The sequence below is a fragment of the Ruditapes philippinarum genome, unplaced genomic scaffold (genome assembly GCF_026571515.1).
Source record: "Ruditapes philippinarum isolate M1 unplaced genomic scaffold, ASM2657151v2 ctg3702_1_1_1_1, whole genome shotgun sequence".
NCBI classification, from domain to species: domain Eukaryota; kingdom Metazoa; phylum Mollusca; class Bivalvia; order Venerida; family Veneridae; genus Ruditapes; species Ruditapes philippinarum.
The window spans coordinates 96,382-168,470 of NW_026866835.1; the positions used below are offsets into that span (position 1 = coordinate 96,382).

At 32.7% G+C, this 72,089-nt stretch overlaps 4 protein-coding genes across 8 annotated transcripts; 3 read left to right on the forward strand and 1 right to left on the reverse strand.

Moving 5' to 3' along the window:
• Nucleotides 1-22,274: 22,274 nt before the first annotated feature.
• Nucleotides 22,275-37,196, forward strand: LOC132733840 (branched-chain-amino-acid aminotransferase-like). 2 transcript variants are annotated; one of them, XM_060720560.1, is made up of 11 exons: nt 22,275-22,409; nt 26,955-27,038; nt 28,333-28,533; nt 28,854-28,964; nt 29,700-29,828; nt 32,233-32,393; nt 32,600-32,742; nt 33,196-33,281; nt 34,783-34,851; nt 36,010-36,153; nt 36,831-37,196. In XM_060720560.1, exons 1-11 carry the CDS (start codon nt 22,389-22,391, stop codon nt 36,870-36,872), a joined length of 1,191 nt encoding a protein of 396 aa, XP_060576543.1. In that variant the 5' UTR covers nt 22,275-22,388; the 3' UTR covers nt 36,873-37,196. The 2 variants fall into 2 exon arrangements, with proteins under 2 accessions (XP_060576543.1, XP_060576542.1); XM_060720559.1 differs by lacking the exon at nt 22,275-22,409 and adding an exon at nt 26,417-26,470.
• Nucleotides 37,197-44,722: 7,526 nt separating this feature from the next.
• On the reverse strand, nt 44,723-47,424 carry LOC132733837 (protein toll-like). Its single transcript, XM_060720551.1, has one exon. The coding sequence runs from the start codon at nt 47,307-47,309 to the stop codon at nt 45,051-45,053; it is 2,259 nt and encodes a 752-aa protein (XP_060576534.1). The 5' UTR covers nt 47,310-47,424; the 3' UTR covers nt 44,723-45,050.
• A 5,907-nt stretch (nt 47,425-53,331) lies between these two features.
• On the forward strand, nt 53,332-63,691 carry LOC132733838 (uncharacterized). 4 transcript variants are annotated; one of them, XM_060720555.1, is made up of 3 exons: nt 53,332-53,487; nt 58,128-58,256; nt 62,660-63,691. In XM_060720555.1, exon 3 carries the CDS (start codon nt 62,692-62,694, stop codon nt 63,253-63,255), a length of 564 nt encoding a protein of 187 aa, XP_060576538.1. In that variant the 5' UTR covers nt 53,332-53,487; nt 58,128-58,256; nt 62,660-62,691; the 3' UTR covers nt 63,256-63,691. The 4 variants fall into 3 exon arrangements, with proteins under 4 accessions (XP_060576538.1, XP_060576535.1, XP_060576539.1 ...); XM_060720552.1 differs by lacking the exons at nt 58,128-58,256; nt 62,660-63,691 and adding an exon at nt 54,892-57,138; XM_060720553.1 differs by lacking the exons at nt 53,332-53,487; nt 58,128-58,256; nt 62,660-63,691 and adding exons at nt 54,333-54,607; nt 54,892-57,138.
• On the forward strand, nt 59,676-60,347 carry LOC132733841 (uncharacterized). The gene is made up of 2 exons (XM_060720561.1): nt 59,676-59,979; nt 60,223-60,347. Exons 1-2 carry the CDS (start codon nt 59,676-59,678, stop codon nt 60,345-60,347), a joined length of 429 nt encoding a protein of 142 aa, XP_060576544.1.
• Nucleotides 63,692-72,089: the final 8,398 nt, after the last annotated feature.

Genomic DNA, 72,089 nt, shown 5'->3' on the forward strand with positions numbered 1-72,089 from the left:
TTCAATGCGTCAAAAACATACTTAGCAGTACTTACAGAAGTTATGTTAACGAATGCGTTCCAGAAACTTTTAAGTTATTATAAAAAAGATTTTGTTAAAATAAAAAAGGTAATATAGAAAATTAAAGTAAATTGAAGAAAGTGACTTTTCACTGTTTCTATCCTTCCATCTTTACACACTACATACATAACATCTAAAAACATGCAAAAGCCCATTTAATTAAACTGAATGATCTGTAGAAACAAAATAAAATCCAAAAAGAAAAATTGTATGTTCAAAGAGTAAATTATTGAGTATTAACCTTAAATTTACTCTGGTATTTCGCTCTTTTACTTTACTAGTTACAAACATCATTTATACTAAAACCAGTCTTAAACAAAACGTCAATCATAAAATCAGTCTAAGTGCAGGTACCTGGTTGGAGGATAGAGAGATTTCACTACTGTCTTGTCAAGTTTGGCCTCCATTGCCAGGGTGAAGCATTTGAACGGTGGTGGTGGGTGGTCTTTAGTCCTGACTTCACATTTTCTTGTTTGGTAAAACATCGTTGCCGTTACCTCCTTCAGCTCACTGGTATCATTATCTCTCCCGCGCAAAATCCATATAGATTTCCCATCCCTTGCACTGAAATTCAAACTCTGACATCGAGGGTATTTTTCAAGTGCTTCAAGGAACTCGCTTTTTTTCTCCGGCTCCCCGTATCCTATCTCCATCATTCGGTTCCATACTCCTGGCTGTCCTATATTCAACATTAGTGCTACATTAAGATCGTCGTTTAAATAAACCACCAGATCGTCTCCAAACAGCGGCATCATTGTCCTTACAAAATATGTTCTGTCCGGCGAGCTTAGAAGATGCGAGCTCTTCTGTAAGTCAAGATACATCATATCGACGTGGCTTATGATATAGCCGACAAGATTATCATCTTTGTAATACCGTTTTCTTACTGCGCAGCAAACAATCAATTTTTCTTCGTCTTCAGCGTACAATACAGTTTTTAAACAATCAGGTTGCCTTAAATATGGACCTAATTCGTAATACTCCATATGATGGTGCCTTTCATCATCTGGATCAACTCGCTTTTCTTTATCTAATGGAATGTACTCATGATGACCTCCATTGTCCATAATTTGCTCCCATTTCGCATTTCCTAATTCTCCTGTCATCTTAAACACAGCATGCTTCACAATCACTTCCTGGCGCTTGCTCTCTTCTTCTTTTTCCTCTTTACTCTTCCAGTGGTAGCCGCTACGACGGTGACTGAACACAGCTATGCGCATAACAGCATAAAGTATCTGCCCCATTACAATCAATTCTATGCCATCTTTTTATGTTCTGTTTTTACGCGAGTTAAAATATCCCCCCCTTTTTTTTTCGGGTGTGTAGGGGAAAAAACAGATTTTACCATTTTGATAATATATCGTCGAACACCGAAACTGTTGTCTTTGTGGTAAAAAAAACAGACGTTTTAAGGTAAAAAGGCATTTTTATTTTGGATCAGTAAGGAGGTTACTTTCACTTGCCGGTGCATCATTCTACTCATTCCCATCATTTCCATTCCCATCGGTCCCCGACGGTGCATCCTACGCATATGGTGCATCATCATGTATCTATGACGGTCGTCATCGTCATCATAATCATCAAAATCGCCAAACCCTCCAAATTCCATCAAACGACGTATCATTTTTGGCGGCATATTTCCACGTCTGGCTTGTTCTATTATTCGCCGGCGTCGGGAACTCGGCATCCCACGCATCATCATTAACATTTCTGGCATGTCAGCACCGTGCATTTCCATCATTGCCATTTCAATTGCTTCATCGTCTAGATCTTCATCGTCAGAATCATCGGGACGAGATCGTCGAGCACCTTGCCCCTGCGTTACAGTTGGACAGAATTTTCTTTTGATACTGCTAGCACTGAAAGATGTTACTTTATACCATGCATGTTTGCGCGGTATGTATGCACACACTTCCAAAATATCATCTTCGATGTCGTCAATATTTTTACCCTTAGCTTCTAATTCATTTAGATACATTTTCGAAGGAGACAGGACAATTAATGCATTAACTAGATTCTTTTCTTCTGCTAACTCCGCTTCAGTTTTAACACGAAAATTTCTAGACATAAAAACTTCGGGAGGTGATTCTCTCATGATTTTCTTAGGTCTTCTTGGGTCATCGTGTGTACCAAGTTTGTTGAGAAGATCTAACGGCCATTCCGCGGCCCATTTTCTGTGCTGATCCCGTTCTGCCATATCCTCATGCGCTTTAGCCCAGGCTTCTTCCTCTTTTTTAGTGAATCCTTGTTCTTTGGTTGGAGGTCCAAAAACTTTTAGTCTTGCTCCAAATGAATTATATAATTCTCTCTCAGGCTCTTCCTCCAGTTCAGAATCGCTGTCTTCATTCTTTCCAACACATTCACCGTCACGAGACATGCTTTCTAATCCATGTTGTGATGGCATAGTCTTGGTAGTTTTACACGGTTTAAGACTTGTTAAACGTTTTCTAAGTTTCAGTCTCATTTGTGCAGCTACATCAGTATTGGCGTCGTCAAGGTGACTGTTGACTACCTCTAATGTATCAACAAAGTCCTTATATGCCCCTCTTGTTATCTTAAATTGAATTTTCTTAATTGCTCTCTTCACGAGCTGGGCTCTCTCATCGCTCTCACATACAAGAAACCATTTCAATATAAATTCAATGAATTTTGCCTTTCTAGCAATAAATTTCGTGGATATATTACCCATTAAATATTCAAATCCTTCAACATTCAAGTCCAAAAGATCATCTTGTAATAAAATATGGTCATGAAATCTTGATTTAATAATTGGTTGTACTTTCTCCCTTAAATCTTTAAGTTCGTAGTTTATAGCAAGCTGGAGCATTTGCGAGGAGTTCCTGACATGTGCTAAACCAAAAAGGACTTTAGCACATTCTATTTTTAAATCATTCAGAAGCAGCATTGTTGCTAGATTCAATGTCTCGCTGACGTTGTCCTCGTTGATTTCAAACGTCCTTCCGTAAAATGTGTCAATAACATTTTCTATTACATCATCCCTGTCCGTTATATGACTTAGATCGACAGTATTGCTGGTAGCTTCTATGAACGCACTACTAAACATTCCCTCAAAATATGGACTACATGTGGCTAAAACACACTTATGCGCATGCACTGTCTTAAACTTCGAATATTGCAGCTGAACGTCACAAAATTCGCCATCTGCTCGACTCGCGTGCAATTTTTGTAAAATTTGATCTGATTTTTCCGTTGGAGGATATTTCATTTTTTTGATAATTGGTGCCGGCTCTGTTGTTTCCTCTTTTTTATCCGGTTTGTTTTTCCCCCCCCCCTTTCCTTTTTTTTTTTTTAAAAACCCCCCCAAAAAAAAAAAATTTTTAAAAAAAATTTTTCCCCCCCTTTTTTTTTTCCCCCCCCCCCCCCCTTTTTTAAAATTTAAATTTTAAAAAAAAAAAAAAAAAAAAATTCCCCAAATAATAAAGGGAAAAAAAAAAAATTTTTTTTAAAAAAAAAAATTTTTTTTTTTAAAAAAAAATTTTTTAAAAAAAATTTAAAAAAAATTTTTGGGGAAAAGGTTTTTTTTTAAATTTTAAAAAAAGTTTTTTTTTTTAAAAAAAAAAAAAAATTTTTTTGGGGGGGAAAAAAAATTTTTTAAAAAACCCCCAAAAAATTTTTAAAAAAGGGGAAAAAGGGGGAAAAAAAAAATTTTTTTTTTTCCCAAAAAAAAATTTTTTTTCCCGGGCCGGGAAAAAAACCCTTTTTTTTTAAAAAAATTAAAAGGTAGGACGAGTTCAGCACAGAAGAATTTTATCACTTATATTGATAATTCTGTATAAGGAAGAAAAAACAAAGGGCCATAATTTAGGTCAAATATTATCCAATCACAAAACCCCGACAATAATGCGCCAGGGCACTTGATAACAAAGCTTCTGTGATAGTTTGGCAAAAATCCGTCGAGAAATGTAGGAGAAGTTGCGCAACAATAGAAATTGTTCACTATATATTCTGTATAAGGAAAAAAAAACAAAGGGCCATAATTAGTTCAAATATTATCCAATCACAAAACCCTGACAATATGCGCCAGGGCATATGATGACAAAGCTTCTGTGAAAGTTTGAACAAAATCCGTTGAGAATTGTAGAGGGAGTTCAGCACAGAAGAAGATGTCACTATATATTCTATATAAGGAAAAAAAACAAAGGGCAATATTTAGGTCAAATATTATCCGATCGCAAAAACCCGACAATATGCCCCAGGGCACTTGGTGACAAGGTTCTGTGAAAGTTTGGTCAAAAATCCATGGAGAAATGTAGGAGGAGTTGCGCACAGAAGAAATTGTTCACTATATATTCTATATAAAGAAAAAAAAACAAAGGGCCATAATTAGGTCAAATATTATCCAATCGCAAAACCCGACAATATGCGCAGGGCACTTGATGACAAGCTTCTGTGAAAGTTTTGGTCAAAATCCGTTGAGAAATGTAGAAGGAGTTGCGCACAGAAGAAATTGTTTTACGCCCGCCCGTCCGCCCGCCCGCCCATCCGCCGCCCGCCCGACATACCTCAATCTAATAATCAGTTTTTTCCTTCGGAAAACCTGGTTAAAAAAATATATATATAATATATACATCTATATATAAAATTATAAATGTACATGTATTTTAAAAATACCAGTCATGTTTGACATCATGTTTTATGGGGTCTAATTTCGCGATTCGTGTGTTACTATGGTGACAACAAGTTTGTAATCTGCTTATTTACTAAGTATAAGAAGTTTGCTTTAAGAATTTCACATTTTTGAAGACTCAGACGTTCAAGTAAAATGTTAAAAGAGGCACAGATGGACTGGCTATTTGTCACTAAATAATTTCAGTGGGTTTTCTCATTTAATGGAAAGAGGTTTTAGCCTCTTGATTTCGGGAAAAATAATCACTAAAATTTCTTATTTGGGAAGTAAAAAGCTAGTGTAAGTTAATTAAGACTTTTGGGAAAACTTCATGATTTTATAGAAATTTTTCATTTGAAAGAGGCTTTTTATATGCCTCTATTTTAAAAGTTGAAAAATCAATGACTCGGCTTATTGCATTACGAGACGTAACGTTGGTATGCCTTTCTTAACAATGCATTCAGTCTGAATATTATAGACAGTTAAAATACAGCCTACAGTTTGCACTGTCTGGACAGTTCGCACTGTCTGGAGACAATAAAAGCAAATTAAGGAAAATATTGTGAAGTTGGCAATAATATAGAAATAATCACATTAGCCAGGTGATTCAGCCGAGGTTGATATCAGGAGGCTCGAATAATCACAGTCTCATTAAAATCATATCCTAACTGTCGCTCCATTACCCTTCGCTAGGTACGATTTTACTAGATTTGGATATTCATTTCATAATCATACAATAATTTTATAATATAAACTAGCTAAAGCACTAATTAATAATACATGTCCTTCAATAACAAGAATGGCGCAGTTTTCTATACTGTATAATTAAATAAGTAAGAAGGCATTGATATGAAGAGCACACATTATTTTAGTCTTTAACGTCCTGTCTGCATTGTACAGCGTTCACCGGAAATAGCCCCTCAAAACATTGAAACGAAAGTAACAAGAAAAATATTACATACATTCGTATGTTATATAGGTACGATTGTATACTACTTTTTGTGAAGAAGCTTGGTGCATTAAAGGTGTAATGTAAAATGAACAAACATGTCATGAGATATTTTATATCTTTAATAATTTTCATGGAATGTAATTAATGTATCATCATATTAAAGTTGCATGCCTTCAGATGAGAGAAATGATTTCAAGGAAATCAAAATATGAAAAGAAAATTCACGGTAAATTGACTGCTTTGAAGCATAATCACAGAATAAAATTACAGGAAATTAAAAACCTTTTTAATACACTAAAGGTAGAATCATAATCACAGATCTGAGATCTGATTATTCATTCATATTAACATCACTATTGATTATATATTGATAGAAAAAACCCCGAAAGACACAGTTATTAAATATTTATTACAATAAAATATGAAAAAGGTATGTTCCATCCTATGCGACGCGCAGAGGTTAGCTATATTTATAATTCCCGCGCTTAGTCGCGGTGGTGCTTGGGATAATCATTTGATACTGTAAATGGCAGCCATTTTATGATACGAAAATGCCTGGCCCCTACTCGGATAGTTTATCCTGCCGAAAAGATATGAAAAATACTTGCAATTCAAAGTTTGTTTGCTACATAAAGATTATCGATGTACTCTTTGCAAACTTTTTCTCTGCCTGATTGTAATAATATTGGTGTGTTTTCATTGGCTTAAACCATCACGTTATCAATACACATAAAGGTGTGAACTAATTTCGTGTTCATTGAAATTATTCCGTTAATAGACATATAACAATCTTATTACAACTGAATTGATAAAACAACAATCCCAGAAGCATTTAAGATAATAACAATCATTGGGAAAAAATGCATATAAATTGTAAATTTGTGTATGACAACTCACCCCTAAACAAAACATAATAGACTCAACCAAAACAAGCGTCTGCTTCTTACCTAACTATGTAGTTGCATGACCATGATCAGCAATAGCAAACCAAATGTAAGAGCTAAAGCTATTGTAAAAATATTACTATGACCACAGCAGATTTCGTACAGAAAAGATGTACGTCGAGTTCAACCATAAACTTATTTCTCCATCATATAAACTTAACAATTTTGTGAAGCTGAATATGTCTGTTTTTAGAGAAATGTTTGCTTTTTCTGCAAATTGAATATTTTTTGTTAAATTGGCGATAAATTGTAAGGTATTTGTTGACATATGCGACAAACTTTGATATTTACCACTAAATCAAGTCGAAACGCATTTTCTGTATCAAAATCCGTTTTAATACAAAACAGTTAATACAGATTTCCCTCTATACTTGTATTTGAGTGATCACCCATCAGCTCGAGCTGCTTTTAGCAAAATTTTAGGGACTGTTTCCGGTGAACGCTGTACAACAGTGTTGAATAGACTGAGAAGTAAAACTTTTACAGAATCATATACAAAGAGGAAGTCGGTCAAATGTTCGTAACGCTTTACGAACGACTACATAGGTCTTTTGTTACACAGTCATGGTAAAATTGACGTCATGTCAACGTGTATTTGCAAGTAGTTCAGTAAAACTGGGCCTATTGGCACTATTTCAATTGCCAAGGCTGACAAGAATGATCTTATGTTTATGGTGGGTTGTCTTGGTAACACAAGTTACCAACAGGGTAAACGGCACCATTTTGAAAATATAACGATCGGTAGCCCCCAAAAAAACAAATTCAGAAATTATTAAACAAGATATATAAAAAGAAAAAAATTAAAGGTGTAAACTTTTGGTTAAAGGTACATATGCCTATTTATAAAACAATGGTCTTAAATTGTCATTTGAAGTTCGTGATAAAACTAAATGATTTGCTCCTATATATACACCATGCAGAAGACCTAGTTTATTTTCAGATAACATGTACAATTTTGAAATGTCTATCTTTGAAGGTCATTGAAGGTTAGTATCCTTGACTGCGTCTTTACACATCTTCTCTTGTATATCTGTTGACATAGTAATAAAATAAAATGTTAAGCGTGTTGTCTATGCATCAATCATCTGTTAATGATTAAGTTTATCATGATTATGAATCTTTATAAACGCAAGACCCATGTCAGGCTTTTAAAAGGGCGAAGTACTGGTGCAAAACCTTTCCGTTTTCACGCGATGGTCTTCAAGTTATCAAAGTCCTCATAAATAAGTCAACTTACATTATTCGGAACAACTTGCCGATTACCCATAAATTTAGTCTTTATCCGAATTTTGACAGAAATAAGAAATTGCTACCATGCTTTTTTCTGTTTTCTCCCGATAAAAGAGTATACTGTTTTGTTCCAGTCCTGTGATTTTTAGGAAATTTTAGGAAGATTTTAAGAGATATTCAACATGTGATTTGATTATAGTGGTTTTAGCTAGGCGATTTACGAACTCTAAGTTCTAACTCTTAATACACCCATAAACACTTTTCATATGAACTACGTAAGTAACCGAGGTATATCGAGTGAAAAAATACGAGTTGTTTCCCTTATCTTCGAGTAAAATCGATATCTCTTACGCTAAAACAATACAAATTAAGCCATTTTTAAACCGCTAGTTTGTGGTGATTAAATGTCTGATTTTAAAAATTATTACATCAATGGAAAGCTTGGGATCTTAGCTTTGCCACAGTATATAATTTTACATATTTTTTGTCACCAAATTATTTAAATTAACTGTTAAACCTACCATATGTCAGACCATTTTACATACGATTTATACAGCGAGATACGCAACCGGTTATCTTTACTCGAAAACCTACTGATAAGAATAGCCTGTCGTCTGCTAGTTGGGGAAAGTGTTTATTGGTGTATTAGCGTTAAAGTTCTATAGTGTCCTGCCATATGTAGTGTCCTGCCATATGAATCAATTAATAGGCCAGTCATTATAGAAATTATGGTAAAACTAATTCCTTCAGAAATGTTTTCACGATTAAATAAAAGATAAACATTATCTACATTTTGAGAAAAAAGTCCTCAAAAAATCTCCTTGCAGAATCCTGAAAAATCGATCATAAAGATTTAGTAAAAATCAATATTTAAATGTGTCTCTTAAATTACACCATACTTTAACTTTATGCACGTTCGGTGACGTCACGTTTATTATATTTTCGTTGAAAGATCTGAAGTTACTTCAATTCCAGCATTACTTGTGCAAAGGTGAGTAGGCCTAATTTTAGTCATTTTTATATTCTTCTGTATAAATTTTAGCGAAAAATATGTCAGTGGATAGATTTAATTGACCACCAAATGGCACCAATCAATCGATTATGCAGATGACAAAATGTGTCATATAATTTCGCGATTTTAAACACAATTTTGAATGAAGTAATCATTAAAAGAGAGTTTATCTTTTACTCACTGTTCTATATTGTTTTCTTTTGTACAATTATCTAAAATGACACAGAATTAACCACACATCTTACGGAGTATTTAAAAAAAATGTGTATGCACAAGTTATGTAAATTTTTCTTCTCTACGGAAGCGTGTTGTGACCAAAATCACGAAAATCTAGGGATATTTTTTAAAATGTTAAATTTGACTTATTTCAAAGAGTTGGCATGTTTTATGAATTGTGGAAATCATAATTAAATAAAAAAATATGATAACTTGATGGAAACAAACGTATTTTGTAATACATAATGCATTTCTAAGCGAAATGATAATATTCCAGCATGTTATATGTATGCGTATCCAATAGGGTGTAATCAAGCTAAAACTGTTACCTATTAATGAGGAAGCTGTTACTGAAACTTTATACATTACTTTTACTTCTTAACAGAAGACATGGATTTAAAACCCAAATTATTATGCCAATTATTTGATTATTTTGTAGGTTCAATCATATCATATGCATCTGAGAGTATGGGGTTATAGCAAATCAAAAGATAATTGAGCGTATTCACTTGAAGTATTGTAAACGAATTTTAAATGTTAGAGCCAATACAAGCAATGTTCGTATATACGGCGAACTCGGCCGTTACCCATTGTATATAAATCGATACGTAAGAATAATTAAGTTTTGGTGCAAATTGATAAATACTGATAATATAATTTTACGGAAAACATATGTTTATCTGACTGTTATAAAGGTAAAAAACTGGGTATCAAATGTTAAAAAAATGCTAGATATATATGGTTTATCCGAATACTTTTTTGAAAATAATATCGTAGATAGTAAATTATTTCCAAAAATATTTAAACAAAGAGTTATCTTAACATATTACCAAAGGATCTTAGATTTTACATCACAAGAATTAGAATGTCTGCAGATACACTAAGAGTACAAACGGGTAGATATGGTCAGAATAGAATCGCAAGGAGTGAAAGATATTGTTTATGTTGTAAGAAGATGAATACCATTTTGTTTTGATATGCCCATGCTATGTTGACATAAGGAAAAAAATATGTGAAACGATATTATTACAAATGTCCATCAATGTGTAAATATTGGACTGATTTCTTCTAATAATAAAATTATACTCACTAATCTAGCTAAATATTTGAGAGAATCGATTAAAATCAGGATAATTATTGTTAGTACTAACAACTGAATTTTGATATTTTGTTACAAATTTATACTAAAAATTCAATTGATTTGTTGTATACTCTGCGTAACAAATTGTTTTATAAGTGGTAATAATATTCTCTTAATCCATTATTGTTCATTCTCCAGCTTTACATGAAATTCAATAATATATATTAAATCCTATATTATTTGTTAAATAGAAACGTGACATCTTTACAATTTGTGTATTTATATTGTAGTGATGATGCACTATGTACAAATCCAAAATAAAATTCTGTTCTGTTCTTTACAAAGTTTTATATCTTATGTTTTAACTATTTTTATTCTATCATTCTAGACAATTTGGATAAGTCTAATAATCTAATGTCAAAATGCAATAGATTTCACTTATCAAAATGGTTTTAAAACACAAAATTTACTTAAATACTAAGATGACATATTCAAAGAGAAAATTAAAATGAGGTGTTAACAGACCAGACTTCAAAATTGCATTTGATATAGATTTTAATCATATCTTTTCCGACCCTAAACCATTTTATTCTTATTATAACATATTAAATTTGCTTCAATTGTTTTCTTTTAAATAAAATGTTGTGTAGCTTGATAATCTACCCTCACGATACCAGTGCCAGTTGTATGTATATTTTAAGTAATGTTTTCCATGTTGTTGTCAGCATTTATAGAACAGTTGTTGTATAATTAGTTAGAAGATGGATAGACACGTGACTTCTACACAAGGGGTAATGGGATGTGAGAGAAAAATGGCTTTTTACGTAGATATATCTTATTGAATGAATGAAAACAAAACAATTGGGTGTCTTTCAGGTTTGTTAATACAACAGAAATTGATATATCAACACAAATTTACATCATTGTTTTACAGCATGATTATAATAAATGCACATACAAAAGAGTTTGCTCATACCAACATTTTCTCAGGCGTTTCCCTACTATATCATTTCAATACTATTTCTTTTTAATATCTTTTTGATAATGTTTTATGGACTTATATATCTTATTTTCAGAGGAAGGGCTAAACATAGTATGGGATGGTTGATTGCAGAAGACAATATTTAGCGAGAGTCCAGCCTTTTATATTTTGGCAAACATAAATCAATCCGTTGATTGGATGTGGCAAGAGCTTTCCATATTTCCAAGTTAGGAGAGGCTAAATGGGTTCTGTTTGAAAAGATCCAGCATTTTTGAAAAGCAATTAACAGGTAAATCAAAGAAAACCCCTCTATATTTTTAATACACAGTTGGTGTACCAGATTCAATTTTGTGTGCTACTGCATATATAACTTTTCTAAAGGGAATTCACATTTGTAAAAGTTAAATGGTTTTCTTTTAAAAGTGTTTTATTTTTAGTGTCCAAAACTCACGGTGTCAAGGGTATACGCATCATTTTTCCGCGTACCGCCGATAATCTATCATCCTGCGCGCAGCACCGTATCATTCTTACGTAATCTTCTGAAAAGTTCAAGAGGTAACTTCAAAAATGCGAAAATTTCTTACTAAAATTGATTTTATTGAGAGAGTTTGCATACACCACGGAAGTTTTGAATGATTCATCTATGTGTGCAAAATATTTTGCAACACTATTTGTCTATCATAACCTAAAACTAATGAAAACACTTTTATACATGTAAAACATTTGTGTTCTTGATGCGAACATTTTTCATCCTTTTCCGAAAGTAAAGTTGTCGGAAGAAGTATCATATGTCAAATGATCACAAAAAGCATTGATACGAGCTGATAACATACCAATTTTATACAAATAATGCAAAATAATGTTGTAAAATCAAGAAAACTTTGATAAACATGGTACCGCATCATGCAGAACCATGGCACCGCTTCTTTTTGCGCGGTAATACTGCATACATGTACATAAAAATGTGTTTAACTGTTGTTCTTTTTTGTTTAATTTTTTTTTTGGAGGGGGTATTGTTCCTTTTTATTGTAGGATTGACAAGAAAAGATAAATGTTTGGTTATCGGTTAGGGTAAGCGGGGCAGATGATTACCTCGGCCTGAAAGCAATCTAGACCTCTATTGTTGTTTTTTTAAAGATAATTTCTTATAAAAATTATATGCTTTCGTAGCAGTTGCATTTTATGTCTGTTGTGGAGTTCAACTTTTCTTTGGACTCGGGAATTGCATAATATTTGCTGATATCAGTAATTGAACTTTTACTCTCAAATTTGTTAATACAACACACAGGCAAGCCTAAAATAGTATTTATTTTTTACATTTGAATTTTAGTTACCTTACTAATTGACTGGGCAACGTAACTTACGCATGTTACTGAATTTAAGAAAGGTGGCAACTATGTGCTCCTGAATTATTTATTATAAGACCATACCCGCAGCAGAGCTATTCAAAAAGTGTCTTCTTACGTCTGTAAAATATGGTGGCTGATTTGGTACATTGCGCGTTGCGTTGTCGGTATCGTTATCGCCTTTTCGTCTTGTCCTAACGACAACACTACATAGCGCCAAACAGCGCATTGTCGCGCTCTCGTCTTGTCGTCCTGTCTCTAGTGAAGCACGCCAAACGGCGCGTGGACATGTGACGTGATGTCGCCCTGTCGCTTGGCTTATAAGCAAATCCTTCGATTTGAACCGAGCGACAATGTGACATTGCGACAACACGCCGCACGACAACGCACCGTTTGGCGTACATCGTTAGCAACATGACGACAAGACGAAAGCCCGACAATGCGCCGTTTGGCGCTTTGTCGTGTTAGCGCTAGGGTGTTAACGCACAAAAGAATTCCAAATCAGCCATTATAGTAAGAAGACACTTTTAAATAACCGTTACTTAAATCCTCTTGCGAATCGAAATATAAAAATCTTCGCGATTAAACTTAATTTTCGCATGTTTTATTCGAGAACTGTAACTTATTTACAGTACCAGTGACTGTACAGAAAGTCCACGAAAGAGAATGTTAAATCTCGCTTCTTATCTATTAAGAAGACCCAGTGCGCTGCTTGATAGTAAAACAAAAGCCTTAAGATTTTTCAATAAGGGCGATAGTTCTGTCAAAATTCACAATTACAATAGCTCTCCCTATTTTTTCGAATAGTTGACCTAAATCAAGAGATTAAGTCAATCTTAACAGGCGATATTTTAACAGTCTCAAACAGGACACTATAGAAACCGATGGAAAGTAGTGCGCATCTCATGAGAAAGTCCAGTTTATCGTGAAATTGGATGGCCATTTCCAGGAACACAGTAACTGTTGATTTTAGCATTGACGAAACTAAAAGTTGTTCGTTGGAAGATGGTAACCACTTAGTTGGGTTTTTTATATCGTCTGACATTCTATAAAAAAAAACATTAAAAGGACTCCACTGAGGTTTAAAAGCCTAAAATCATAACATTTGAATTTCTTACATAAATGAGCACACTTTAGACAGAAATATATGCAAATATAGTTACGAAATATAGTTAAGAAATATACTTTGAAATAATTGAAAATTGTATTAAATTGTTTTTCTTAGTCCGATTTGAGTGAAAAGCGTTTAAACGCTTTTCATTTTTGTCATTTATTTACAATGTGAATAATTATTCTGGAAAAACGAAGTGATCTGAAATTTTGCACAAAGATTAGAGGTCTAAAATTACACCAAATGGTACATTTACATGGAAAAAAATTTTCAGTCAAACCTCAGTGGAGTCCCTTTAAAGTGACATTTACAATGTACTGTACCCACCGCCCCACACACATAAAAAACAACTGCCATAAACGGCGAGCATTGCGTTAGCGTTAAGGTAATCATGTGAATAAGAAAACTTACTAAATTTAGGGTCCAAAACGTAATCCATATAACATTGACGCAAAACAAGTTAGAGACGATTACATACTAGTAATCGATTTTATTAAATTTGACATTCTGTTAATTGATGGCAGCCATTTTAACATTGTTTAACATGAATGAAAGTGAATTATGTCCGATTTACTAAGTGCACGAAAGTTCCGTGCGAATACAATTTACCTACACCTTTCACTGCCCAAAGCTTAAAGGCCATGCAAATAGTTTCTATAGCTTTATATTTTTAACGTGAACATACATAGATCTATTTGTAATCAAATGTATTTTCTATCTATAATTAAATGTGTTATTAATTTATCGGTTCTTTACAATTTAATGTCGTATAATTCAGATACAGTTACTCGTATTTTCTTCAAATTGTCTTCTTATGTCTGTAAGAAGACACTTCTGAAGGAAAACTCGTACTGTATCCATTACACATCTTTGTCGGCATGCTTGAGGGTTCGAGCTCACGCCTTGACAAGCGATGCCAGAATTCCAAGTCCGACGTTTCGGTCTAAAAGTCACGGGTTCGATTCCTTACTCTTCCAATGTATTTACTAAAATTCTTTTATTTAAACAATATTTTATTTACGAACATTTCATTTTCATGATAACTGACAAATATTAAATTGCACGGATTGAGTAGAAAGCTTGAAAATCTTGTTTTTTAGAAACTCTCACCGTAAGCACTATCTCAAAGAGTATGTATGAAATGGTGACAATTAAATATCTATATTTGTGGTAAATATACATAACATTTTCACTAAAAAGTTGCTTCTTTACATGTACAAAAATGTAAGCAATTTGCACTCTGGTTGTGTTAATTGAACCGATCTTAATAATAAAGTATCGACTCAAATTCTTTCGAATATGACCGTGGTCCCACGTGTTTTAGTTTTATAACATTTTATTGCATTTTTTGTACATGATTAATTTACACAATCTAACATCATTATCTTAAGCATATTAAAATATAATGTACATACAAAAGGGTTGGACCAAAAGTTATACCAACATTATCTAGGGTCCTCCCCTGAAGGTCTATCTTGTTGGCTTAATGGTAACATAGTAAGTAAATGTGGTTTTTAGAAATTCTGATATATTTATTTATATGATAAGCGATATTAATTTCATGTATTTTTAACTTGGTAAAAAAGAATCGCTTAACCTAAAAAAAAAAAAAAAAAAAATAGAAAATTACAAAATGACTTTAAAAAAATATATGCCATTAACAATTTGCCACTATAATAAACGCACGTGTTTACGCCGGGCACACAAAAGAACCAGGTTTGCTTTTACTGGTTCAAAAATAATAAATATACATCTACAGGCCTCGCCCAGATGGGCAACAATAAATAAATACAAATAAGATTTTTCATTATAAGGTTAATCATCATGATGCGGTGCAAGTCTAGCGCTAATGTATACGGTGCCACAATTTTCGGTGCGGACCCATGATACGGTACCAAGAACTCGGTCAGTTGTCACACTTTTATGACTTTTTTAAGAAATTAAACAGCTTAAATTTGTGTGCAAGAGTCTGTGTATATATATCTTTGACGCTATCAGTTATATTAAATAAATACTTTGAGTGACAACATAATTATCTCTTTTAGAAGTTTTTCAAATGCTCATTTTCCCCAAGCCAGCTCTAGCTGTTTTCATTAAAACAAAGAAATCGTAAAAGTCTTTGATAAAAACTAGCTAAAGACATAAGCTTCAATAATCATAATATTCCGTAGACACACTTTTATGAATACACTTACTTCAAAAATGTGACTTTCAGGCCGTTTTCCATCATGCATGTGATGTTTACGTGTTTGTTTTGTCTAAAATGATACGGTGCTGCGCGCAGGATGATAAATTTTCGACGGTACGCGGAAAAATGATGCGTATACCCTTGACACCGTGAAACTGCAGTTTTCTTACATTCTCGGAATTACTAAGATCAGAGATTTGTTTGTTGGTTTTTATGTCACATCAACACTTTACAGGTCATATAATAACTTTCAAGCTTTACTGGTGAAGGAAAAAGTGTGACATAGGTATTATTTTAGCGCGTAGAACCACCAATATTCTATAAAGCTAGTTTGGGATAGCTATGTCAGATAATAGATTCCAAAACCCAGACAGGACTCGAACCTACATCGTTAACACCGTAAGAAGCAAGTGTTTTGAAGTCAGTGACCTTAAACACTCGACCAAAACTTTCAATTTAGTTATCTGTTTGAAAGTATACGTGCCGTTTTGTTCAGTATTTCCTACTTAAATGGCACATTATGATGTTTCACAGACAGCGCTTCTTTCAGCCGATAGGCAATTTACACGCTTTAAATTTGTTATAACAACATAACCTGAAACATATTTTCTAAAGAAGAAAGCTGGGGCACGTTTTTGCTGATGCTAAACGTGCCTCATTAATGTATGAATTATTTGTAGATAATTCAATATAAAAATATAAATCTAAAAGCACAATTCTATCTTGCTTTTCATAGTACCTACATTTTCAGTTTGAACATAAAATTGTTTTATTTTAAAAGCAGAATGCAAAAGTTCGCATTTTTATTTTATCATATTTATGTTGTAACAATTTTACAGATGCGAAAACAAGTGTCTCTGTGAAAAGGGCAGGCTAAAGGTTTCAACAGCACCGGCCAAAAAAGTGGAATATAATTTTTGCATTGAACAAGGGCAGGGCAAATGTATATATACATGTGTAGCGTTGTCAGACTATATGGATAGTCGGGCCTCGGTGACAAAAAATGATGAAATAAACATTGTGTTTTTTCAGTGTCTTAACATTCAGTTCAAGATTCATTTTATTTTAAAATGTCTTGTTACAATATTTTTTTTACAAAAAATGTATATAAATAATAATTATAATAATTATTTGTGTAAAATGTATTGCAATTTTGAATTATAATATGAATTTAGATAGATTCATACAACTTTAATCTTGGTAGAGCTAATTTGTAAGAATATTTAATGGAATCTGACTCAAAGTAAAAAAAAAATATTTATCATTAGTGGGTGGGGTAATGTTTTATACCAGTCTAAATGATGATGTATAGATTATGCAGTGTTGCGACTTTTTGAATGTAATCAACATTGGTTTAAATGTTTTGGATAAAATAAAACATGTCTGTGTATTAATGTGTTACTTTGTTAATTACCATATTTGCGTAGAATATCTGGGTTATTTAATTTCACAGATTATTCTAATTGAAAACACATGATTTCAAAACACGACATTTTTAGCATTTTATACTTCAAATTTTTTTGAGGACTTTTTTCCTGTAGCAACACATATATAGTAGATAACAAATATGCAAATATCTTTTCTGAAGGAATTTGTTTGAGGTTGGGTCTTATTTTTAGCTAAAATGCCTAGCCTATAAGTCCTATATATGAACTTAAAAAGTGTGCTCATTTAATTTGTGTTTGTTTGTTTCTTGTTAAAATGTAGGTTACCCTTTGGGATATTTAGCCTTTTGACAAAACTTGCCCAATATGCCAATATACAATAGCACATTAATTAATATGACATCTTTAATAGTTAGAATTGTATATATCAACTGCGCCTTTGTGTATAGATCTAATTAAAGCAAGCAAAAATACCTTAACAAACTTAAAGCATAAGATCTTACGCAAAGATATTTGATTAATATCTGCTCTACTCTTCTCCAAAGAAATCACAAAAATGAAAACCCAAATATTAGTCATATCATAGGGCCTTTTAGAATTTTATACTTTTTCATAAATAAATTCATTTTAAATAACTTTTGACGACATTCATAATAACATTCAGTCCGATGATGGTTAAATAGATGTAACTTCTATGCATTATACATCATGTGATGTTGCTATGAACATTGCAAAATGTTCAGATTTAGCCAGGGAGGTATACGTCTCTGGCATGACTCAGTCACTCGAGATTTTTCAAGGTCCATGGATATATATATTGAAATAATGAACAAAAACCTGTTGACACTGCAAAATGACATAAAATGAGTAAGTAAGGATTGTAAATACCTTTATTATTTCAAACAATCATCCTTCCTACGCCATTCTGTCCAAGATCGTAATTTCTAATTACAAATACACGTTATGGAATTCCAGCGTGATACTAAAATAGACATGGGTATTTACGCATGTGTTTCTAAAAATAGCAAGTGACCTATTGGTATTCCACTTGAATGTATCTGGGGGCGTACTCGTTTTATCCGGTCCGGAATTTAGTTATTCTCTTGATTCTAAAATGACAATGTAAACGAGATCAAAAGCTGACCAATCTCTTCAGATTTTCATCCTCTTGACAAATAAATAAATAAATGATAGTAATTATAATAATAATAATAAAATATAAAAAAATTGGGTTTCATATCGACTCCAGATCTTATTTTGGTGTCCAGGCAACCAAAATGAGTTTAATGAGCATACAAATGTGCAACCTCATTGTGGCGAATTCGGAAGTACAATTTCTGTTTGCATGAGAAACTCCGCCTTCAGATCATCCGTACATCAATATTACGTAAATCAACAAACATGACTATAAGTAGCAGTCCCAATTTAACGGTATATTTCCGCATTGTAACGGATATTTTCATACAAATTTAATCTTTTTTATGAGATGATTATTTTTTCTGAACCACAGGCCTAGTGCACGGTAAAGTGTGTTTGCACAAGAAAATTTTATATTTGCTGTGTTCCGGATAGCAACTATAACTCCGTGACGTAGCGCATACACGAGCTGATTATAGTCTTCATTTGCATGTTAAAATTCGTATACGAACTTTAGTGTTACCGCGGGGTTTCCCATTTAAAATCCTAATTTATGAACAATATTTGATGAGATTTACAACGATACTGTTAAAAAGGTTAATGAAACTGTAGAATGCTTGGTTTTCAGACCGACGGCAAAAATATTTTAACATATTTATTTAATGTAACTTTAATAAGCAAATGCATGACAAAATATAACAGTTATTTTCGCAACCTCTAATCTTTTCATTGTTATAATGATCGAGTTTCCCACACAGCTTGTACTAAAACAACGAACATCTTTGTTGTATCAACATTTTTGGGTCTCTATCTAATTTTTATCTCTAGGTCATGTTCTACTTCCACGTCTTAGGCTGATAAATAAAATGTAACGCCAGTCATTAAATGTGACACAGTGTTTTTATCAAAAATATTTATCAGGTATCCATCCTTGAAATATGTTCACCTGTGAGAAGTGATTAGTTATATAATGTGTGTTCGAACAAACTGTATACGTAAGTAAGTTAATTATAATTATATTCATGCATAAAATTATATTCAGCTCTTTTTACGTGATACAAATACATTAAATGTAAAGTGTTTGGACTATTTCAATCGTGTTCATTTTGATTATGTCTTAATTTAATGAATTAAATTGCATGTGTCTAAAAAGATGTTTATTTATGCTTATCTATAAGCTATGGAATTATATGACCTATGAAAATGACTATAATGTCAATAATACCTGTTTCGAAATGATTAACACAAGCTTATCTTGCGCTTAATTTGATACTTTGGATTTTTCTCTATAGTATTATATTCGTAAATGGTTGTTTTTTTGTTTTGTTTTTGTTTTTTTTTCATTTTACAAACTAATGTTTTTCAGTTATTTATGTTTTCTTCTGCTGTATAGCACCATCGGGGTTAATCAGTTAGATATGTGTATTACATTATAATTATTATCCTCTCAGTTGTAATCATGCAATAAAATATCAACTGTACAATACGTGAGGATGAGTACACATAATCTTGAGAAATCACATAACATGACCCGCCAAGAGTCCAATTTTCAGTCCCCTAGAGCTATGTACTGGTTTAAGGGGACTTTAAGTTTGCCCTCTGTCCATCTGGTTGTCCGTCAGTCAGTCAGTCTGCTCTCACAGGACAGTAATAATGTGGCTATAGGGACAATACGTAACTGTTTTTGCTATTTGATGATATTCGTTCCGTAATGATTTCTTTTGTGAGGCTAAAAAGAACAATAGAGAGAACAATAGGGTAGCCACATTATTACTGTCCCATTAGAACGTCCGTCCGTCCGCAAAGACTGTATCCCGTGATTTCTCCAAATTAATGTACTGAAAATACTTTTATGAAACTTGATATAGGTATATGGCATAAAAATGTAGTAAACAATATTTTACTGCACACGGTCGATGACGCTATATATAAGTGAGTAGGAAAGCTCTCCATATAGGCCTACTCAGTATGGTCAAGCTAAAAGGGTGTGAATAATCCCCATTATGCCAATATTCTATACATGCACAATTCAAGTTTCACAAAAAATATTTTCAATACTTATAATTAAGAGTTATCATAATATATATATGCTTGATATGGCATATTTTGATTATATTTAAGATTGTTTCCATAGCAACCAGCTTCCGACATAGGAGAAAAAAGTGCATAATCTCAATATTAATTTGCTATGCACATCATTTTAGCTTGACTATACAGAGTACAGTATATCCTATGACAAGGTTAGCTTTTAAAAAAGCTAGTAGCGACTCGCTTCGTAATTTTTTTCAAGGGGTGTGTTTAAATGTAAAAATGACAGTTCTGTAAGCTGAAGAGACTTCAGTGAACATCAAAATAAAAGTGAAGTCAACACTGGCCCGGTGCCCGATGGCCAGTGTATATAAGTTCAGGCCAGTGTAAATTTAAGAAAATTTTATTAATTATTTAGTAGAATAAATTCAAAACTGGAATTCGGGCCAGTAAATTCAAAATCTTAAACTCATTGACTGAAAGTGACATATAAAGTTCTCTCAGTTTAACCAAGATGAGTATGAGTATATATGAAGGTGTATGTAAACAGATAGAATGAAGAACCTATGTCTATGCACATTTACTATATGGCCTGTTGACCTTGACCACAAAATGTTAGATAGGCAGATTTCATAAAGATGTCTCTTTATACAAAATTAAGTTGTAATACATGTTTGTTATTTAGTATTGGAATGAGAGGCACAAGTCCTAAAGTAAACACAAGTTGTCAATCAATTCAGCCAGAAAAGCCGGGATCCTATTAAAAAATATAGGGATCCCGGAAATTGACCAGTCTAAGAAGATGTTTTTCAGATAAGCCGGGATCCTATTAAAACATATAGGGATCCCGGGAATTGACCAGTTCAAGAATATAGTTTTCAGAAAAGCCGGGATCGTATTAAAATGTAAATAGATCTCACGGATTGGCCAGTTCAAGTATATAGTTTTCAGAAAAGCTGGGATCGTTTTAAAACATATAGGGATCCCGGGATTTGACCAATTCAAGAAAATAGTCGATGATTTTTCCAATTAATTAGGCATATAATTATAAGTATTGTGATTTCCGCATTTTAAATTTGTTAATAAATAGCTCTAAATATATCTATATTCTAAGTTAAATTAATTTAACGTTCATTATATACAATAAAAAATTAACGTTTAATGGCCTTTCATTACGACAACAATCAACACAAATATAGTTCATTAGGTTTTTCCTTCATATCTTATACGATCCCGGATCCCGGGCGCGTCCCGGATCCCGGCCAGTAAATACATACACTAAATACCGGAAAGGATAAAATGACCGGAAAAAAGGAAAAATAAAAAATGCACAGAACCAGATGTACACTTATGTTAATTAACCAAACGAATACTTACTACAGAGAAAACAGGTGAAATCGCTAAATCAGAAGTCAGTGTAAATATGATTTATTGAAAAGAATTCATAAAGACAAACATTTTAATCATCTTTATATATCTTTGCGCTCAAAACAATACTTGCTGATTTTTAAAAATGGCGTGAAAATTGAAGGTTTTTTGACGCTATGTAAGATTAAATTTGATTGGCTAAATAATTTTGGATCCTAGCCCTGATAGATAAATTTTGTAGAAAGCTGGAAGCCAAGCTTCGATTAAATTTTTGGATAGCTTCGGAGTTTTAGGCTGTTTCTCAGTAAAATCCTACCGTAATACCGGCTCGCCGTGGCGAGCCGGCAAAAGCGATCGCGACCATGTCCAGATGGCATGGTGCGTACGTGATAAGTGCTTCTTTAAACCAAGTAAATTACCACTACTCCCAGCTAGGGTCTTAGTCCTGTCTACCCTTGTCTGATCATTTTCAAGAATTACTAGTAATCAACTATTCCTATTTTCCATTTTCGATTAGTTATCTTAAGTACATGGCTTTTAGATGTATATATAATTAGGTAGTTTATCAGATCACTATCCCATACGTAGTTTGTTGTCACGTAACATAATTTTTGTGTAACTTTTCGGCTCTTTCCGTCAATTTTCGGATTCGCATAACTCCGTGAAATACGGAAATACCCGATTTGTAATTGATGATGCAAGAGTAGTGCCCCCTTCAAATATGGCTGTAACTGGAATATTTGTAAATATTTCATTTTATTTTTTCCCCGCTCCATTGTCAAATGATTTGCATATTAAGTATATTAATGATATGATCATTTTATTATCCTTTTTTTAACTTGAATATGTTTTTTTTTATACTGGCGTCTTGAAATAGTACCTTTAAATTTAAAGAAATTATTTTTTTTATTTGTAGATTTTTTTGGATTTTTTTTTTGCCCTTGACCTGGAATTATTTTACGCATTCGATTAAATTTTCTATTACGGTAAATCACACTGTTATTAAGTTCATGAAAAGAAGAATCATAAGTATATGCTATTCTATGTTTCTTGTCAGTATCATCTAAAACATACCCAAACATACATTTTATATCCCATGTAGTCAAAATATATAATTAATAAATTATATTGATGTGCAAAAGCTAGATTCAGAGATATGTTTGTTCTGGGTTAGAATCTTGTGATATTGCCCATACACAAAATAGTATGTATGTAAGTTAAAGCTTAATGAGGGTCAACCGCCCTTTCGGGCACAAAATGCAGGGCCATCCTTAAAAAAATGTTTGTTTGCAGTAACCCGACCCAGAATTTTCAAGGTGGGTAGGTAGGTCGATTTTTTTTTTTTTTTTTTTTTTTTTTTTTTGAACTGTACTTCCAAATAAACATGGAATTTCAACATGATGGACAATATATGCTTTGTTTATCTGGTAACAATAAATAAATTGATAACTGAATTCTAATTTAATAAGACCTACATTTTATTTCTTCTATAAACCTTTAAAAGAACGAAAACAAAGCACAAGGCATAATTTTCTGATTCAAAAAAAAAAAAAATTATCCTGACCATGAAAAAAAAATTTGAGTAGGGGCAAATTTTGTGAGTCGGTCGCGTTACTGCAAACGAACATTTTTTTATGGATGGCCCAGCTTGCGCTGTCGAGTACGGACCCCGGACATGTCACCAGTCATGTCCTTAAAGAGTTAATTTTGAAGCACAAAATGGTGATAATTTACCTCCATGCAATTTCCACGGAGTATTAGCCAAAGATATGAATTTTGAGCCGAAAAGTAGGTCACTGTACGGCGGTCAATGAGAGCCTAAATGTACAGTAACCTGTGACAATATAGGAAAGGTGTTTAGCCCTGAAAAGGGCTGTTGGTGCCAGCTATAGGCCTGCCTTACAAGCCGTCTATCTGTACTAGGGGCTCACGCACCCTAGTACACCATCCTCGTCGTCTCAGCCTACTTTGTAGGGCCACTCCCCTCGGCATTACTGCCATTAGTCAGGACACCGGCAGCTAACTTAACGAAGCAGCCGCCTTAAACGATTATAACTCGAACTTCCATCATCTGCTAATGCCCTGTGCCTTCTCAGCGACGTGCACGCTCCGAGGGGATGTGAGAAGATACACAAAATAGCACAATATCTTGTTGCTAAATAGTCCAACTAGTTGGACTACACACCAGGAAAGGGGCGTCCGTGGCCGAGTGGTTAAGGTCGTTGACTTCTAACCACTTGCCCCTCAACGCTGTGGGTTCGAAGCCCGACAAAAACTTGGATTCTCAGGGCTCTCAATTGACACGGGGATCCGGGTTTTGACTCGTGAAAATCTGCAAATGCACAAATTTGACACGTGATAAAATCTGCACAAGAGTCAATTTGCCACGTGGGATTTTCAGCTATGCAATAATAATTACCTTAAATCTACTCCTAATTACCTATCAAATCCTACATATGTTCAAATCACACTCAAAAAAATGTCACCGTGTGTAATACACAGCATTGTTTATAGCCTGTGCACTGAAGCGTGACATCAGTGGATGCAATTTGACAGCGCTAAAAATAATGTAGCTCTACACAACTGATAAGAATTACATACTTGAGGTGTCAATTATTGATTGCTGATACGTCTTTGATTTACTTGGAGTGCCTGTACATTTGTTATTTCCATTAAATATTCCTAGTGCATTTTGGTATTTAAAATTAATATGATATATAGCATACCAGTAAAGATATTTTTTATATTTTAAACTTTTAATCAGAAAAGCTGCTGCTTAATTTATTCTTTCACAGTAAGATGCAATTCATTTTTTTTGTTTTTTGTTGTCTGTCTTTTTTTGGGGGGGAATATACATTATAACTAGGCATTTTTTCAATGTTAAACATTATCAATTTCGACTTGAGAATCTACACAAAATGACCTCCAATACAGTAATTTTTGTAACAGAAAAATGATTCATGTAGTCAAATGACACTAGAAAAAAATTATTTGACTCATGAAAATTTTGAATGTAGGACAAAACCCCACCAGTTAAAACCCCACCACTCAAAATTTTATAGAGTGGACAAAACCCCACCACTAAATCTTATAGAGTGGACAAAACCCCACCACTTAATTTTACACAGTGGACAAAACCCCACCACTTCAGTTTTATAGAGTGGACAAAACTTTCTTGTAAACATGTTAAAAAACTAACAATTGTGCATCAGCAAAACTCAAAAGAATGTGTGAACAACTCATCAATAAGGAGAAGACCGTACCCGAGTTTCTATAGGCTATCAGCCACAGTATCCACTTAAACTAAGTACAATGAAGTACAATGAAGGAAAATTGACTGAACTGAATAAATTAAAAAATGTGCTATAAAAATGTGCTATTTTTTAATCATTAATTGATGAAAATGTGCTTCATTCTTGATTAATAGTAAGTAGTTTATCTTCTATATAAATAAATTGAAGAAATGAATTTGAAGAAACTAAAAATAATGGATAATTCAAGGTCATAAATGTGGCACAGTCTCAAATAAATGACTGCTCTTTGATGTTGATTTAACAGTTTGTAAATTATTTGTATAATCTCTTAAAATTGAAATTAAAAAATAAAATGTGAAGATGTGTACTGTATATTATATATATTTTAATTCATCAAATCTTGCCCAATAATTGGTAAGTGGTGGGGTTTTGTCCACTCTGTAAAATTTAGTGGTGGGGTTTTGTCCACTCTATAAAATTTAGTGTTGGGGTTTTGTCCACTCTATAAAATTTTGAGTGGTGGGGTTTTAACTGGTGGGGTTTTGTCCGTCTTCCGAAAATTTTGGCCAAAGAGTCTTTGACTCGTGAAATTCTGACCCTACTGAGAGCCCTGATTCTTTCATGTAAAGAAACTATATAGCTAGCTTACGGAACGTCAGTGGTTCTACTCAGGTGCCCGTTCATGCCTAAAATAATGCACGGAGGGGCACCTGAGGTCTTCCTCCACCAGTAAAGCTGGAACATCGCGATATGACCTATACTGTGTCGATGTGATGTAAAACCCAAAAACGAACAAACACACCAGGATCTTTCTATTTGATTTTAAAGACCCTGATTTATCAAGACATGAGTTAACTTAATCACTTAATTCCTTCTGAGGGTAAAATCTATGTGGTTGGCTCTGTCTTGGATCAGAAAGGGCTAAGCTACAGCAAAGGGTATGTTGAACAACTAAGTTGCTTAAAGTTTATGAACTTTGTCAATTTGAACTTCAGAGTGAAAAATGAGTGTGCCAAGTCCTATTACTTTCCACATACAGATGTCTACATAACACACAGTGCTTGTCAATGAAATTTAATCCTCCACTCTGTGCAGCCAGCATCATGGCTAAAACTTGATTGGTTATGTACAGTTAAAGCTGATAACTGACTGCAATTATCTCATTTAGTGACATGATTATAAACAGTGCCATTGTACATGTACATTGAAATGTACCCTAGTCCAACTGATTGTACTGTGCAACGAGATATTGTGCTATTTTGTGTCTGGGCAATATATTGCCTCTAAGTAGAAGCAAGATTCTGACCAAGAACAAAAATATCACAGAATCTAGCTTTGGCACATCAGTATATTTTTTTCTAAAATGTACCCTTGTAATTTTCCAATTAATGTAAAAATTGTATGGCAATTAACTGAGCATAATTTACACAACCATCTGCTACTCTTTAATCAGATGATTTAAAAGTATACATCCTGAATTAGTCTTACTGTATTTGACTGTAGGTAGTACATGCAAAGTCACATCAATGGTGTAAATTTACAACCAACAGTAAGTAAATGGCTAAATATATGTGTATATTAAATATATATACATCTATAAAGCTATAAAGTTGGCACCATCTTTTATGTCCATTGCATAGCAGTTGCATAGACACAGATTAATGGTTGGCAAATTCATCAACCTGACTAAGGTTCAGATCTCCTTATTTCTTACATGTAGATCTGATTGCCACTGTATATGTTTCGCCTTCATTGTGACGAAAGAAAGTTTAATTAATCTAATTAGTGGTTGGTAATTTTTTATTGTATCAAAATGGATTTAAATTAATTGCGAATATCTTAAACTTGTTTGAAAACATAATTTAATTTTTTGCCTTATTTGATTGAATACAGCAATTACTGATCAGCATTTAAGCTGGTCAGATTGCTGAGTTGTGCAGGCTTTCCTATCTGGCTCTATACTGGTGGCAAAAGCATTGAAGTTTCAGTTGCAACATTGTAAGAGTTTAAATTGAATCAATTTTTCATTTCAGAATGTGTCTCGGTGTTTTTTGGGTCAGTGTGTGCAAAGACAAATCTTCCGGTGTTATGCTTCAAGTACAGTACCCTCCTTCAAGGTAATTATCAACATGAAATAAGCTTAAAAGTGGCCAGTGTTATCTTTAATTACATATCCATGTTATTCTGTCTATCAATAACTTATACCTGGTCTTACATATATATTCAGTCAACTTCATCACTTTTTTGAAGAAAATTGGGTAAATCTTAATCCTGTTTGCATTGCAATGTTAATTATAATATGAACATGCTTTTTAGGTATTCTTAAGAAATGAACTGTAAGTTAGTAACTGTTCATAACTATCCAACTTCCAAGACCCATAACTCTTATAGTAGAGTGTCTCTGAATTATATCCCCTTTTTGATACAAATGTAGATTTGCAAGGTCTTCCTTTTTAAACACTGGTGTATTAACAGTTTAACTTGAAAATTGAAACATGTTTTTGGTTTGATGACAGTGACAGTCTGTAGGTCCCTGATCAGGATGATGTTTTATTCTTATTTGTTAACTTCAGCATGAGTCTTGTTTTGTTGACCAGCTTTGAGATTAATCCAACACCAAAATTTGTCAGACGTCAGATCTTGATATACCTACATGTAATATTGGTTTGGAGTATAAAGTTTGAACAAAGTTTTCAATTACATGTATTCTGGTTCAGTTTCATGTATATGACAGACTTTAACCTTAGTATACATTGTAAATATAAGATACATGTATTAAATTTATATATGGCTAATTATTCAATTGCATTTTAAATACCCAAAATATTTAACATTTATATTGAAGTTGCAAGATCTTTTTCAGATACCGGTACTATTGACATTAATTTGAACATAAATTGATAGATGGGTATTTAATTTGCGTGATAGTGGTAGTAAGAATTGAATTACATACAGTATATTTTCGCATACCGGTACTTTGACCAGACAACCTCACAACGAGAGAATTATTTTTTGTTCATGTATAACAAAACCAGAAAATAGGCTTTTGACAAATTCATTTTTCCATAACTATAAATTTAGTTAATAATGCTTCTTTTTAAGCGAACTTCAAACAATTGTTATATAAACACTTCCTTTTACTAAATGAGCCGCGCCATGACAAAACCAACATAATGGGTTTGTGACCAGCATGGATCCAGACCAGCCTGCGCATCCACGCAGTCTGATCAGGATCCATGCTATTCGCTATCAGTTTCTCTACTTGTAATAGGGTTTGTAAGCGAACAGCATGGATCCTGATCAGACTGCACGGATACGCCAGCTGGTCTGGATCCATGCTGGTCGCAAACCCATTATGTTGGTTTTGTCATGACGCGGCTCAAATGTTACATGATAACATGTGTATTTCAGGCAAAAGATGTTGAAATTAAACGAACCAAATCACCAGCACCTAAGCCAGATGTTAGCAAGTTGAAGTTTGGGCATCATTTCTCTGATCATATGTTAGAAATTGATTGGACCAGCGAAAATGGCTGGGGACAGCCAGTCATATGTCCGATGCATAATTTTCAAATACATCCTGGGGCCAAATGTTTACACTATGCAACTGAGGTAACTATAAAAAACATTTGTTAAACACGGCACATATCATTACCACATGTATTATTTTCCCATAGCAATTTACAACCCATAACGAATGATTTTACTGTTGCAGCCATTAATTAATGGTGGCACTGGTAAATTCAGTAAAATAATCAACCCTTCTTGTTAACCATAAAACATTTTCATGAGCAATTTGCATTATGTAACGTTGAATTTAGAATAATGCATATGAAAAGTTGAAAACCAAACAAATCACATGTGTCAGTTTTATTGTTGAAGAAAGAAAGAAATCATTGTGCCAAGTGTTAAACGGAAAGAAATATTTTCAGTTATTTGAAGGTATGAAGGCGTACCGTGGTGACGACGACAAAATCCGATTGTTCAGACCAATGGAGAATATGAAGAGAATGTTATCAACATCGGAAAGGGCATGTCTTCCAGTGAGTATGCAGCGTTTTGAATGTTAAGGTAGTCTTACTCACAGTTATGCTCTCCAGCCAAAAAAAATTCTAACATTGACCAATATCGTAGCAGATTGATTATTTCCTAAACATTATTTTTTCAGCGTCTTGAGCATAAGATTATATACAATCACTCATGCTTTATCCCTATGTACAAATTTCGGGTATCAACAGTTAAAAATTATTGTATACCAAAGATAGTGAGAAATAACATTCTGGAAATGACCGAGTTATTACAATATTGGCCGATGTTAGAATTTGTTTGACTGAAAAGCATTGAAGTAAGACTATCCTTAATTGTAGATAAAAAAGAGTGTTAACTTGTTTGAAATGAGTGATATGAATTATACCTCACCGAGAATTGAACGTTTTGCATCTGTGTAAAAATTAAGATATTATAGACAAAATCCATACAAATGAAAAAGTTTGGTAGGGCTGTCCTTCTCATTCAACTGCACCATCATTAGCAACTTTTATACACATAATTACTTTATTGCATGCAACTTGAACTTAATATCTTAGTACTAGCGAGTATCCTCTTGAAAACTTTGCACGAGGGGCCCTTCCTTTAAATTATGAAAAAACAAAGAGTTTTTGCAAAATAGGAGGAAACAATTTAGACAGATGTATATACAACATGTAGCTTTATACACTTTAAGATTCTTATTTATTAAAATAAAGTTGTGTGACATTGTTGTTTGTTGTATATTGTAGCTGTTTGATGGTAGAGAACTTGTTTCTCTTATAAAGAAACTGATATCAATAGACGCTGACTGGGTTCCTAAAGCAACAAAAGACCAACCAAGTTCTCTCTATATACGACCAACACTTATAGGCACTGAGGTATAGTATGAACTAACAATGTCATTAATGAATACGTTATGCAGAATGTTTATCCTTTTTTTACTCATGAAACTTTATATAAAAGCTCATTAAGCCTTTCAATATCGGAATTGGAGTGGTCCAGCTTTTAATTTGGATCTGTACATTGTTGTTACTTTAAGGGGATTCAATATCAAAATATATCTGTTTCTTGTATTCTCGGGGTTTCTTGTATTCTCGTGGAATAATTAAAACAGATGGAAGCGATGTCGATATCCGAAAACATGTCTATTTAGCAGAGCATTTTCATCTCCATTAAAAAAACAAAAGAAATGCGACAAAAGTAGATATAAAACCAAAATAACAGTGGAAATAATCATAAAATCCAGAGAATAAACATTAAATTTATCAATTTTCACCCCAAAATCATCAATTTTCTAGTTTTTGCCATGTAGCAGAAACCTGTAGCGGGTCTCTGACGCAAGACGCTTCAAATGACGGTCTCACACAACTATTTATACATTACAGCTCAAAATATTTGTTCCACAAATAGATAGTATAAAAAAAGATATGAACTCCAATTAAAAACCAATAATGAAACATTGTTTATCCTAAACACATTTCATTTTTGACAACTGCAATGGAAAACAGTAGTTTTCATTGTTTAATGCTCATATAACTAATAAGTAACTAATAAATAAACGTAAACTTAATATATATCAGAGAGATTATGTAAATAACAACACTAAATTGAGTTTAAACTATTTTTGGAACAATCAAAATCATTTGGTACCAAAGAGGCGTCAATATGATCCTAAAAGTTTGATATGGCCTGCCAAGCTGTTATTAAAACACAAAAAATTACAGATTTAAGCCATTTAACACTTAATTAGGAGTGGCACTAATGAATTGAACTGGTATGTAGAATAAAATCATCACATAGCTACCCGCCTTAACAGCCAATCAAATTCCACGAGAATACGAGAAAGCACCTGCTTCACATAGAAGGTGAAAGTCAGTATATACAAGCAGAAATATCTTTTGTTTTGCTAACAGCTACGATCTTTCTTTCTTTATATTTTGTTAATAAGGTACATTGTATTTCTCTGTGTATCTGGCTAAAAATACTGTAACAGAATGTTTTCTAAATATTATGCAACCAAGTTAAGTCCTTAAAGGTCCTTGAAGTTCACAAATTTGAAATTTTACCAAAATCAAGAGGCTGAGGCCTCTTCCCAATATAGTGAGAAACATCACTGAGTGTCTGGTCAGACAATATGGGACTGTATATTGGCCTTTAATTATTTACTGTTGGCATGGGCAACTCATTAAATCACGAAACATTCAAGGAGTTTAAAAAAAGAAATTGGATGAAAGGAAGGGATTGGTTTATATTCACATGAAGTCATACTGTTTAGGCAATATGGTAGTTTTACTAGTGAATGAAGGCACGTGTGTATCATATCAGGAATATATAATCGTCTTTCAGACCTGTAAAGGAGAGACACTCTCCTCTGAATAAAGGATTCAATACTCCTTGGGAGATTTATGCCAGGCTTTATGGCTAAAGTAACTCACATTTTTTCCCTCAGCCTCTTTCTCATTGCTTGTCACTATGTACACTAGAATGTGATTTTTCCTATGGGTTGTGTTTGCTAGATTAACATTCCATGAAGAATAATTCAATGCCACCCACACTGTGGTGGTGGTGTTGGTAGTTTACCCTCCAGGTCACGGCAGTTAGCCACATTGTATTAACCAAAGCACAATTCAGCCATGGCATAGTTTCTGGGCAGGCTGTCAAAATAGTTTACCAGTATTAGTTGCCTTCACTTTTGCAAGGAAGTGATAACTGTCTTCTGTACATGCCAGAAAAGAGGTACAGTGCAAATAGCTGTAGAAAGGATTTCATGTTCAATCACAACAAAAGTGACCTGCACTGTCCGGGAACCGAACCTAGGTTGCCCAATTTATAGTCTAGTCTAATGCTCTAACTATTGTGATAACTGGACTGTCCATACACACTGTTTGATCAGACCCTATATTCAGAATTTCTGCTTATTTGTAAATGGTATACAGCCATTTGTTATGAAATACTTTATAAAATTTTAGCAACTGTAAAGTTTCGTTGTTTCAATATTATTATGGTCAATTAGCAATGATATTGTTCATGCGCTGTTCGCTATTGAGGCAAGTAACTAACCTATTTCTATTATACAATTATACAAGCATTTTGGAGCATTCTTTTTTAAAACTCAAACTCAAAAATAGTTCTTGCACCAGATATATAGCTTTATACACTGAATATTTTCATGCCTTGAAAATAATGGACCACATTGCGTCAGAAAGGAAAGGATAAGACAATTATATTATATTCTTTATCATAAATATCAACTCATTTTTATGTGCTTTTTTTTGTTTACAGCCAACTTTAGGTGTTATACGTTCAAATGAAGCCAAATTGTTTGTATTAGTTGGACCAGTAGGACCTTACTACCCTACAGGAATGGCACCAGTGAAGCTTCTTGCTGATCCCCAGTTTGTTAGGGCATGGCCAGGAGGATCTGGGGGATTTAAGATGGGTTGGTGAGTTTAGGCGCCCCCTTCTATATTGTCTTGTTTTCTGTTTCATATTAAGTTAATGGATTAGCATTTTTTTTATTGCATTATTTGTATCATACTGAGTTATTAAGCAAACATTAAAGTTTAAAATGTACAAACAACGAACTTGAAACAAGGTAATATTTTGTTAGGTAGACTTTGAATTCATGATACTGATTTTATTTATACAGTAACTATGCCCCAACATTGGCTATACAAAAGGAAGCTGAGAAGCATGGCTGCCAACAGGTGCTCTGGTTATTTGGGGATGATCATCAGTTAACAGAGGTCGGAGCCATGAACTTGTTTACTTTCTGGGTGAACGAACAAGGAGGTAATATTTCCATTAGAAAATATCCCACCAATATCTTCATTTATTGCCTAAATTTGCAGTTGATATTGATATATTTACATTATATATTGATAAAATTTAAAGTCTGCTATCTGAGCTCATTGGAGAGAGAGCAATGGATTTGTAATCAAGGGGTTGCTTGTTCGGTTCACGGTGAGGCGATGTTTCTCTGTGACAATTCATCCCGGACATTGAGTCTAATGGTCATTTATCTCTCAACACTGATTCAGTAGTCATGTGGGATAAGAAGTCTGTCCCTTGCAAGGAAAATTGATAATTAGTGGTAAGTTATCCAGGCAAGCCAGGTACAGTGTAGGTAGACACACTGTCAAGATATGAAAAATCATTGACAAACAATGAAAGAAATTGTGACAAAATTTTTGCTGTATTTAATTTGATGTTACTATTTATAGACCAAACATTTACCATTTGTAGAGAAAGAGCTTGTGACAGCACCGTTAAATGGTCTTGTGTTACCAGGTATAACCAGGAAAAGTCTGCTAGACCTGGGACGTAAATGGGTAAATATATTTTCTCTTACTTATAATAGGGATGGCAACGAAAACCAATATCAATACTTGAGTACTCGGTCATTTTTCCGATCAAGAACTCGATAAGTCATTACTCGAGTTTTATCTTACAATATCAACAATGTCTGCGAGCTACTTTTGTTTTCTATTTAAAATTATAGAATTCTTAACTATAAATAGGACTGCAAGGGAGTTAACTTAGAATTAACCAAAACACAAATTAATGAAAATTAAATAAACAACATTTAAACCTTAAAAACAAGTTTCGGCTACAAACTGTTACACAATTAAAGGTAATTAAATATCATAAGAGGCCACATGACATAAACAACATAGGTGTTCAATCCCATGCATGTGTCAGATGGCTGATTGCCTGGTTAAATTTACGATATCATTTTTGCACCTCTGCAAGGATGTTTTGATTGCATTTAACAGGTATTTATGAAGATACATGTACATCTCAGAATTTCTGAACTCATTGGATACACTTTATCTTTCTAACTCGCAAAAAATAGAAATTATATATTTTTACGAGTAATAGCATATCAATTTGTTAATCGATATTCGGACGTCCATTGAGTACTTGGGTAATCGGTTACTCGTTGCCATCCCCAATTTATATAAAGGAAAACCATTGCTGAATAGCAAACTTCATACAGTGTCCCTACTGTATGGTGTTTCTTGTGCTGGTATTTATTATAGTAATTCTGTAATTGATTGTTTACGGCAGGTAAATGTAATTTAATTGTGATAATTCCATTATGTTTGTTCGACTAACTGACAGATGAAACTTTTCGCTCTTGTAAGATGTGTGAGTTACATACTATTAACCTCGTGTAATGTGTAATTTGTTATTTATCTCATATTTAAATGTATTGTGTATTGAGTGAATAATAAAAATCTTGAAATCTTGAACCTTAAAGCTAAGTTTATTTAGCATAGAGCACAGCAACAGAAATATGAAACACTATTATTACACATTAAAGGCCCATTATGCACCAGAAATGCTTTTATTTTTATTTCTCAAACGCTCTATTTTTATTGGCCTGTTTTTGTTTCCTAACAGTTACTTATTGGCCAAATTCCTTGAGCCAACATTTGCTTCTGTTGCCTTTTGTCAACCAGTACAATTAAAGCGATTTAGTATTTTGTATGAAAGTCAAGCTTCTTGTTTACAGTTTGCTACTTTTATGTCAAATTCAGTACTAATTTCTTCATTTGATAAGCATTTAAGATGGTCATAAACATTATTAATATGTTATAAAACTATATATGCCCCTTCTTATGGAGGAAAAGTTTACTTGTTTCCGGAGCATAATGTGCCTTTAAAAGTTGAATGGCACGATTTCTAATAGCACTTCTTAGTATCTCTCCATATTTTGTGAAAACTTTGTTACATGTTTAATATTAGTTAGCAAGTTGTCTACTATAAGTATTCATACACAACATATATGTTTTAAGTTATTGTAAATGTTGTGTTGTTTTTTCACAGGGAGAATTCAAAGTAACTGAGAGAGATTACACCATGAAAGAAGTTACAAAAGCTTTAAGAGAAAATAGGGTAAATTGATATCATACATTGATATTTTATAAACCTTTAGTTTTGATATTTCAGTTTTTAGCTCGATTATTCGAAGAATAGATAGAGCAGTTGTCCTGACCAAGATGTCGACATCACACTTTGATACGGTTTTTGCATGCAAGTTGGTATCTCCAAAAATATTGATGGGTTGCAACTTTACACACTTACTTGAGAGCATGATAGGAGGTCACTGACCAAGGCCCATTACTCTAACTTGATTTTTACAGAATTATGGCTTTTTTAGAACTTAGAAAATTCTACTTTATCCATCCAGGCTATTATTGTACGATCAGCGACCGATAATAGTCAAGCACACTATACTACAAATAGCTCTTGTATTCGACAAGGACTCAGTTTACCTTCTTAAAGGATACAAAACTGTATTTAGGTCTCTGCGATAGGAAGAATACTGTAAAAAAGTTAAATTACACCAATTTTGTAATATTTTTACTTGAGTCCTGAAAAGCAGATTTTATGTCTTTATCAAATTACTTTGGTCCTCATCTTTTCATATATAGTAAACTCCACTAGGAGCTAGCCATTTATAAGATAGTATTCCAAGCAGATAAAAACTTTAATTTTAGTTATGATATACCAATAGTTCCATTTTAAATGTCTCTCCTTCATACATTTCCAAACATTTTTCTTTAAACATTTCCAACCAGGCTTCTGTCAAAAAAGGAATGGAATGTATTCTTTAGCTAATTCATTACAACTTCAAAATATGTAAACATAAAGAAATATTTTAGTAAATGAAAGGGTGATAGTTATTTTTTTCTTAATGTTCAATAGGAGTTTATTGTTTGCCAATATATCATTATTGACAAGGAAAATGTGCTGAATGCCTGTGAGAGAGACTGTAGGTGTTAAAGGCATATGTTAACTTCTTACTGTATAACTGGTTAAAATAGTGACGTGGAAATACTGGCGAATTTCGTGAATTAACGAAAATCACTAAAAATTTCCTGTAGCATAACTATCAACCAACCTGCATTCAATTCTTCCCTTGCATGATTCACTAACCTAATGCGAAATGTCTGGAAGTTTAAATTTGCATACTTTTTGACACATGGAAATATCCACTTATACAGTATATTACTGAATATATAATACAAATTTATTTTATTTACTGTTTAGTTACTAGAGATGTTTGGAGCAGGTACAGCATGTGTAGTCAGTCCTATAGAGGGTATCTCATATCAGGGAGAAATGCTTAAAATTCCCACCATGTCAAATCCACAAATTACAAACCGGTGTATGAAAGAGTTACTGGACATACAAGTAAGTGACAGCAAATATTTTGTTGTATGAGTTATACAGATATACCTTTACATGAAATGTTTTTATTGTGGTTACTGCTGGTATTGGTTAATTGTAACAGCACAGCTAATTGTTTCCAATTGCCAGTTATAAATTATAATTACATGTATATAGTTATGGTGTGTACCTCTAAACCTAGATGTCACAGGTTTAAGCCCCGCTTGAGTCAACAACCATGTTTCCTTGTATGACACAAATACTGGTTAGTTTCAAGAAGCTGATTTGAGAGTTGTTTTAAAATGATTCATGCTTTCTTTGTAATCAAGCCAAAAAATATGTTTACATTAAATGTAAAGTATCTTGTTTTATTTGTATGTTGCATTACCACATCTAAATTAATATTAATTAAGGATGACTTTCTAATAGGGTTTGTATAAAAACTGTTCAAATAATGAATGATTCAATAAAAATAAAACCACTTGCCCCTCACCGCTGTGGGTGCTTTCATGTGAGGAAGCTATCCAGCTAGCTGACGGAAATCAGGTGCCTGAAGAAAAAAAAAGCTGGAAAGTTGCCAAATGACCTATACTGTCGGTGTGACGTAAAACTTAAGTAAAAAAAAATCGTATTTATATATATATCTATTCATATATACATGTATTTGCATTTTCAAGCATGAATATTTTCTATGATTTCAGTATGGTCGCACACAGAGTGACTGGGTAGAATATTTAGACTGATGTTTCCATGCCAACAAAGCAACCATACCATACACCAATTAAATTTTGAGACAGCATTGAATTATGACCAGGCTTCAAGGTTGTACAGCTTTTCCTTGAGCTCAAACTCTTAAACTAAGAATTTTTATTGGTCAGTTGTTAATTTTCCAATGATCTGAGTTTGAGCCGAGAAAATTTCTTCTTTGAACACTGGTCTTCTGCACAATCATCATATCAAGATGTGAATTTAAGTAGAGTTATGACCCTTTAGAAATCATATTTAACTCAAATTGACAGATGCTATGGTATAATTTAAGCTTGGAAATTATTTTTATTATTAATCTTATTATATTTGTTTAGTTCAGTGTAAGATCGGAATATATTTCACCGAGTGAGCACCAAAAGGTATATTTCACGAGTGGCGCAGCCACGAGTGAAATATGAACTTTTGGTGTTCACAAGGTGAAATATATTTTGATCTTACACTAAAGTAAACAAATTTTCTTTTTATTATATGCAAAGAAACGTTTTAAAAATACATTAAACCTAATACTGAATGAAAAACGCGCCAAATAATAATACAACGTGACGTCATTTACGACGTCACGTCATTAAGTTGGTACCCAGTTCTGTGCATGCTGGTATTTCACTGAAACAACGTAAGGGGCTTAAATTCAAAACAGTGAAATTATCAAAGTGGTAATTTCACTGTTTCAAACAGTGAAATTACCAGTTTTATATCACTGATATATTTCTATAAACCACCGAAAAGCATGTAATAAAATATGAATGTTCAAAAACTAACCATTAATCAAGACTGTCTCAAAATCAAAGAAATTAGTCATGTTACAAGAAAGAAACAAACTTGAATGCCAGTCATATTCTAAGGTTTTGTAATTACATAGTCTTTCATTTTTGATACACATGTTTTATAATTTACTTGAACAAAAACAAGTCAGAGCACAATTTTTTATGAAAATGTAATACTTGAAGATGTCATAGATAAATTTGATAATTTACATATTCATTGCACAATAGTCATATTCTATTAGTTTGTTGAGGATATACAATTGTACAACAAGTTTTCTGTAAAATTGGCAATTAGCTTTAGAAAAAAACAACTGATGTTAATTTTGTCAGTATTTTGATTAAAGTAAAAATATATTTATGAATATAGAACAGATATAGAATTGACTTTAAGGAATGGCAGTATGACTATGTATATTTTATGAAGATTTAGCTCAATTATTGTTAAATGGCCCCCTGTGCTTTCTTGTAAAGTATTTGCTGGGTTTGATAAGCCATTAGGCAGCTTTATTTTATTTTATAATCAATAACGATAATTAGTGTGGTTATGAAAGTGGGTATCTGATATGTAAATTAAGCATGGCTGCGTGGCATTATCTTAATGGCCTTAAGATGTTGACCACATGTAAGTCCCGATTGTTTTACAATTACAGTTAAGTAAACATACTGGCATGCGAGCAGTTCCCGTACAGAAGCAGTACCCGTATTTTTCATTTAAACACTTGATTTTTACTTGCATTCTTCAAAAATTCATTTCAAATCAAGCAGATACATAAACGAGACAAAATCTAATTGTCAGTTCGGCAGTACGTATATAATGTCTCATTTTAAATCACTTTCACCTGTGCGTCGTCAAAACGTGACCTTGTTTTCTCTGGGGGATTCCGTCCTTGCGCGCATGCGCAAAAATACTTACACGTGAGGCTTGTTAAAGGGTTTTCCACTAATACCACCTGTTTACAAATAAGTAGGCAATGAGATGAAAAATTGTTTAATTATCAGAATGTTGACCAATTTTACTATAAATAATAATTTTATGGCTTTGATGCGTAAAATATCATGCATACTTGTACAAGCATGTTAATTACTGCATATGAATGCGTTGGGGTAGCGGTACCGGGTAATAGATACCCGCGTTTAGTCTACGCTCTATTTCCTGAATTACATCTATTTATCTCTGAGATAATGGTCTGTTCAACAATTGTAAATGAGAAATAGGTCCGATATAATAAAATTGTATAATTATAATGGGTTAGATTTTATGTACGGGAACTACTTCTCTTCATACAAAATAATGGATAATTTCGGTACCCCATATGAGGCCTCATAAGTAAGGGTTATTCTATGTTTAGAACATGATGGAATTTCCATGATTTGTGTGACGAGCCGAATATTGATGTGTAACATTCAAATATTGGTGAGTGAAGGTAATAAAAAATAATGATTAAGTAACTATGATTTTTGTACGGGAACTGCTCGCATGCCAGTACAGCTAACAAAAAATATTTTAACTGTGAACTTGTGATTGAAAAAGTTCAAAACTGGAGAAAAATGAACAATTTCTTTAAAAAAGAATTATTTGAATATTTCTTGAAATTTATAATTAGAATCCTATTCAAAACCAAAAGATGCTTTAATTTTGTACAATGTATTTTTTTTTGTTATCTAGCAAAATCAAACCAAACGTAAATATTTACGGGTATGCAAATTTTTATGTTCTGGTACATTTTTGAAAATGATATTCAGTTTTAGACATGATTAATTTGCTGCACCAAAAATAGTCCTAGGTGGTTTTCAACTAATTAAAAAAAAAGATGTCTTGTATCTAATTTTTGGTTGTTATATATAATTTTATAACAGAGAAATGAGCCGCGTCACGACAAAACCAACATAGTGCGTTTGCGACCAGCATGGATCCAGACCAGCCTGCGCATCCGCGCAGTCTGATCAGGATCCATGCTGTTTGCTTACCAACTCTATTACAAGAAGAGAAACTGATAGCGAACAGAATGTATCCTGATCAGACTGCGCGGATGTGCAGGCTGGTCTGGATCCATGCTGGTCGCAAACCCATTATGTTGGTTTTGTTGTGACGCGGCTCAATTATATTGAATGTTACAACTCTCATAAGAATCAACTATAATGTTATGGAAACAAAATAATTTTGATTGTTTATAACTTTTATAAAAATATTTCATGAGATATAGCTTTATACCCTCTAAAAATTAATCAGTACATTTCAAAGATAATTTGTTTAGAGCTGGCACTTTCATATATGTTTCAAAATGTAAAGTTAAAGACAAATATGTCTAAAACATACAAGTATTTGTGTGCATGAAAAATGTTTATGTATTGAAACTTGTACACATTTGCATATCATATCCGGAGCATAGGACAATTTTCCTTTACCAAGCTATTTTGTAGCATAGTTTGTTTAGTTTTATAATTTTATTATTTTTATGTAAGCATAAGAACAAAAATGGCCGAAGTTATATTTGATACCATGTTCATTGTTTAGCTTTTTCCATGTTTCTTTTGTATAGTTTTGTTGCACACTTGATTTCAAAATGCATTTATTGATAACTTCATGTAGTTGAATATCATGGAAGTTTTAGGAATGACTTAAAGGAGCTCCTCTGATGTCAAATGAGCCTAAAAACAAAAATTTGAAATTCTTACATAGTTGAAGTGAAGCACTTAAAATGTAAAAATCAGCTGGATAATGATAATAAAGGAATAATAAAGAAATGTACTTAGAATTAAATTGAGTATCAATTATTGTGTGTGCGATTCTGAGCCCGATTTGAGTGAAAATGATTATTCTTGAAATTCAGAGTGAGAGAATAATCTGGAAATTTGCACACAAGTTATTGGTCGGGCTTCATCAAATGGTACACAAATCTTGGAAAAAACATTTCCAGTCCTGTTCATTTCAAATCACCTCAGTGGAGTCCCTTTAATTATGCTATAAAAGATCTTTTTTATTCTTTTCTTTTTTAATTGTAATTCAATTTTGTTTAAAATGAAAGAATCTCTAGTGTAGAATCTGCTACTTTTTATATGAAGATCTGATTTTTTAATATCTGTACATGTACTTTACCTGTTTCAATGTTAAATTGTTTATATAAAGTTTGAGCAAGTTATTATTTGTTGACATTTTTGCTATTTTATATACATTAGAATCTCTGATTTTACATTGTTACCCTTTTTTTTGTTGCCATATTTTCTCGGGATTTTTTTATTCAGTTAGACTATGAAGGTTTACCTCTTGCTATTTTACTTTTCTTTATGTTAGTGTTGTTTTTAGTTCTCATAAATGGCATTTGTAAAATCCTGTATGTTTTTATATTGACATTTGTTTGCTGTACTCAATTATTTCTTGAATTTATTTTATTAAGAATGTTTATTTGGAGGTGGGAACTATGGGATTTTAAATAAGTTGACTGGGTCCATATGAGGCTGCCTGCTTACAAATAAATATGTGACTGCCCGTATGTGAGCTTGTCCTTTTGACTACACAAAACTGCATATAGAAACACCTTGCTTAATGCATTTAACTACATGATTTAACTGGCTGCGTGTGACAGTCACAATCTATGACACCTGCTTAAAGTCAGACCAGTCTATGAGATCTGAAAGAACCTTTTATAATTAAGGAAGGACAACTGTTACAGTTCAATATTCCAGGCATGGAATGTCCATTATAGGGGGTTGAAGGTTAAAACATAAATTGTAGTTACTAACATTATAATGTACAGACACATACTTTTTCAGTTTTTGGATCAGATATAACATTATTAAGCTTAACAAATGATTTAAAGTACATAAATTTATTTTCATTGACACCTCCCTCCTCCCACCCCCAATCTCTACTGTCAAATACCTTTCAGATGTTACCTCCATGGCCAGACAAAGCTCCCCTTGCTTAAAATTGTTGTAATTTAACATAACCCTAAGCTTTATATCTAGAATCTCAATTTTGTTTTTAACAAAACTAATTATGCTGTCTTGCAGAAAGCAACACAAAAATGTTATGCTTGCATTCTTTATTTTGGCAATTTCTTACTTTTTTTAGCCTGATACATTAAAAATACTCTTACCCACGGAATTCTATTATAATACATGTGATAGTGTATTTTTAAGGCCAAAAGGCAAATTTTTGTTTCTGTTTATCAATGATATTTTAGAAAGATATAATATTTCCCATATTTATTTTCAGTAAAAGAAAGCATTATAATTTCATGTGATAAAATGAAGCAAAATCTACCGACATTTGTTGTTGATTTTGTTAGGAAATAATATAGAGGCATTATATGTACAGTATGTTTTGGCCCTATCATGAACTAATAGACCATATCTTAAAAAAGTAATATTATGCTCATTTTGTTTTTTTTTCTAATTGAGCTGAATTGACAATATATTTCAAAAGACTGACTGTTACAGTGGAGGTTGATCAATAGTTGCTATAGGAAGATTTTTAGGATAAGATGTAAATCTGCCTAGAAAATAAAAAGGCTGTCCCACTCTTTTTGTAAGTTATAACTTAAACGTTACAGGTAAATTCTGATGGATATTTACAGAAATTTCCTAAGGCCACATGAGTCATTCATTCGTCATTTAAAGTTTATTATAAAATTGAAAGGAATAATGGCAAAACGTGAACTTGTTGTGAATTTCATCTATTCACTCACTATATACCTTTCGATGGGCATAATGTCACTTTAAAATAGATGGCACGGTCTACAATAACACTAGAGTAGTCACTTCTTTAGAAATGTTTCTCAAAATATTAACTTGAAAATTTTATATATAATTTTTTTCAACCGTTCAATCTGATGTTATGTCTTTTATGATAATTGTTTAACATATCTAGTGGACAAGTTGTCTTGTAAATTGTAATTGCTTGTTGTTTTTATGTTTGTTGATTTGATATTTTTATGTGATTGCATGGTGGTGTAATGCTTCTTTTTAATCAGTTGCACATGTTATAAGTAAACACACAATGATCATCGTTATAGTCATTTATTTAGAACACAATTCTTTTTTGGTTTTGATTGCAAGCGGGTGTTTTAGTTATAGATAATACTCAGTCACTCTATTCACAAAAGGGAGAACATATGAGTTTGCTCCCTTGGTATGGCTCCCGTTTTTCTGTGATAAATTTGATTGGCAACAATGTTTTTAAAGCCATTTTTCCTCCCATCAATTTTTAACATAATTCTAATTGGAAATAATAACAAATGCATGCTGATTAAACTGGTAAATTGTTTTATTGAACCTTTTTAAGTTATAAAATCATTTACTTTGACACGCCAACTGTCAGTTACTGTTTTACAGGGTTTAAAATTGGGACTAAAATCCCAAAAATCAAATAAAAAAAATGTAAAAAAAAACCATTTTTTTAAACCCGTAAAAAATGAAAGTTAGATTTTATGGTGACTGTCAAAATAGGCAAAATACATGTATTTAGCAGGTTGTTATTTGTATTTTTCAGACTACTTTTGATAAAAGTTAAAATATTACGATTTTCAGGGAAAATAGGGTGTTTTCTGTATTACAGAAACTATTGATCTGACCAGGCACTGTACTGTTGTGTGCTATTTTTAGCTCGACTTTTCTATGAAAAGGGGAGCTATCCTACTCGCCCCGGCGTCGGCGTCGGCGTCACACCTTAGTTAAGTTTTTCGTACCACCCCACTTTATTTCAGAAGTATTACAAGTATGGCTTTGAAACTTACCATACTTGTTCACCATCATAACCTCCATCTACAGACAAGAGTACATAACTCTGTCAAGGTTTTTGACAGAATTATGGCCCTTTTTTGACTTAGAAAGTGTATTGAGCTTGGTTAAGTTTTTTGTACCACCTCACTTTATTTCAAAACCATTGGAGGTATTGCTTTGAAACTGACCATACTTGTTTACCATCACGACCTTCATCAACAGACAAGAGGACATAACTCTGTCAAGGTTTTTGACAGAATTATGCCCCTTTTTGACTTAGAAAATACATTGACTATGGGTAAAATCCACTTATTGCCTTAACCCTTTGAGATATTGCTTTGAAACTTTTAATGCTATTTCACATCATTACCCCCATCTGTACGCAAGAGAAGGTAACTCTGTCAAGGATTTGTTTTAAAAATTAAGGCCTTTTATCGACTTAGAATTAAATTTATTTAAGGCTCAACTCAGTTTTTTTTTCTTTCTTACCAGCCCTCTTTTGACTTAAACATTTCAAACTTTGCTGCAGTGTTCAAGGGTATCACACAATTCAGTAAAATAATTCTTCACTAAATATCTTAATGCTCATGGCCATTGTTCACTTTAAAAATACAGAGATTCTTGTATTGCCTTTTACTGCAAAAACTTTTTTTATTGGCAAGCAATAAAAAAGTCGAGCGCGCTGTCTTACGGACAGCTCTTGTTTGTTTACTAATTTGACATCAAACTTGGACATTGAAATCCCACATTTTAACAATTGACTAACCCTAATTCAAAACAGGACAAGTCCATATTTCAATTTAGTATAGGTATAAACAACTGTTAGATAAATGTTGGTATTTTGAATGGGAGATATTATAACTAAATGTTTGCAGTGAATAAAGATACATATATGTACTATAAATTTGTTTGTTTTATGCCTTCACAATTTTGCTGTGTAATGGGGAGCACAGACAATGCCTTTGTCAGTCTATCACCTGTTTTTTTGTGTTGGTAGACTGACAAAACTGGGGAATGTGGGTACACACTTGTCTTATGGATATGGTTTGTCTTGTGTTATATTTTGAAGAGGAGCAAAACTAAAAGAAAACAGCAATCACAATTCACATTTTACATATTAAGGAGTGACAAGACAATGCACAGTATTGCTGGTTATAGTATTAGTTGACAGTGCAAATGTAATATGGTGACTTTCCAGCATATTCCAAGCACCTATGAATTCACGAGTGAAGGCTAGCTTGATACCTCCCTCTCATAAAAGAATAAAGTCCAAGTAGAAGGCCAATTGTCTAAATAAAAAGAACAATACCAAAAGCGTAGAGAAAATGTCAAAAAGTGATAATAGGCAGTGTTAAAGCTTTGACTTTCCAAGAAATATAATGATACTCGTACTAGTATATAAAGCACAAAATGATGATGATTTCAATTAAATGTCATCATAATCAAACAGGTGAAAAGACTTGTGGACGATTCAAGGTCTGTTTTAATGAAAGGGAAATGAAACATCCAGGATTACTATTTTTTTTTAAAAGTGTTGTTTTTTTATTGAATTTATCATAAATACAATGTTATACTTTATATACATGTGCAATATTCATCCTCAACCTTTCAACAATATGTTTTTATGAATTGCACCAGATCTTTAATATTATAAATCCAATACTTTTTCTAAATCTTTACATTTTCCAGTACCGAGGAACAAATGTTTTCCCAAGTATTTTTAAGAACAAATTGTCCATTTTCAACAGTCCATAGAATGCGGACATCTCTCTTGTATAGCTGTTTCATGGTAGGGGTCATTAATTCCTCGTCTACATGTCCAAGAAGCATCAACACTATAGGCTTTCTCTGTAAATATGCTTGATCCAACTCATACTGACAATACGAACTACGCAAAAAGTTATCCGACACGACCAGTATGACAACTGATGACCTGTCCAAACATTTCAATGTTTCATCATAAACCATGAAACCAGGGCGCAAATGTGTGTCACCCGTGCATACAAGATTTCTATCTGTTCCAATCATTAACTGAAGATTCTCGTTTAGTTGATTTATTACATGATCTTGTACAAATTTGTCATCGTTGCTGCTATATGAAAGAAAGACAACGAACTCGTACTGGTCCTCTCCTGATATTAACTTAGCTAGAACAGTGTCCATGTTGCGCTTTCGCTTGAGCCTCATGTTTCGTCTGTACAGAATCAGACTTGCGATACAAACTACCAAGAAAGTAACAGATGCGCCTACAGTAGATGCAATGATCACTGTTTTTCTATTACAGATATTCTGAATTTTCACAATAACAGTTTCATCAACGTTTATACTTGTTCTGTCTTCAGTCATACACATCAGATTCTGCTGAATTGCATTCACTTGCTTTGAGCTTAAAAGCCAATGTATAAACGGCTTGCTAGAACACGATGAACACTTGATTGGGTTGGCAGCAAGTACAACTGAACAATGTTTACGATCAGATTTGGACACATTTGCGCAACCAATTGTGTTTAAATTGTAAATAGAAACATCATCGAGGACCTTGATACTATTTTTACTTACATCTAACACGCGTAGATTGTGTAAATCCACCAAATCAAAGTGTAATTGCTCAAGCTTGTTAAAGGAAAGATCGATTATTTCAATAACTTTGTTTTGCTTGAACATGTTCTGAGGAATGTTTGGAAGACGATTATTTGAAAGGTTTATTATACGTAGTTTGGTCTGCGAAGTCAACAAATTTTCAAACAGTTTTGGGTGTGAATCAAGCATCTTAAACAATTCATTATTAGATAAATTAACCGTTTCCAAATTCGGCAAACACTCTGTGGGGCGCACCATTTCCAGTCCATTACCAGACAAATCAATGTGGGTGAAGGATGTAAACTTGAAAACTGGGCATTTGCTATTAAGATCAAGATATTTCAAATTGTTATTGCTTATTTCTAAATGTTGTGTCTTCACGCCAAAATGTTCATTTAATATTCCAGTACAGTTGTAAACCCAAACTGATGCCATTGCAGGCACGACTCCGCTTGCGTTGAATACCAATGGGATGAAAAGTGTTTTTATCCCGGGGATCACGGAATAATTACCTGTCATGTTAGCAATACTGAATTTCTCGGGAAGAAACGGAATAATTTTCGATGGTAAAACACTATGATATAAATCAACAACTTTCAAATGTAACACATCTTTCTGCACGATACCATCAAACAATGTATTTGCTATAACCGAGTATGACAAATTCAAATATTTTAGTGTTTTAAATGTTTTTAGTAATGCTGTGAAATTGACATAATTTATTTGGGTTCTGCTCAAGTTCAATTTTGTGATATTTCTTTGTGCAAGGATCTTTACAGCTGCTAGGTTGATGTTGATAGGTTCACTCAAATAAGCACCTATTTCAGACATGATAAGATTCTTTAAAGCCGGTAAAGCACTTTCCACTTTCAGAGCGTTGAGCACTTCCTCCAGATCAAGACGGTAACATTTGCTTACATCTAACGTGTGGACAGAAGGAACACCAACAAACGCAGCAGGAACAAGATTAAAATTGCTTACATGAATCCTTATTTCCTTCAGAGACATCAGACCTTTAAAACACTCTCGAGAAAACGTTAATCCAGATTCTCGTCCGCTAGTATCACTGAACTCAATGGTTTGAACGCTCTTCCAATTTACATGACCGAAACTGGAATTGTTGATAAATATACTTTCATCTTTCCTCTTAAAGTCCACAAAACGCACATGATCGTATTGTTTGGACAATATCTTTGGTACGTAGTTACATATCAATGTGGAATTATTTTTCACTTCACAGTGCTCCTTGATATTTTCAAACTGTCCAGGTGTACAAAGCATCAGAACTGTAAAGATTCTCACTATAATACAATATCTTCTTCGTTGTATTTCCTTTATGACATCCATAGCTACTGACAAAAATATTTTTTTAAATAAAAACGTTACACATTTATAAGCATTTTCATGATACAAATTAAATGTATTTCAATTGACAACTGAAATAAACTGATAAAGTTATGGCAGATATATACAACTTAAAAAAATTCAAGTTAAAATTTCTCCTTTAAATTATTGATTTCATTTTAATAAATTTATAGGGTGCTATCGATTATGTAAAGTGCTGATAAGCACACAGTTTATAATACATGGGACTGAGCAAGGTAAATTTAAACAAGAATAGAACAGAATGTATATGTTTTGCTAGCTGTATTAAAATCTTTTTAGCTTTTTAGCACTATATTTGTAACCAGTTGAATTATAAATTACAAAACTTTCCGATAAAGGAGGATATCCATCATTAAAGTAAGGAAATATAAGGACAAGATTATAATTTTAGTTTAAACGTCTCGAAGACTATAGTTGTCATATGAACAGGCTCAATCAAACCGAGCCTGCAACATTTTCAATATTGTCGCTGTTTTACTCTTTTTTAACACAGCCTAAAATCAAGTGCCAAAACAGAACAAATATTACATAAAGCAACATGAAAAACATAGTATATTCAGCTAAACCTGACATAATGTCACTTTCAATAACTACATTATGATTTAAAGAATCTTTCTAATTTTCGATTGCAATATATCTTATCGGTCACTATTTAACTGAAAATAACCTTTAATTGAAATTTTACAATTTGAAAAAAACTGTGTTTGAACAATTGTTTGAAATTTACTGCATTAATAAATATAAGGTGATTAGCGAAGTAATAAATGAGTGAATGTACCTATATATACATGTATATATTATTTACACTGTTCTTGTAAATGATTTAAATGCATCTATAAATATTCTTTTATCTATATGTACGCTCCATTATTCTCCACAGATTTCAGGTTTTTACTTAACATTGATTTACATGAGCCATAAAATGATCAGGGAACATTGCATGTGTTTAAATAATGCAAAATTATATCCCTGTGATCTCGTTAGACGCAAACCGCAAGAACAAAATTGGTGGCGGTGTTGCTTTGACTTGTAAAACCGAAATTAAAATGAGAAAGATGGAACATGGGACCAAACAAAGTTTTGAGTTTGGCATATGGAAATTCATTTTCAAAAGTATAACAGTACACGTAGTTGGTTTATACAGACCCCCATCCCTAGCCACATGTGAGCAATTTATAACTGACTTTTCAAATTTCATAGAAGATATCTTACCTACTTACTCTAACTTGTTGATTATGGGAGACTTCAACCTTCACCTTGACAATGGTAGTGGTGCATCTACAAACTTTCAAAATTGCCTTCATGCTATGGGTTTTAGAGCAACATTATAACTTTAGTACACACACTGCTGGAAACTGTTTAGACTTGGTAATCACTGAATCGATTAATGGTGTATGTGTACTTAAATGTGAACAAGGACCTTTTTTCTCCGATCACTGTGCTGTCCACGTAGTCATTAATGTGAAGAAAGAAAACATTACCAGTAAAACTGTACAATTTAGAAACTGGAAAAGCATATCCCATTCTGAATTCTCTGATGATTTGACGAATATTTCAGTTAATAGTGAATATGTCAATACTTTTGTAAACTTGTTTGAATCAGATATCCAATCTGTCATCGACAAACATGCTCCAACAAAGGAACAAACTAGGATATGCAGAACTCAAAAACCTTGGTTCAATGAGTCAATATTGGAATCTAAGCGTATTGTCCGGAAAAAAGAGAGAATTTGGAGAAAGTACAAAGAGCCAGAACAGTTCAAGAAATTTAAAGAAGCACGGAATAGATACTGTAAAGAAATTGATTCTGAGAAAAAACTAGTAATAAGTGAGAAAATTCTAAATGCCAAAGGTGATTCAAAAAAACTCTATGGTATAATTTCGGAATTAACTGGTACTAAAGCTCAAAATCCCTATGCCACAGTCTACAAATGACGGTGAGCTAGCTGAGACGTTTGCAGACTTTTTCATGGACAAAATAGCTAAAATTCGTAAATCACTCCAAATGTTAAACAAGTTCAACCTTTAGAAAATTTCGAGGATCTTACAGAAACACAGGTGAAGAGCCTTATTTGTGAACTAAATACCAACTCGTGTGAGCTGGACTTATTACCCATACATATATTAAAGTCACATCTTGATGAGCTTCTGCCAACCATTACCAAACTGGTCAATCTATCTCTGTCTAAAGGTGTATTTCCAACACACTGGAAACAGGCGATCGTTAGACCCCTTCTTAAGAAGTTTGGTTTAGAATTACAATTGTCAAACTACAGGCCTGTCAGTAACTTATCGTTTCTTTCAAAATTGATAGAAAAGGCTGCGCTCTTCAGACTAAATAACCATGTCGATACCCATAATTTGTTACCCAAAAATCAATCAGCATACAGACGTCATCATTCATGTGAGACTGCTTTACTCAGACTTGTCAATGATCTTCTAGACGGTATGGAGAAGCAAGAGGTGACAGCTCTAATTGCAATAGATCTAAGTGCAGCTTTCGACACCGTTGACCACAACATTCTACTCGACGTGTTACACAGTCAGTACGGTGTCAATGGTACCGTGTTAGCATGGGTGGACTCGTACCTGCGACCTCGTAGTTGTCGCGTCAGTGTTAATTCTACTGAATCGATTGCTGGAATGCAGTGTACCTCAGGGGAGCTGTCTTGGTCCGTGGCTCTATCTCACATATGCGGGAACCCTATTTGACGTGATACCACCAACCATATCTGTGTACGGCTTTGCTGATGACCACATTGCTAGTCAACGCTTTCGACCAACTTCGGTGACCAATGAACTTAACGCTATAAAGCAACTTGAAGACAGTGCTGTAATCATCAATGACTGGATGAATGCCAATAAACTCAAAATGAACACCACTAAGACAGAATTCATTATGTTTGGTAGTAAAGCCCAACTTGGTAAATGTTCAATTAAAGAAATTGACATCGCCGTTGATAAAATTCAAAATGTCAGTGTCATAAGATACTTAGGTGCCTACTTAGACGAGGGCCTAAGATTCTCAACACATGTTAAGACCAAGTGTAGAACTGCCATGTTAAATTATTTGAGAATAAAGAGCATTCGCAAATATCTGACTCAGGACGCCACAAAAATCCTAGTATTGTCGCTTGTAATCTCACATTTGGATTATTGCAACGCTATATTGTTTGGCAACTTGTTTTGCAACGCGGAAAATATGACAGTTCCAAAGACTCTTTGTTTGAACTGCATTGGTTACCAATTAAAGTTAGAATCAATTTTAAAATACTATGTACAATGTATAACTGTTTTATGGGCAATGCTCCGGTTTATCTAACAGAACTGTTACACAAGCCTGTCATAAAAAGACCAAATCTCAGATCTGTTGGTAATATGGATTATTGTTTTACTGTCCCCTTTAACAAAAGGAAAACATTTAACGACAGAAGTTTTAGTACCGTTGGTCCAACTCTCTGGAATAAATTGCCTCTGTATATAAGACAGTCTTCGACTTTAGACATGTTCAAGAAAAATGTCAAAACCTACTATTTTAGAGATTTTTACGCATTGTTTTAAGATTGTGATTGGGCTGTAAACTGATCGAGATGTGGAAATGTGTTAAAATTTTACTGAAATAACCATTGATTTTTATTTTCTTTTAAATTATGTTTTATTATTATTTTTCATAACTATTCTTTTTTTTAAGTTTTTAATACTCTATATTTTACACGGCTGATTTATTTTAGTTATTTTTTTGTAGTTCATTTGTCATGCATATGTGATTTTTTTATCTATATGTACATACTTTTATTATCCTTTTGTACAACGCCATTAAATATGTATATAGAAATAGGCGTTTAATTAAATAAAAACAGTTTCAGTTTCAGTATCATTACAACCTTATGCACAGTAAGACAAACTCTGAATAAAAAATACCCTGTATATAAAGGTCACTATTCGATAAGTTTCATTGATGAAATGGAATAAAGTAACCTCCAAATAAAGACCACTTGTCTATAAAGACCATTATCTGTCGCTTTCATGGGTGATCTTAATTCACAGGTTTGACTGTTATCAGAATAGCTCACTCGTGTAATTTTCTTTTTTCATATTCTTTTTCTAAAAGTTATGTATGTAGTAAAAACTTAAAACAATTTAACTCCTCTAAAACTATTAAGGCTAACGATAAAACGTTTGGCATAAAATATTATCTAGCGGAACTCTACCAAGTCTGTTCAAATATTATAGCCCTATGGACTACAATAGCCGATTCCCGGGGTGGTGATGGATTTTCCTTACATGTATAGTATAAAGTATGTATGTATGTATGTATGTATGTATGTATGTATGTATGTATGTATGTATGTATGTATGTATGTATGTATGTGTGTATTCTAGGCTTAATGGGAATCCATCCGCCCTTTCAGGCACTGAGAGTATGAACCCCGGACATGTCACCATTCATGTCCTTAAATGTTATAATCAACCAAAGGGCCGGTTGATATTTGATTTTAAAATATAATGTGAATGAACGTCTGTACGTTTAATCTCAAAGATCCAGCTTGTTGGTCGTTAGGTGTTGAAATCACATCAAACTTATGTTCATATTCATATATCATTTCTTTAAACAACTTGGTTGTGCATTTAATAAGCCTGCAGATTGGGTTTTACGGTATGGACAAACTTGCTGAAAATATCTGTACATATTTTCTTTTGCTTTGTGGAGAGTTCTTTGAAGACTGACACATTCTCAATATTGGTTGGACCTCCAAAACTGGCTAAACCAAACAGCTCTGGGACATATAATAAATAACATGCTTCAATATCTCTGTTGTCTACCTTAGTGTCAATTCAAATATAAAGCAATGCGGTCAATTAAAGCTTGAAGTAGATCCGTATAGAATAACGTTAGCATCCTCCATGTATCGCGGTTAAACTTCCAAGTCTAACAAAATCACTTATAAATAAATCTTCTTTTTTTTACAATGTTACTTAGGAAATCACCAACAGCACAGTCGACATCTCAGACTAATTTGGTATGGCACACTATAAATATCATTCTTCACAATATTTAAACACATTTTAAAGATAAACGAATAGATTTCGTCTAAAAATATATACTCAGATAGGAGTACCTGCAGGGAAATGCTAATTTGAAACTATTTCCCAAAAAGGATGCTACAGAGATGAACTTTTAACTTAATATCATCCAATATGTATGCACAATAAGAGACAAAAACGACATGTTTGATATTAATCAAGAGGATGTATAATATAGGTTAGTTTGACATTAAAATGACTTATTTAAAGTGATTTGATATCTTATTGAAAAAAGAACTGACAGAACGTTATTGGACACCAAATATTTAAAAGCGGGGCATGTCGTATATAAAGTAAGTTTATACAGAATTTATTTTAGTAAGCTATAAGCTTATAGACACACTCTTGAATTCGTTTCTGGAACCAACCAGAACTGAGCAATGAGTGTAAAATTTCTTGCTTCAGGAAACAACGGCTTTCCCCTGACGGGGTGTGAACCCTAGTTGCTAGAGATCAATAGATTACCACTCCACCATGCTGCAACAATAGATGATGGCTTTCTTTGCAATGTGCCCGGTAGACTATTATAATGTTCTCTAACTTAAGACCGTGGCTAGTAATTATTAATGAGACAAATCATAAACCTACGCTGTTAAAGTAAAAGAACCGATGATTCATGATATATACATGTATATTACATTATTTAAAAACTTACATGAAGTCCGCATATGCTAAAAACATTACTTGGTAAAACATTTGCAGTATAACTAGATATAATATACTATTATTGCATTTATCAATATTTTATTGCTTCGAAATTTTTAATAGCTTTGTAAGGTGATTCATTGTTGTTTTCTATGTAACTATACATATAAGGTATTTAACTGTGACGCAAAATGAATTTGGCTTTATCATGATCCATTGATAACGTCAGTGACACGCCAATGTGCATATCATGATATGATCTCATTTTATCACTGTTGATCTCATTATGATTATTGTTTTATTTTGTGATTAACATGTCATGTGAATGACCCATGATTGGCGAATAAACTTTATTCTATTCTATTCATCATTTTGTTTCTGGACTTGAAAGCTGTAAATTTGTTGGAAGGTAATATTTTCTAAATTATGTTGTTTTAAGTATAAGTTTCATGCCATCTAAATATTTACGTCAAGAAATTTCAATGGAAAAGACAATTCTATACTATAATACGAATATGTTATATACAAATGAAAAACAGTTTAGATTTATAAGTTCCTTTAAGTAGAATATTTCTTTAAACAAAATTTATATCACAAGAAAAGGAGCAAAACTTCAAAACTAAAAAACAGTTGAAAACTATGGTGGCACCGGCTTAAGCAGAATTCAACATTAAACATGAACCGGTAAACCGGTTTTGAATTTTGAAACATCCGCAGATGTGTTCAATGGCGATAATCATGGAACCTTCAATGTGATACGTTAGTGCCATTCCGTGAATAGGGCAAATGGTCCCTAAGTAAAAAATTGCTCGTGCCCTGAACGAGAAAACAATGGGCGAAACTGAATAAAATGGAATTTTGAAAGGGAATCAGAGGTAATGAAGCCTGCATATCACAGATACGCTCTTGATAAACTTAATATAGCAGGCAACATATCCTTAGAGTGATGAAGCAGTATTCATGTGAGGAATACTGGAACCACCCGATTTGAAAAAAAGACCAAATTGGAAAGAACTATTTAAGTACCAAAAAAGCATGCACTCATAGCAATAATGCCATGCTAAACGATCTTGAAGGAATGAAAATATAACAACTTTGATTAAATGTACGTGGAGACTTTTTACAGCCTCCACATGGCACAAAATACAATGATGTGACCATAAAAACGGCAAAAAAATCTGATATTATCCGGTCCCTTAATGTCTTAACTGATCTTATTTAAACGCAATACTAGTACATGTTTACACAAATATTCAACATTTCAATGTATTTGCTTTGTGCAGTAAACAAACAAGATATCAATAACATTAGAGATAACTCTGAATAAAAACTTCCTGTTTTACAACACCTTTAATGCTATTAGGACATTAAAGTAATATTTACGCTCCCGGTGGCAACCCAACATGTAAAATAAAAATTTTTTTATCAAGGGGATCATGAAACCTACAAAGACATGATTGTATACATATCTTAAACGATTATTTAAAGTGAAGTTAACATTACTCGGATATATCTTGCACACTTTAAACGTAATTCATCATCAATACCTCTTTTATAAATACATTATTTGTGAGGGGATGAGGTGAAAAGATTTAACATTCATTCGTTGTTGATGATCCTATATTTTTTTTAAAAGTATCATTCCTTCAGCGTTCAATGTAAAAAACAAACATCCAGATTTTTGATTTTACCAATCAGTACAAAAATGATTATTTTTGACGTGCAGAAAATGATACAAAAAGATTACAAGTAAATGAATTTTCAATTGTCTATACTTATGATAAACGATTTAAAGAAAGAAGTCTACTTTCAGTCAGGCAGCATGGAAAAGAAAGAAAAAAGAATATCCAAAGAAGAGAAAATGTATAGAGAACTGTGTAATGATGAAAGAAAATACCTAAATTTGTTTGAAAAGAAGCGTGAGTTTCTTCAACTTTTTTACAATGAAAGGGATCACCTTGAGTTTTTCGATAAGAACAGAAAATACCTTGCATTGTTTGATGAAGAAAAGAAATATCTTCCATTATTTGAGAAGAAAAGAAAATATCTTCCATTATTTGAGAAGAAAAGAAAGTATCTTCCATTATTTGACAAGAAAAAAAAGTACCTGGATCTGTTTAATTCAGAACGCGGATATCTGGATCTGTTTAATTCAGAACGCGGATATCTGGATCTGTTTAATTCTGAACGCGAATATCTGGATCTGTTTGATTCTGAACGCGAATATCTGGATCTGTTTAGTAATTCTGAACGCGAATATCTGGATCTGTTTAATTCTGAACGCGAATATCGGGATCTGTTTAGTTATTCTGAACGCGAATATCTGGATCAGTTTAGTAATTCTGAACGCGAATATCTGGATCTGTTTGATTCTGAACGCGAATATCTGGATCTGTTTAATTCTGAACGCGAATATCTGGATCTGTTTATTAATTCTGAACGCTAATATCTGGATCTGTTTAGTAATTCTGAACGCGAATATCTGGATCTGTTTAATTCAGAACGCGGATATCTGGATCTGTTTAATTCTGAACGCGGATATCTGGATCTGTTTGATTCTGAACGCGGATATCTGGATCTGTTTAATTCTGAACGCGGATATCTGGATCTGTTTAATTCTGAACGCGAATATCTGGATCTGTTTGATTCTGAACGCGAATATCTGGAAATGTTTGATTCTGAACGCGAATATCTGGATCTGTTTAGTAATTCTGAACGCGAATATCTGGATCTGTTTAGTAATTCTGAACGCGAATATCTGGATCTGTTTAGTAATTCTGAACGCGAATATCTGGATCTGTTTAATTCAGAACGCGAATATCTGGATCTGTTTCATTCAGAACGCGAATATCTGGATCTGTTTGATTCTGAACGCGGATATCTGGAAATGTTTGATTCTGAACGCAAATATCTGGATCTGTTTGCTTCAGAACGCGAATATCTGGATCTGTTTAATTCAGAACGCGAATATCTGGATCTGTTTGCTTCAGAACGCGAATATCTGGATCTGTTTGATTCTGAACGCGAATATCTGGAAATGTTTGACGAGAGCAGGGAACAGCTTGAAATACTTGTAAATCACAAAGATAATCTTCAGTTGTTTGAACATAAAGGCGAGCTGTCGTTTGAAGAACTTTCCGATGCTATTTACACTTATGAAGAATACGAGGACGGCAAGGATTTAAGCGCATATGAGTTTTGTGAATTGTTTAGAGCAGGGTTTTTATATTAACACTTTTGAACAATCCTTGAAAAATAAAAGAATTTTATACATTTTAAATGTTAAATCACGATTTTGACGATTTATATGGATTATTTATAAATAATTACAACTATTAAAGGGACTCCACTGAGGTTTTTTGATAATGATTGGACTGAATTTTTTTTCCATATAAATGTACCATATTTGATGTAGGTTTAGACCTCTAATCTTTGTGCAAAATTTCAGATCATTCGCGCACTTCGTTTTTCCAGAATAATTATTCACATTGTAAATAATCACACAAAATGAAAAGCGTTTAAACGCTTTTCACTCAAATCGGACCAAGAAAAGCATATAAATACGATTTTCAATGATTTCAAAGTATATTTCTTAACTATCTTTGCATATATTTCTGTCTAAAGTGCCCCAGCTCATTTATGTAAGAAATTCAAATGTTATGTTTTTAGGCTTTTAAACCTCAGTGGGGGTCCCTTTAAGATTTGAGATGTGAAATCAAGATTTTGACGATTTATATGGATTATTTATAAATAATTATTAACAGAAACTGTTTGCTTACTTATCTAAGATTTTTATGCTTTCAATACTTTATGTTATGGCATAGTTTAATAAAGACGTTTGTTCACATATATATATAGTATTTTTTTCAATGCTGAATTCAATCTTTCTTATAAACTTATGTGAAGTTTCTTTTTTCGCCATTTAAAATTATCATTTACAAACATATTGGCCAGACACGGTGCGAATAATTTTCAAAAGAAATGCATGAAATAAACATTATTTGCCAAATATGTGCATTAAATTAGCATTACTGTATTTTGATCAATAAAAGTATTGTATTAAATTAGTATTTTTTTCAAAAATTAATAGCATTACTTTATTCATTGGCCAACTTCTAATAAATACTTTTTAGCGTTTTTTTTCCTCTCTTTTTTTTTGGGGGGGGGGGGGTCTCAAGCTTAAATTTGACAAAAAATATTCAACTTTTAGGAGAATTTGAAATATAAAAGAAATAAAAATTATTATAAAAGCTACATTTGTATTAATGTTTATGGTGATATACTTTTTATTTGTAATATTCTTTCATTAATAAGAAATATACGAAAGCTTATCGTTCAGGGTCTCGACTTTACGTCATGCAATCAGATCATCGTTTTCGGTCCGTTACTCTCGCTTCTGGATTGTCGTTGTTGAGTTTCATTGATCGTTTAGTTTGGTATTTCTGATGCAAAATTGCCTCTTTTTTAGCGATTCAGTTGTGTAAATTTCAATGTTTACGTGAATCAGATTTCACAGTACCGGCTGAAACAAAATCATTAACGCTGCTTAATATTACTCTATTGATCGAGACCAAGTTTTTTTTAAAAAATATAGAGATTTCGCTGAGTTATGACATTGAATGTTAATTTGGGTAGAATTAAAACACTGTTGCTAGCTACCCTTGTATAACTAATACTATAGAGATATAATGAAAATTGTGTAATAGTGTCATAGTATTGTTGTTATGAATACTAAATGTAGAAATTGACTTTAGATAATATAATATTTTGGGGGGTTGTAACAGGGACTGAAAGGAAGGGTAGTCAGGTAGGGGATTATATCAGATCAAAGCGTCTTATCCCTGTGGCTAAAAGCATTGTTAACAAATTAATCAATTTAGTTCTTACAATTTGCTAAAAAAAATTAAATCTACTTCGACGACTTGTTATTTTGTATAAAACCTTTTAATTGTGTGTACATTTTCACCTATTTATCATATTTGAAAGCCAGCAATTTTATATTAAGAATGTTATCATTTTCAAAAAATTCTTAATTTCTCTTTATCACAGTGTAAAAGTAATCAACCGGTTTTCCGAAAACGCATTTTTCGAAAATGAACAACATTTAACCACATTGTCGATGTCATTTCCGGTTTCATATTATTGCTTTGCGTAACTTGGAGACTTTCCGTGAAACGGGTAAGTGTTTTTGTTGCTTGATCTATTAAAAGAAATTTTTAATTTTGCATGCGTTATATCACTCATAATTCAATTAATATAACTATTAATGAAAAACCAAATCGTTCTTTATCAGTCTTTAGTAAATAAAATAACAAAAGCATTGTTTTCATGTGACAAAATACAAACATACAGAAAAAAGTATTCATTCACAAAAAAAATATTGTCCGTGATAAATAGTTAATTCTATTTGATGATGAATCACCGTCAATTTGTTTACATAATGAGGAAATAATGGTCAAATTTGACAATAGACAATTACGACCATAAAGGATTAGGAGTCACATAAATATGATCTAAAGTATACAATAGAAAAATGATACAATAAAGGATTAACTAATTCGGTCAAAATATACAAAGGAAAACTTTAATCAAATTATTGGTTTAAACTATGAATAGAAAATTAGGACAAAATATTATTAACAAGTCTAGACCAGCTGTGGTCAACCCATCTAATAAACTACTTTAGTATCTTCTTCTTGATATTGTATTGTACTATCTCATGTATCCGCCATCAGAAAAATGTAAAATTTAATCAATTGTTTACATAATGACTTAAGAGTGTGCACTTTATAACAATAGAACAGGTAAATAGAGCAAATAGAGCAAATGAGCAACCAAAATGAGCAACCAACATGAGCAAGTGAGCAAGTAAATTGAGCGACTGAGCAATTGAATGAGCAAATAAGCAACCAAAACGAGCAAATAAGCATGTAAATGAGCAAACAAATTAGTGAATGAGCAAGTAAAATGAGCAACCAAATGAGCAAGCAGAATGAGCAAATGAGCAACCAAATGAGCAAATGAGCAACCAAATGAGCATTTGATTAACGAAAATGAGCAAGTAAAATGAGCAAATGAGCAAGTAAAATGAGCAAATGAGCAACCAAATGAGCCAATGAGCAAGTAAAATGAGCAAATGAGCAACCAAAATGAGCAAATGAGCGACCAAATGAGCAAGTAAAATTAGCATGAGCAACCAAATGAACAAATGAGCAAGTATAATGAGCAAATGAGCAAGTAAAATGAGCAAATGAGCGACCAAAAGGAGCAACCTAATGAGCAAGTAAAATGAGCAATCAAATGAGCAAAAAAGCAAGTAAATAAGCAAATGAGCAACCAAATGAGCAAGCAAAATGAGCAAATGAGCGACTGAGCAAGCAAAATGAGTAAAGGAACAACCGATTGAGCCACTTAGCAAGCAAAATAAGTAAATGATCAACGAAATAAATTCGTTGGGAGAATAAAAAGGAGAATTGGCATTAATTTTGCCATTTGATCGCTTAAGATAATGGTATTCACATGTCTATTGTGTTATAAAAAAAAATCAATAAAAAGTACAATTTAAATAGGCAGTCACATCTCAAACATAAGAACAGTATGTCTGAAAATAAAATCAGCGATGGAAATACACCAGAAGAGGAACCAAATCGTAAACCTTATCTATATAGAAACATTTTCTATCGTTTGAGACTCAGACCTAATAGATCCAAATCTCATCATTACGAAGAAGACGATGACAGTGAACAAAATAATGACGACGAATCTTCTACTATTGGGGATGACAATGGCAAAAATTATGATGATGTTAACAAGAAAAAACATATTGACATATGGAAGTATTTTACAGATCTCACATATGAACAAGGAGATGACGTTTTAAATGAAACAGCCAGTAAAATGCGTAATGAAGACCCTGATAGCTCTCTTGAAGAAATAAGAAATAAAGCTTTTGAAAAAATACGCTCCGTGTATCATAAAGCATTCAGAGAAGTTTATTTGGGTTTTATTAGAAAAATGACATTAGCGCACTTTAGCGCAATCCTACACATGAACAGATCATGGTTACTGTTAAAAGATTGAGAGAGGAAGTTGATTTCGAAAATGATGAAGCTATACAGTATGCTGTTAAAAAAAATTATGTTAGAGCGTGTTATGGACAAGTACCCATTACCAGAACTTGAAGAAACATTTGATTATGATGATGATGCTGACGATGATGATGCTGACGATGATGACAGTGAAAAAGCAACTAGTAGTGATGAATACTGACATTTTATCAATACATGAACAAATTATTAAAAACATGTGAAAGTTTATATTATTTATTCATATTTTGGAAAGACAAAAGGACAAATGTTAATGTGTTACATTATGATTGGCACATTTTTATTCAATGCCAATGCGTTTTATTTTAAATATTTCTTTTTGTAAATGCAGTATGTAATAAATAAATTAAACTGTATCATTAGATCTTTGTTTTATTTTGTTTATAAATTTATGTATATCCTTTTCTTAAATCGTCCAACTAATCAATGTTGCGCCTGGGTGTAGTTGAAATGCAAAAAAGTTATCTGGAGAGAGAAATCTAGTCAAGGGTATCTATCACCAAATAGCTGTTTTTGCTCTGATGGTATTTTAAATATTTAGTAAAATCCATATTACCACTTCAAGCATGCCAGGAAAATAGTTATACTATGGTTACTATAAGGAAGAACTCGTTTTAATGGTTGACAAGAAGTGATCGAGCAATTTAGGGACACACCTGTATACAAAGGGCTTACTTATTGACATGAAATTAAATATTTAATTATTGTTTTTTTCTGTTATCAAGGACCAATGTTTATCTTGGCGCTGACATCAATTTATCAGATGTTACAAATCTGACAGTTCATTGCTGTACAAATTCCAAGGTGATAACATTATCACTTCAGTGGTGAAACGTAAGATTTAATTGGTTTCTTCGTTCTGGCAATTAACAGCAGAAAATGTTTTCTCTTTGCTAGATCAAAATATAAAAATAAGAATATGAATAAAAAAAGTTTTAGTTCAATGTATACAATTTTAGGTTGCAATTCCTATCCTTGCTTAAAAGTGGTTAACCAAATCTTATAAAATTTCTCCATGTAATAAATGAATGTTCATAACAGACTACCGAAATCACACTTTCATCGATATAGAAAGGCGTCCCTTTGTGGTTTTATTACCTGGGTGAAATATATGTTACAGGTGGGGTCATACGGGTCATACATCCTTAAAGGATTGTTTGTTTTATAAGGTAAGCACATTTTGTGGTTAAGATTTATACCATAAATGTGATAAAAGCAAGATTTAGCTGGTAACAGAAAGATTTATTTGCTTGTAACAGAAAGATTTTTATTTGCACTCGATATAGAAAAAAATCACTTAATGAAAACCCGAATGATATGTGTAATATGGATGTATGTTATAGATCATATAGAATCTCTTTGTTTTGTTATTGTCGAAAGAATTTGATTGATTTAATTAATATGACTTCATGCTTTTCTCTTTGTATTTGTACCGCCATTGTATATATGTGTTATATAACTTTTATTGGCGATGAACATTTATATGTTTTTGCAGAATCAAAATATTGAATTGAATTGAATTGATTATTCATTGACAATTATTGTTTTGTTTTAGTTCTAAAGATACATGTATGTGTTGAAACCATTGGATAAAAACTGAGACAAAACAGGCCTCATTATATTAAAAGAAAACTATAATTGGGTATGAATTTGTAAATTAAAGGTAACTTGTTTTTGTATGTATCCCATATCTGACTATCAAGTTTCATCAAATTTACTGCTTTAATTAGAAATACACAGTAAATTAATTAGATCAAGCATTGTATGAACGCAGAGAAAGTACTTGCCTTCAATGAGTGGTTGAATTGACCTATTTTGATCTGTGGCCTTGGATGTGATGCGTAGAGAATTATATACAAAACAGCTGGCATAGGTTTGTTTTTTGTAAACATGTGCAAAAATATGACATGTCCATTTTTTGAAAAATACAGCATGTTAAATTTTGCATTTACATGTATAAGATTGACTTTTTTGGAGTGTTACCTGTTCTATTGTTATAAAGTACACACTCTTAAGTCATTATGTAAACAATTGATTAAACTTCACATTTTTCTGATGGCGGATACATGAGATAGTAAATACAATATCAAGAGGAAGAAATACCAGATACTAAAGTAGTTTATTAGATGGGTTGACCACAGCTGGTCTAGACTTGTTAAAAATATTTTGTCCTAATTTTCTATTCATAGTTTAAACCAATAATTTGATTAAAGTTTTCCTTTGTATATTTTGACCGAATTAGTTAATCCTTTATGATATCATTTTCCTACTGTCTACTTCAGACCATATTTATGTGACGCCTAATCCTTTATGGTCGTAATTGTCTATTGTCAAATTTGACCATTATTACCTCATTATGTAAACAAATTGACGGTGGATCCCCCCATTCATCATCTATCCTCTTCATATCTTCATATCAAAACTACTGGATATCATAATCGTGTATTAAGGGATAGTTGACATTTTCTCTTATAGCAAAATAACACAGAGTATCAAAAGGAGAAGCAATGTTTGGAGGGCAGTTTGATGATCAAAGAGAATATATGGATCTATTTGATTCAGAAGGGGAATATAACAGTTATCTTGATCTATTTCATTCAGAAAGTGAATATCTGGATCTCTTTGATTCAGAAAGAGAATATCTGGATCTCTTTGATTCAGAAAGAGAATATCTGGATCTCTTTGATTCACAAAGAAAATATCTGGATCTCTTTGATTCACAAAGAGAATATCTTTATTTTTTTGATTCAGAAAGAGAATATCTGGATCTCTTTGATTCAGAAAGAGAATATATGGACCTCTTTGATTCAGAAAGAAAATATCTGGATCTCTTTGATTCAGAACGGTATTATTTGGATCTATTTGATTCAGAAAGAGATTATCTGGATCTCTTCGATAAAGAACGCAAATATCTGGACCTTTTTAACGAAGAACGCGGACATCTGGAACTTTTTGAAGATAATAGGGAAGATCTTAACATATTGGAATATCACAAATATAATCTGGAAGTGTTTGAAGACAATAGAGGCGGCGATCTGTCGATTGAAGAACTTTCCAATACTATCCGTTAAAGAAGGTATGAAGAACGGAGAGGAAATACGAGACCCTTATTTTTAAGATCAGCGTTTTCTGGACGATCTTTGAAAAAAAAAAAAGAATTTTATATATTCTGTTATGTTAATCAAATCAAGATCTTTATGGATTATTCATACAATAATTATAAACATTTAATTGTTGAATACTTACAAGAGAAATAACAAAACAAAACTTTATACAACAAGCATTGTTAACAGATTAATCAATTTAGTTCGTTTCTTTAGTTATTCAAGACACTTGTATTGTTTTGTTTAATACTTCATGATTTTCTACGTATATATTATCCAATAAAGTATAATACAGTCAAATTTAGGCCTTTGTTTGCATTTAGTTATTGCATGAGTCATGTATGCTTTAATTTTTAACTTTCAAATGTTAAATTATATCAATCTATCAAACATACATGACGTTCCTTTCGTTGTTTTTTCCCGCATTTTTAAATGATTATTTACAAAGGTAATACAACCATGTAAGATAGTTATATATCTAAATTTATATTTGGACAATACCGATCATACTTCAAACTTGAAATGAATTGCTGTTGTGTTCTTGCAGCTATCTTTTCCGTACGTTAAAGCTGCATGCCACCAGATGAGTCAAAATATTTCAATAAAATCAAACTTGAGAAATATGTACTACGATTTTAGGAAAAGTAAAATGATTCAAGATGCAAGTAATATTTTACATGTTATTTGCGGTTACTGACTGATTTTTCAATATTTTCAACTATATTTCTACTGCGTTACTAACGCAGTAAGGGCTATTTATGAATATTTTGACTTTTTTTTTGGGTAATTTACGTGGGTTGTTAGTGCCATTGAAAATGTGCAAATTGCTTCCTTTTGGTTATTTCACAATATTATACATTTTCAAAATTTTCATGAAAATTAGCGTGAATCTGGAGGCGTGCTGCTTTAAAACCCAGAAACATGATTTAAAGGTGTTTTAAAAAAGGTTGTTTGTAGGACAGCGTGCTTCACTTTTGAAGCAAAATACATGTATCTTAAGAAACACTTTACACCCATATATGAACTTATTGTTTAACTACTGGAACCGAAGTGCTTTGAGTTTCTTTCATTTTCCCGAAGGGTGAGCATATAGTCGCCGCTTTGTCCGTCCGTCCACTATTCTTGTCTGGGACATAACTCTGAAACAACAAGAGGTATCAACATGAAACTGTGTAGGTAGATCATTATTTGGAATGTGCAGTGCACAAGAACCATAACTCTGTCTTGCCCAATTTTGGAGTTATTGCCCTTTGTTCATTTTTATACTTTGAACTTTGTCCGGGACATAACTCTAAAATTATAAGAGATACCAATGGAAGATAAATCTCATTGAGTAGAAGTGTAGTGCATAAAATCCGTAACTCTGTTTTTCCCAATTTTGAAGTTATTGCCCTTTGTTCGTTTTTATACTTTGAACTTTGTCCGGGACATAACTCTAAAACTATGAGAGATACCAACATGGAACTTTGTAGGAAGGTAGATCTCATTGAGTAGAAGTGCAGTCCACAAGAACCATAACCAACTCTGTCTTGTCCTATTTTGGACTCATTGCCCTTTGTTCATTTTTAACACGTTGAACTTTGTCCGGCATATAACTCCGAAACTATAAGAGATATCAACATGAAACTTTGTAGGTAGATAGATCTCATTGAGAAGAAGTGAAGTGCAAAATAATTATAACTCTGCATTGCCTAATTTTAGAGATATTGCATTTTGTTCATTTTATACTTTGAACTTTGTCGGGACATAACTCAAAACTATATCAACATGAAACTAACTAGGTAGATAGATGTTATTAAGTAGAAGTGCGGTGCAAAAGAACCATAATTTTGCCTTGCCTCTTTTTGGAGTTATTGCCCTTTGATCATTTTTACACTTTGAACATTGTCCAGGACATACTTCTGAAAGTATAATGAATATGAATAAGACACTTTGAAAGTAGAAAGATCTCATTGGGTAGTGCAAAAAGACATAACTCTACCTTGCTTTTTTGGAGTTATTGCCCTTTGTTCATTTTTACACTTAGAATTTAGTCCGGGACATAACTCTGACATAACAAGAGTTATACTTTTCTGTGCCCAAAACCTATTTGGAGAGCATCACCCGGTTCTTGTTATTTACAGAGAGGAGCATTATGCCACAGTCCCTTGCAGAAAGCTTTAGTTATATATATCAAAATACTGTACTTACTTCCTTACAAAAGGTAGTATATAAATAAGTAAGCTGACTGGCTGTTTAGATTCCTAGTATAAATCCAAACTGTACGGAAGAAAAATAATTTGTTATCACGAAAAAAGTTAAAACATACTTAAAATACTCTCAAGAACCTTTGATATACAACAATGTAAAGATATTGTCGATAACTGTTCGAAAATGAGAAAAACCTTTCTTAAAGTGCATCTTTCCTACATTAGGGATTTTGTTTCATGTCAGTATGCACTATATACATTTCTTTTTGTTTTGCGTAAGTAGATATATGATGTGATATGATATATAGTCTAGGGTTAGAAAAATGTTTATTTTCAATTTTGAAAACACTTATTCATTATTTAGAAAAAAATCGTTAACATTAAAATTAATTGATTTTAGAAGTGCATTAATTCCGCATTAATGTGATTTAATTATAAGATATGTTATTGCAATAAGCCATAGCTTTTAAATGTATATTTTTTATTAGCATTATTATTAAGACTTAGAATACATTGACAGTTCATCATCATAATTATGAGAGAAAGATTTATACTTAGAACTGTGATATTATATCATACAATAATATTTTTTACAGTTACCTTTCAATTATCATATATTAAGAGAATGTACAATGTGATACCTCCTAAATAAGTAAAACATTTAATGCCGCAAGTACCAAAATACTACTAGTTAAGAGAAAGTACACATTACATACTGCATGTATCAAAATACATCTAGTTAAAAGAATTCAGAGAACAATGTGTTACTTCTCCAGTAAGAAAATACAACATTTGACATTCCAAATACCAAAATACGTGTACATTGTAGTTAAATGACATGTATACAATGTATATCAAAACAGTTCTAATTACATTACGACATTGAATTTACATATTAAGATACATTTTCATTTTATAAGTAAAGCATTCCTCAATATTTTATAACTTTCTAACATTAATTATAGTTAATAAGGTATCTCTTGTGGACTAAAATCATGCTAGGTCTTTGAAGTTTCACCTAAGCGTGCCATTTTTAAAATAACTGATAGGCCTATCGGCGGATGTTTTTTACAGGTTAATTGTCTTTTACGGTGTTTTTCTTCTATTATGATCTAAGACTTGTCAATTTTTACTTCTGAATCAGATAACAAGTTTACATATACGAAATAAATTAATTTGATGTAAACACCCATATAGCAGTCTTTTCGCTATACGTAAACAATAATGGCTATTTATACTTTGCGGTACGAAACGAAACGGAACAAACATTGAGGCACCACACGGGGCACAGCAATTTTTTTACTAATATGTAAATATATTAAATAAAAATAATGAAATATTGAAACTGCCTAGCGAACAGTCGATCTAGGGCTTTTTCTGAATACCCACTTCTAAATGGATATTATTTATATAAAATCTTCGGGACTGCAAACAGTTGTTCCGTTTCGTTCCGCAAAGTATAAATATCGCCCAAGGATCGAACTACCGACACCGACGCTCCTTCCTATTGATTTAAGCGGGCGAGTTGGAAACTTATATAATTATCGTAAACAAATTAAATTTAAAACATGTTTGCCATACATAATTTGATTGTACATGCACTAATAAAGCTGAAATATAACTATTAAAGTCAGCGTGGTGTACAAACCACGTCGTCAACTCTATAAATTGTGATTCCGTTTCGTTCCGCAAAGTATATATATAAATCAAATACAGAAATGTGGAAACTGTGAATGTATCAACGTAATATCATTTTAACCTTTACCATGTGAGGTGGGGTGGTGAACTTCTAAATGCAGTATTCTGCAATCTGGGTATAATAGCCCTATGTAATGGGGTAGATCAGGACTGTTTGAATAGTTAGAAATGTTGCAATTTTTTATGTTATGTATAACTCCACTGAATATGTCGTGTTTGGAAATAGGCGTTTTCATGGTTTTAACAAATTAAACAGTGTCAGTTTTGTTTTGTATATACTAAAAGCTTGTCTTGTTCAGTTTTCCACCATGATTCTCGCGAATAACTATGAAGGGCAAGTCGCAATTTTTAAAATTGATACAATTTATCTGCTACGGTTGTTAATGCTGATACTGCCACTACTGTCCCAAGATCGTCAGTCCATTTCAATATTAACACTAAGCATTATTAAACGAAAATCTCCATGCAATACCACAGGTGGTAGTAGCGTAGCTTGAATACAGTATGGGCCCATGGGCAGTATATACATAAATATATCACAATAACAATGTTTTCTGAGAAAAAAATGGTTTTTATTTTGAAAAAATTCAAAGTAGAGTCATGTCCTTCAAAATCTCCTATTTAATATCAAAGCTTTAGCTCAATTTTGTGAAAAGTTGGACTTAAAGAAAAATTTAAACCAATACCCACAATCAAGTAACAACAATACCTTATAATATTTTTATTTTTTTTAAATCAGATGAGCTAAAAATTATTAATTAACGTTATCCAGACTCTTCTGTCTATAATGTTTGCTAGCAGTTTTTTTTTTATAAAATGGATTTCTTATTTTGAGAAAGTGTAATTGTTACATCTCTATATGTGGTGGCTTACTTTTAAAAGGGGTACTCCGCAATCCTTAATTCTAAGAGGATTTCAACACAGCACGTTATGATATTGATACACTAGGCTTAAAGTGACATGTCTCAAGATTTTTGCGAAAATTTTCTTTCGTTCATGTTGAAGTTTGGTAATATTATTAACATTTCAATATGAGCTTTTGTTGCTAAAATATTTTTAAAACTGCAACACCAAGAAAAAATATGACCATGTCAGGAATTGTACCGGGTGATTTCCACAGCAATAAAAGTATTTTCCATTTGGTGTTACAATTAGAGTTATGGCTGATATAATGAATTTTGTACTCTAAATGAAGATATTTTTATTGATACAGTTTACCTAACATAAAAACATTTCAGACACTTGTTTTGATCATAAATAGTAGTAAAAACATCAGTTTTCTTATTCGCATGTGTTTCCATAACAAAAGTCTAGTCGGTAAATAAGTTTCAAAATATTCTCTAGAATTTAGCATTAATTTCCAGATTTAGATCGAAAAAAAAATACCTTTGTTGTCAAAAGATCTGGAGGCATGCCCCTTTTAGTCATAAAATGTGTAGGAAATTATCATGTACATGATATTGTAGTGAACTTGCAAGATACAATTAGAAATATAGCCATATATACAAAAAGAAGAAATTCAAAAGTCTTAATTTAACATGGTGCTCCCTTCTCTTTCTTCCTTTGTATACAGTAATAATTACTGTTCATATTCTGAAATTATAAGTACTAGATATAACATGAAAACATTTCATCACATAACACTTTCAGACCCACACTCTTCTTTAACAATGTTCAATATTTAAATGTAGCTCAGTATTATTTTTTTGAAAATGTTCTTAGAAATTCTGAACTGTAACTATTATCTTATATAATTATTATGCATTACTCCAAGATGTCAACAACAAAAAAACAATTAAATCATTACTGTAAATTTTCATTTGAAGTACAAAATATGAAAAATATAAAACTGGTTAATGACTGAAATGACTTTCTCTTAAAACTCTTAATCCCCTGCCCAACCCACTTGTTCATCCTGATTTACCTATAACATTTGTGTCTATTTACTATCTGATTCAGGGGTGTACCCAACACACAATTTATCCTAAAAGAATGCAAGCATCCATTTACTAAGCCTAAATATATTTTATAGGAAAGTTGGCAGTTACAAATCTTGTTCCGTTCCGTTCCGCTAAATATCATTATCCTAGGGGATATTTATACTTTGCGGAACGAAACGGAATCACAATTTATAGAGTTGAAGACAAGGATTGTACACAACGCTGATTGTAATAGTGATATTTCAGCTTTATTAGTGCATGTGATTTCAAATAATATATAGCAAACATGTTCTCAAATTTAATTTGTGTAAGATTAGATAGTTTCCCCATTTCTGTATTTGATTAATATGTTGTCATTTCTAAACACAAAGTGACGAGTCTTCATTAGCAGGATAGGTAGTCTGCTATTTAATTTATGCATCATAACTGATTATATAAGTGAAGTTTATACAAGCATTATAAAGGAGGAAATGAGTCATAAATAACAAATCTTGTTCCGTTCCGTTCCGCTAAATATCATTATCCTAGGGGATATTTATACTTTGCGGAACGAAACGGAATCACAATTTATAGAGTTGAAGACATGGTTTGTACACAATGCCGACTATAATAGTGATATTTCAACTTTTATTAGTGCATGCATATTCAAATATATTATTGCAAATATGTTTTCAAATTTAATTTGTTTACGATAATTATATAACTTTCCAACCCGCCCGCTTAGATCAGTAGGTATGAGCATCAGTGTCGCGAGTTCGATCCTTGGGTGGGCAATGTTCTCCATGAAGATGATAAGTCATTTAGTCTGACATCATTTGTACCCCACCTCTGATTCATGTGGGGAAGTTGGCAGTCACAAATCTTGTTCCGTAAGCTAAATATCATTATCCTAGGGGAAATCTTTTTCCGTTCCGTTCCGTTCCGCTAAATATCATTATCCTAGGGGATGTTTATACTTTGCGGAACGAAACGGAATCACAATTTATAGAGTTGAAGACAAGGATTGGACACAATGCTGACTGTTATAGTGATATTTCAGCTTTATTAGTGCATGCACATTCAAATTATATGGCAAACATGTTTTTAAATTTAATTTGTTTACGATAATAATATAGTTTCCAACACGCACACATAGGTCTGTAGGTAAGAGCGTCGGTCTTCGGATCGCAGAGTCGCAAGTTCGATCCGGGAAGTTGGCAGCTACTTGCGGAGAACAGGTAAGTACGGGTACAGATTTCCAGGAACACCGTTTAGGTTAACTGCCCATCGTTACATGACTGAAATACTGTTGAAAACGGTGTTAGACCCCAAACGAACAAAGATAGTTTCCACATTTCTGTATTTGATTTATATGTTATGACTTCTAAAAGTGCGAATTTGTTTATGCATCATGAATGATTATTTATATGTGAAGTTTATACAAGCATTATAAAGGAGGAAATTGGTATTGAATAACAAATCTCGTTCCGTTCCGTTATGCTAGGGGATATTTATACTTTGCGGAACTAAACAGAATTACAATAAATAGAGTTGAAGACATGGTTGATACACAATGCTGACTGTAATAGTGATATTTCAGCTTTATTAGTGCATGCACATTCAAATTATATGGCAAACATGTTTTTTAAATTGAATTTGTTTACGATATCTATATACGTTTCCAACCCGCCCGCTTAGATCAATAGGTATGAGCTTCGATCAGTGTCTAAGTTCGAACCTTGGGCGGGCAATGTTCTCCGTGCCGATTTGACATTTGGTCTGACATCATTTGTCCGCCACCTCTGATTCATGTAGGGAAGTTGGCAGCTACAAATCTTGTTTCGTTCCGTTCCGCTAAATATCATTATCTAAGGGGATATTTATACTTTGCGGAACGAAACGGAATCACAATTTATAGAGTTGAAGACGAGGTTTGTATACACAACGCTGACTGTGATAGTGATATTTCAACTTTATTAGTGCATTTAAATTCAAATCATATATGGCAAAATGTTTTCAAATTTAATTTGTTTACGATGATTATTAATATTTTTTAGAATTTTATATAATACAAAATGAGTGTACGTGATATGGCGGCCATTCGATACATATTAAAGAGGTCCTGATATCGCCAAAAAATATTTAGATTGTCCACTCATTTTTTTTCATTCGTCAGTTTATATGAATAATAAATATTAAATTACTGCAACAAGTGCAAAACATTTAAATATATAAATTTTATGGCGATAGGATTTCCTATATTGACTAAGTCAAGAACATAGTTTTTTAAAACAGGTTGCATGTAATAAATTCATGTACCTGCAATATACCAGGATGAAAAATTCCATTGAAAAGAAAAAATAAATCTTGTTCCGTTCCGTTCCGTAGAATATAATTATTCTATGGGATATTTATACTTTACGGAACGAAACGGAACAACTGTTTGCAGTCCCGAAGATTTTATATAAATAATGTACATTTATAAGTGGGTATTCAGATGGTTCAGTTCGAAAAAGCCCTAGATCGACTGTTCGCTAGGCATTTTCAATACTTCATTATTTTTATTTAATATATTTACATATTAATAAAAATGTTGTGCCCCGTGTGGTGCCTCAATGTTTGTTCCGTTCTGTTTCGTTCCGTTCCGCAAAGTATAAATAGCCACAATAATTCTATCACTCCACGTGATTTTGTCACTATAGACAAAGAAGGGGAAAAACGGTGTTAAACTACCAATAAACACTGGTTAGGGACTACTTGTATATGCGGCTGTTATGTTTTTACCCTCGATTATATAGCAAAGCCTTTTAAAGCAACAATAAAAGGCATTTTTATTTAAGAAATAACATTGGCCTGAGAGGTGTATATCGGCTATTTAACACCGGTTTGGCGTTTTGATGCGTAGGAATTGACCACGAAGGCCGTAGGCCTGAGTGGTTAATTTTTTCGCATCAAAACGACAAAACTGGTGTTAAATAGCCGATATACACCTCTC

What these genes read in the sequence shown, in the direction of transcription:
- LOC132733840 (XM_060720559.1), top strand. Translation starts at nt 26,432, where the DNA reads ATGCAAAGTCACATCAATGGTGTAAATTTACAACCAACA. An exon ending in CAACACTTATAGGCACTGAG is followed by an intron (nt 29,829 to 32,232) that starts GTATAGTATGAA and finishes TTTTGTTTACAG; the next exon opens with CCAACTTTAGGTGTTATACG. An exon ending in AAGCTTTAAGAGAAAATAGG is followed by an intron (nt 34,852 to 36,009) that starts GTAAATTGATAT and finishes TTTACTGTTTAG; the next exon opens with TTACTAGAGATGTTTGGAGC.
- LOC132733837 (XM_060720551.1), bottom strand. Translation starts at nt 47,309, where the DNA reads ATGGATGTCATAAAGGAAATACAACGAAGAAGATATTGTATTATAGTG.
- LOC132733838 (XM_060720552.1), top strand. Translation starts at nt 54,901, where the DNA reads ATGGAAAAGAAAGAAAAAAGAATATCCAAAGAAGAGAAAATGTATAGA.
- LOC132733841 (XM_060720561.1), top strand. Translation starts at nt 59,676, where the DNA reads ATGTCTGAAAATAAAATCAGCGATGGAAATACACCAGAAGAGGAACCA. An exon ending in TGAAACAGCCAGTAAAATGC is followed by an intron (nt 59,980 to 60,222) that starts GTAATGAAGACC and finishes AAATTATGTTAG; the next exon opens with AGCGTGTTATGGACAAGTAC.